General features: G+C 43.3%; 1 protein-coding gene and 1 long non-coding RNA gene across 2 annotated transcripts; one reads left to right on the top strand and one right to left on the bottom strand.

Annotated features, from left to right (window-relative positions):
• Positions 1-28,563: 28,563 nt before the first annotated feature.
• Positions 28,564-28,927, bottom strand: LOC147861720 (uncharacterized). The gene is made up of 2 exons (XR_015530018.1): positions 28,768-28,927; positions 28,564-28,718 (listed from the first exon to the last, which is right to left on the bottom strand). It is a non-coding gene; the product is annotated as an uncharacterized LOC147861720 (long non-coding RNA).
• Positions 28,717-47,836, top strand: LOC147861721 (C2 domain-containing protein / GRAM domain-containing protein). Its single transcript, XM_087322263.1, has 18 exons — positions 28,717-29,313; positions 29,403-29,456; positions 30,841-30,938; positions 34,524-34,599; positions 34,760-34,888; positions 34,971-35,017; positions 38,863-38,986; positions 39,077-39,190; positions 40,855-40,884; positions 40,981-41,080; positions 41,915-42,021; positions 43,306-43,461; positions 43,583-43,690; positions 45,962-46,108; positions 46,182-46,235; positions 46,306-46,366; positions 46,589-46,650; positions 46,734-47,836. The coding sequence occupies exons 1-18, from the start codon at positions 29,035-29,037 to the stop codon at positions 46,932-46,934; spliced, it is 1,947 nt and encodes a 648-aa protein (XP_087178389.1). The 5' UTR covers positions 28,717-29,034; the 3' UTR covers positions 46,935-47,836.
• The last annotated feature ends 24,253 nt before the right edge of the window (positions 47,837-72,089 follow it).

Here is a 72,089-nt window from a genome sequence, read left to right on the forward strand (position 1 = left end):
CGATTGTCGGCACCATAGGCCAATTCGGTGGAAAGAAAGCCATGAGCTATTTGGAGGCCTATCAGGCTGAAATGATCATGAGGGACATCCCGGAGGAAAGACGGTTGTCCGGATTCCCGCGAGTGGTGACGCCGAGCATCCACGCAGAGGTGCTCGAGGTGCTGGCCGGATGTCAGGCTTGGGTGGAGCTCGAAGTGCGGCTCCTCGAGAAGTACGGGTACGACGATTCGCTTCGCTTGTCGAAGTGGGACTTCATGGCTTGGGTTGAGAGCCCTGGAAAGGGGAGGAATGCGTCGGTGCTCCTCCAGGAATTCGAACAACAATTCGCTAGGCTGTCAGCGCTGGATCAGACCGTGCTTGACACGAGCAGGGTCTTGTTGTTTGCCAAGTCGGTGCACAAGCTAGATCGAGAGAAGGTGGCTCTCCTATTCGAGACAGATGACGGCCTCATAGTCGACTGGGTCATGGTCAAAGGGGTTTGTGCCCGCTTTGACAAGCAACGCGAGTGGAGCGATGAGGCCTCGACGGTGTCGGGGCCAGTCCCAGCGAGAAAGCTCGAGGAGCCGGTATCGGTGCCGGCTGGGAAGGAAGAGACCTTGAATTGGCTCGAGACGGGCCCAGCCTCGAGTGGAGTGGTCCAAGGCTCTTCCGGAGGAGCAGCTCTGGAAGAGCTGACGCGAATGGTGCGCGACCTCCAGATCGCACAAGCACGGAGCGACAACGGCGATCAACCTCGTGAACGGACGCCCCTGACGGGGCAGCGATGCATGTGGTGTGACACGGTCGGTCACATCCGGAAAGAATGTGTGGATTTCGCAGAGGCACTCCGGGCCAATGTGGTGTACCTCTGGAATGGGCGGGTGCATGCCGGCGACATGCAGAAAGCCCTAGAGTTGAACACCGGGCGCGGCGGGATGAAGTGCTTGATGGAAGAAGCCGCAACGTGACATGTAGAGGTCGTCCACTACTCCGCGTTGGCGGGTATTTGGGTCAGGGGCGACGAGGGCCAACAAGCGAAAGACTCTGGTAGGGCCTGCACAGGTGACCGACCACTAGGATCTCCGATTGGCCGAACGCCGATTTCTCCCCGGAGAAGGTGAGCCGCGCGTCATCCACCCTCTGCAACACCTTCTCGCAGTCATTAATATGGTCCACGACGAACCTCCAACATCCATCCGGCCCAAATGCCTCGTCCTTATCCTCCATCGGGCATCCTTTGATCGGGATGTCATCCAGGAATGGCATGGTGATGTCTGGGATGCAGTCCCTCAGCACCTTGTTCATCGCATTCACCATGTGCGCCACTGAGTTTGTCCCTCCTTGCGGCAGGGTACACATCCGCACTAAGCCGAGAGGGGTCCGCATCGTCGTGATATCCCTGCTCTCCACGACTAGTTGGAACTGATCGTACCCCGAGTACAGATCACCGAATGAATAGATCGACCTTCCGGCGAAGGCTTCCGTGAACTCGTCTATTGTTGGTCCGATACCTGCATTACAAATGGTCACCCTGTTGACCGGTTGTAGGTCCTAAATGAAGTGCAACGTGCCGCTCTTCTTTGGCACGGTAAACCACCAATTCGAGTATGGGGCGTTCGACGGTTCGAGTATGCCCATCTCCACCTTCTGCTTCAGTAGCTCCATCAACTTCGGGATGTGAGCTTTGGGTACTGGAATCGGCTTGAGATTCCACAGCACATGCGGCACCATCGGCTCCAGGTCCACGCACCCGATCTCCTCCGGCGAGAATGCAAAGGCTCTCTCGTGCCTTCTGAGCATCCTCTGAAACCAGTCTTCCTCCGTCGGCAATAGAAACCCACCCCCACCGACCTTGAGCTCCCGTAGCATTATGTCGGTGAATCGGTGCCCTATGCCGACCGGATGATGTAAACTCGGGTCAGACGCGACCCCCTCTATCCGCTCTCCGCTACCCTTCGGCAAGGGTGTCGCGACTAGCCTCACCTTCCGGTCCACAGTCTTGTACCTGGTATCCATGTGGGCCGTCCAACCGGACCCGACCCTTTCCCCAAAGTCCACGATGACTTCGTACATCTCCATTGAACTAACTGGAACTTCTCGGTCCTCACTAAGGCCTCCTTCGAAAACCTTGCGTAATTCCCCCCAGGTATCATTGAAGGAGACCGCCTCCACGGCACTACCAATCTCTTCACCAGGGCCGAGGACTCCGTACGCCTTGAGTCTTTCTTCTGCCCTCTTCTTTTCCCGGCCACTGAGGCCGACTATAGTACAACCCTCATTATCGGAGATCCAAAATTTCCTATCTATGGTACATGTGTGGGGTTCTTCCGGGGTGTTCGGACTATCGTGGCCCCACGCCTTGATAGCCCTCTCTAAAAATCCCCTCAGCTCTCGCCGCCGAGGGTTTCACGGTTACGCTCATGGTTCGGCCTCATTGTCAAAAATTGAATGGAGCGTTGTCCATCCTAGCTCTTGATGCGTGCGTACGCCGATCCGTTGTCAACCACCTTCATTTCCATCCGTTGACGTGCCTTTCGGCTCCGGATCGTTGCGTGAGTCGGGTGGGAACCACAGAGGTCTTGGACTAGGAGAAAGAAGTTCGTGAGATAGAGATTAATTATGAGTAAATAGCAAAGAGAAAGATAAGAAACTCGTGAATCACACGAGTATACTATATTAATTGGTACTTAGGGTGTTAAGAGAGAAGTAGATGTATAAATCGTGAATCCCACGAATAATTTTTGTATTGAAAATATATTTGATCCAAACAATCAACAACAACTACAATGTGCTCCCCGTCCTTATATAGTGATGGGAGAGACTAAGCATAGCTACATGCTTTTTCTAATATGATCATGCACACTAAATGTGCATGTGATGCTTTTTTTTATTTCCTAAGTATAGGGCTCATGCACGCTAGATGTGCATGAGTTATTTTTAGTGTCTCGTGTTTTTCTTTTTCATATATTAAAAAAATACACGATTTACCTTTTAATAAAGGTATGCATAAATAAAGGTCTTATACGTATTAAATCTATTTTTAAAACACTTAAGATAAGTTAATGTAATGGTAAGGTTGGGGTTTGTCAACGTGGAGGTGCAAAGTTCGAATCACGCCCTGCGCAGTAGTGAGTATTTCCTTTTATTTTACATTTATGTCTCTTTATCCGACTCTTCCTTGCCGGTATGCCGTTTTCTTCCTTGCCGGTATGCCGTTTTCCTCCTTGCCGGTATGCCGTTTTCTTCCGGTTCTCACCGAGCACTCCATTCTCTATCCGGAGAGACAAAAATATAATTTCCACATAGTGTGCAACCTACACTACGACACTCGCCCCCTCCAAACCCGCACATCCTCCGGTATGTGCCGAAGTTCTTGATTCCTCGTATCCGTCTTCATCCGAAGCTTCCTCCGATTCTCCCCTTATGTCGACTATGAGTTGTAATCCACTTTCTTCGCTTCCCGCATCATTGTGGTCTTCGTCCGATTGCTCCTCGTTGTCGGTCTCGACTTGGATCACATAAGGTTTGTCGTCGGTCCGCTTCTTGAAAATCTTCACCCGCTTCCCGGCTATAGGCACTCGTAGTATTGTTCCATCCAACTCGGACAGTCGGTACGTCCCGTTGTCGAAGACCTGCCGAACCTCGTACGGCCCGAACCACCTTTTCGCGAATTTCCGCATCGTTGTATGTTGATGGTCCAAGCTACTATCATAGACGATCACCCAATCTCCTTCTTCAATCCTCCTCGGTCGTAGTCGGTGCTTTGTGACGAACCGGCTTTTGTTCCGGAACCGTGCTTCTTGTTGTCGGCGTGACGCTTCCGCTACATCTTTCGGTCTTCCCTCCAGTTGTCGTATCCGGACCGCTAGTAGTTCTTCCCGGCTCATCTCTTCCTTCCACGGTAGTATTGTCCATGTCGCGATTGCGGTTTCCGTTGGCATTACCGGTGCTTGTCCGGTCATGAGTTCTGCCGGCATGTAACCGGTCACGGAGCTATGCGTCGTCCGATCCGCCCATAGTGCATACGGAAGCATTTGTGGCCAATCCTTCACCCTTCCGTCGCATGCCTTCGCAAGTGCTTTCACGATCGGACTATGTCCTCGTTCGATCTTCCCGTTGGCCTCCGGATTGTAGGCCGTTGTCAACGTTAACCGAACTCCATGTTTGGCGAAGAATCCCCTAGCTTTGTCCGAGTCGAGTTCTCCCCGGTCCGCAATCACTTGTCCTACGCAGCCGTACCTACAAAACACTTCTTCCAAAAGAAATTGGCACACCGCGGCACACGTTTTCCTCCGAAGCGCTCGACCTTCAACTTGGTTTGTGAGATCTTCTCGAGCTAACACCAAGTATTTCTTTTGTCCAATCCCGGTCGGCATAGCTACAATGTCGACCATCCACTTGAAGTTGATTGTCGGTGAGAATGTCGGATGCAGCTCATCTCGGTGTCGGACCCCGGAGTAGACTTGACATTTCTCGCAGCTTTCTGTGAACTCCGCGACATCTTTATACATGTTCTTCCACCAATATCTTTGCTTGATTTTCACAAAAGTTGCTCATGTTCCTCGATGTCCAGCCCAATCGGATTCGTGGAACTCGGACATTATCCGGTTTCGTTGCTCTTTCGTCCCGACTACTCGAAGTGGTATCCCATCCGGTCTTTTCGGCGTCCTCCATATTAAACCGTTTTCCAAGAAGAACTTTTGGACTTGCCTCTTCTTCCTTCGGATCTCGGCTCTCCTTTCTTTATCATTGGTTGAATCCTCGACCTCTTGTAGCATCTTCCCGATCATCAAGGTTTCCCCCTCGTATTCTTCTTCCCGGAATTCTCGGATCACGTTCACTCGGCATATGTGTTCTGACGTGAAGTAGTCTTCGGAAACTTCTTCATTATCTGATTCGGTTATGTCGTCTTCAAACCGCGCCCTCGATAACATGTCCGCTACTGCGTTGTCCTTCCCCGAGATGTGTCGAACCTCCGGATTAAGTGACTTGACATATGCAATCCACCTTAGCATAGCCACATCCGGTATCGTACAACACCGCATCATCCCGAGTATCGGAAGACAATCCGTCTCGATCACCACTTCAGCTCCGATCAAATAATCCCGATCCGATTTTATCGCCGACACGACTCCCCACAATTCTCTTTTGACTTGTGCATATCGGCGTTGCCTTTCGTTGAGGACCTTTGCTCCAAATCGGATCGGATACCGCGAACCATCCGAGTCGGCTTGATTGATGACCCACCCGATACCGGTTGGACTTGTATCAACCGTTACTATGATTGGCCGCTCGTAGCTTGGCTTCTTAAGTGATTCCGCCCTCCATAGTGTCTTCTTGAGCTTCCTCATGGCTTTAGTGTGTTCCGGTTTCCACTCGAATTTCTTACCTTTCCGCAACAAGTGATAGAGCGGGTCCGCTATATGTGCATAGTGCGGAATCCATATGTGATAGAATGCACACGCACCCAGAAACCTTCGGACTTCCGATGTTGACTCACATACTTCCTTCATAGCTTGAATCGCATCGATCTTTGTTGGTGACGGTCTTCGGCCGTAGGGTCCACATAGATGTCCGACCACCAATATTTCTTCTTGCCCGAATGCCGATTTCTCCCCGGAAAGTGTTAGGTGCACATCTTCTAGCTTTCGCAACACTTTCTCGCAATCATGAATATGGTCGACCACGAACTTTCGGCATCCCCGATCATCCATAGTCTCATCTTTTTCTTCCACCGCGCATCCTTTCATCGGAATGTCATCTAGAAACGGCATCGTTATCTCCAGGATGCAATCTCGAAGCACCTTGTTCATCGCGTTCATCATATGTGCAACCGAGTTTGTCGCTCCTTGTGGTAGTGTGCACATTCGAACTAGTCCTATCGGTGTCCGCATGGTAGTGATGTCTCGGCTCTCCACGGCTAGTTGGAATTGGTCATACCCCGAGTATAGGTCCCCGATGGAGTATATCGCACGTCCGGCAAAAGCTTCCGCGAATTCGTCCACTATCGGACCGACTCCCGAGTTCCGGATCGTGACCTTGTTCACCGGTTGCAAGTCTTGGATGAATCGGAGTGACCCATTCTTCTTCGGAACCGTAAACCATCGATTTGAGTACGGAGCACTTGATGGCTCTAGAATCCCCATCGCCACCTTCTCCTTGAGCAAGTCGATGACTTTCGGAATATGCGCCCGTGGCACCGGAATCGGCTTCAGGTTCCACGGTACATGATCAATCGTGAAAATCACCATCGGCTCCACTATCTTTGGATCAATGCATCCGATCTCCCTCGATGTGAACGCGAATGCTTTGCCATGTTGCTCCAACATCTCTCGAAACCGTTTTTCTTCTTCTTGTAAGAGGAACCCACCTCCACCGATCCGAAGTTTCTTCCGGGTCTCATCTGTGAAGGCATGTCCGATATCCACGGACTTCCGAAGTGTCGGATCTCCCGAGACTTCTTTCTTCTTTTGTTCGCTATCGGCGGGTAGTGGTCCCGCGGCCGGTTTCACCTTCTTCTCCACGGTCTTGTATTTCGTACTTACCATTGCTTCTTCTTTGCGGAGCGCATCCGGCCCCATTTTCGCAACGATCTCGTACATCTCGACCGATTCCACCGGGACTACCCGGTTCCCTTGGCTTTTATCTTCCGCAAGCTCTTCAAGCCGTTGTAGTGTATTCCCATAGAACACTTCCTCGATCACTCCCACGATTTCTTCGTCTTCTTTTATTATTGATGCCGACCGTAACTTATCCTCCACTTGTCGGTATTGTTTCTTCATTCCTCCGGTTACGGCCGTGTACGTAGATGCCCCATCCGGGCCGATTCGTACTTGTTTTGCTCCGAGAGGTTTCTTCCTGTGTAGGGTATCAGGGCTTCTCGGACTATCACTTCCCCACTCCGCAACAGTCCGCTTTAAAAATCCATTCTCACTTGGGACAAGAGTTCCCTCTTGTTCCTTTCGTGATTTGCCGGTACCGTTAGAAATTGGACGGATTTCCCTCCGTTTTGGCTCCGAATTCGCGCAAAAGCCGCACCACTATCGAGCACCTTCGTCTCCATCCGTGAAGCCGTGATAAAGGGTTGGCCGAGGATGACAGAATGTGAAACCTCATCCTGCACAAAGAAATTTTGGTCAATTTCGACATCCCCGATCTTTACCGTCACATCCGGACAAGCCGCAAATAGGTCTTCTGTCGTTTTCGTGGCTGCCCGAATCTTCCATCCATGGTTGGTGTTTATAGGCCACTTCCCCTTTCGGTAGAACTCCTTGGACATCAAGTTGATCTCCGATCCGTGATCAATCAATGCTAGCACAGGTTCTTTGATGTTGCCGATTCGGACCGGAGTCTCAGTAGTCGCACGTGCCCAGTGTGGCCTTGTATAGTGGGAGTTCGGAATTTCGCCTTCCACTTCGGTGTCGTTCATTGAAACGGTATTTGCATTCACCCTTGGAGCATTTTCCTCCGTACTTTGTCTCTTCCTTTTCACGAGATCCACGAGAAGATCGTGAAACTCCTTCTTCGCTATTCCGAGTAGTTCCCGCAGCGAAAAATCTACCCGGCTATCCAAGATTCTTTCCTCGAACACTCTTTTCAAGTCGGTTTGTTGTTCTATGTCCGAGGCGAGCTTGAATGCCGGAGTCGCCTTTTCTTTTCCCTTACCTCCGGAGTTCCAGCTTTCCGGTATCTTCGATGGTCCGGCCGCATCCTCCGTGCGCCGTCGTTTCTCGTCCACATACACCTCATGTAATTGACACAGGGCGTATATACTATTCTTGTCGACAGGGCACTCCCATCCCGTAGCTTCCCGGACGCCTTCCGCGGTGTTTCGGATATCGTTGGAGTCGGTTTTCTCGGTGTTTCCTAGCACCTCCGGCCAGAAAGACGCCTTCGCTCCTGATGACTCCCCGACACATATTCCCGCGGTTGTCGCATAGTTGCTTCTTGCCGCTAACTCCTCCTCGAGCACCTTCTTCATGCCGCCTTTCCGGAAGTTCAGTCGGAGTGGCTTCCGAGAGTCCATCGAATGAATCCGGTTTCCCTCGTAGTAGATGAGATCCCGTCGTAGCGCCTCCTTATGGTCGTCGCAATCCCTCCGATCGTGTTCGGCGCTATCGCACCATATGCACCGTCGATCCGTATATTTGGAGCTTGTGGGGCGGTCATCCGACTTCTTCACCATCGTGATCTTTAGATTCTCCATCTCCTTCAGCAGCTGCTCCACCGTAGACGCGTCGACTCCCTTCTCGGCCGTAATCTCCCGAGCCCTCGGTTGATGGTCTTCCAGTCCCGTTCTCGGTTTCGGAATCGGTTCCGAAACCCTCTTTTCTTCGTTGGCAAGCCATTGCCCCCTCTTCGTGTACCGCGCGACGATATCCCGCACGCTTTCCCATGTTTCGGTGAGGCCGCTTTCGGTGGTCGTGTCCTCAAGAAGCACTCCGAGATCTTTCCGATCCCGGACGTCCACAGCTCGCAAAAACATGATGACTTTGTCCGGCGCAAGAATAGTTTGATCTCTCGCGGACAACCTCCCGAACCGACTTTCGAATGTCGAAAACACTTCGAGGACCTTCAGCCCCTTACCTGACGTTTCCACCCAATCCTCGAATCCCCTCCGCGTTGCCTTGGAGGAGTCCTCGATGGCAAACGTGGTCTTTAACGCCTCTTCGAATGCTTCCCACGTCGGATTTTGTTGTTGCAACCCGTGGATACTCCCTTGAAGCCCGTCGGTCGCCACCCGGTTAAAGGATGTCACTTGCAGTCCTTCCGAAGCCCGGCACCGGAGCATCTCCGCCTTGTAGTCCTGCAAATATCGCGACACATCCTTACCATTAAATTGCCCGTTGCGTTGCACGAGCCGCTCTACTGATGCCGAAATCTCCGACATCGTGCGTTGTTCTTGAAGCATCCGTTCGAACATCGCCATCATATTGTTAGCTTGTTGAGCCTCCATCTCCTTGCCACCCGTCTTCACGTCGGGTTCACCAACTGTGTCGTGCCTTTCGGCTCCGGATCGTTGCGTGAGTCGGGTGGGAACCACAGAGGTCTTGGACTAGGAGAAAGAAGTTCGTGAGATAGAGATTAATTATGAGTAAATAGCAAAGAGAAAGATAAGAAACTCGTGAATCACACGAGTATACTATATTAATTGGTACTTAGGGTGTTAAGAGAGAAGTAGATGTATAAATCGTGAATCCCACGAATAATTTTTGTATTGAAAATATATTTGATCCAAACAATCAACAACAACTACAATGTGCTCCCCGTCCTTATATAGTGATGGGAGAGACTAAGCATAGCTACATGCTTTTTCTAATATGATCATGCACACTAAATGTGCATGTGATGCTTTTTTTTATTTCCTAAGTATAGGGCTCATGCACGCTAGATGTGCATGAGTTATTTTTAGTGTCTCGTGTTTTTCTTTTTCATATATTAAAAAAATACACGATTTACCTTTTAATAAAGGTATGCATAAATAAAGGTCTTATACGTATTAAATCTATTTTTAAAACACTTAAGATAAGTTAATGTAATGGTAAGGTTGGGGTTTGTCAACGTGGAGGTGCAGAGTTCGAATCACGCCCTGCGTAATAGTGAGTATTTCGTTTTATTTTACATTTATGTCTCTTTATCCGGCTCTTCCTTGCCGCCGGTATGCCGTTTTCTTCCTTGCCGGTATGCCGTTTTCTTCCGGTTCTCACCGAGCACTCCATTCTCTATCCGGAGAGACAAAAATATAATTTCCACATAGTGTGCAACCTACACTACGACACCGTGCCGTCGTAATGTATGGCTCGCCGAGTATCACCGGGCGCGAGGAGGTCTCCTGCACAAAGAAGTGTTAATCTATCTCAATGTCGCCGATCTTTACGCGTACATTCGGGCACACACTATGCAACTCCTCCGTAGCGCGTGTCGCCGCGCGTATCTTCCACCCGTGCTTGGTGTTGATCGGCCACTTCCCCTTTCTGTAGAAGTCCATGGACATCAGGTTGATCTCTGAGCCATGTTCTATCAATGCCACCACCGGCTCCTGCACGTCCCCAACCCGGACAGGGGTCTCCATAGTGGTCCTGGCCCAATGCGGCTTCGCGTAGTAGTTGTCCATCAACTCATCCTCTAGGGTTGTGTCTTCTAGGTGCGTCATCCACACCTCCACGGGCTTCTCCGGTTCCGGCTCCGTCGAGAGCCGCTTCCGCTTCACCATGTCCACAATGGAGTCATGGAACTCCTTCTTGGCGATTTCAAGCACCTCCCTCAGCAACAACTCCACCTTGCTGTCGAGAATCGGCTCCTCGAGGACCTTCCATAGGTCCGTTAACCTCTCAATCTCTGTGCTCAACCGGTAACCAGCCCGGTGTTGCCAGCATCGTTCTGCTTTGGTCCAAACCGGTTGTTGTACCGTTGTGAGGGACCGGCACCCCCAGCCCTTCCCGCGCGCTTGTCTTCTACCAAAACCTCGTAGTTCTGGCATGCAGCTTCCACGAAGCCAGTCTTTTCTTAAACCGGATTGTCCCACCCGTTGACCTCCCAGATACGCTGTTCCGCGCGGTCCGCCTGCTCCTTCCTTAGTCGTACCCCGGAGAGGCCTTCCAGCAAACCGTCTTCGGCAAAGATAGAAGCCATCTCTATAATGAAGGAAGAGTGTAAATCGGTTACGGAGGTGCGGAGGTTCCTAGGCACGTGCGCGTTCTACCACATCTAGATTCCGCACTACGCACACGTCGCGGAGCCACTCTATGGGTTGCTAAAGAAGGGGCGCAAATTTGAATGGGGCAAGGAGCATACGGAGTTGGTCCGGAGACTGAAGGAGGCGCTTACCGCGGCACTGGCTCTCGGGAAAGCGGTCTACGGCAAGGAGGTTCCCATCTACATAACCGTTGACACAAGCCCGACCGGCATCGGATGGGTGATCAATCAAGAGGACGAGGGCGGTGCGCGGTTCCCGATCCGGTTCGGGGCGAAGGTCCTCAGTGAGCGACAGTGAGGATACACCCAAGTTAAGCGTGAACTATGGGGTATCGTTTCGGCGGCTAAGGCCGACAAAGATTATCTTATAGGGACGGAGGTAATAATCAAGACGGACTGCCTATTGATTCTCGGTATGATTTCCGGATGCGCGACTCTGGACCTGGCAATGCTCAGGTGGATCGCATACATCAAGTCCCTAAATCCCGAGATACGGCACATCTCCAAGAAGGACAACGCCATGGCCGACATGCTTTCGAGAGCGCGGTTCGACGACGAGGACGACATTGTCTCGAAGGACGAGGAAGTCAGCGTAGACTTCTTTGAGATGGCATACATAACGAGGGAGAGGAGCCCTCTGGCGCTTCACGAAATCTGTGAAGGCGAGTACAACGAGGAGTGGCTCCAGATCGGTAGGTTCTTGAAGACAATGACACCAGACGCAACGTGGACAAAGGAAGAGGCTAACCGGATCCGAAAGAAAGCTTACCGGTTCTTCCTACGGGACGGGAACATATGGAGGCTCCCAAAGAAGCGAGGCGGCATTCCACCCCGCGTAGTGGCGAGAAAGGACGAGCAGGACGAGTTGTTAACGGCGTACCACGAGAGTCCTTGGGCCACGTTCGAGAAACTGAAAGAGAAGTGTTGGTGGCCAGGGCTGTACTGGGATGTGTACCAATTCATGACGACATGTGAAAACTGTCAGATGCACTCCACAATCCGGCATCGAGACGAGATGCACCCAACCTACCCGCCGACCATCCACTTCAAATGGATGGTGGACTTAGTGACAATGCCGATGCGGGTGGGGCAGATGCGGTATCTGGTGCTTGCACGGAAAGATTTAACGAACCAAGTGGAAGGTCGCACGCTGACGAACGAGACGACTGCGATGGTGTGCCGGTTCCTGATCGAAGAGGTAGTGTGCCGATACGGATGCATGGGGAAAATCGTGGCAGATCGGGGAGAGCTAAACGCGCAGGAAGCTGAGGAGTTGTTCAACCAGTCCGGGGTTAAGCTCTCCCTCACTACGACGTACAATCCGGAGGTGAACGATAAGGTAGAGCACAGACACGGGCCGATCATGAAGGCTTTGGTACGAGCGTGTGAAGGGCAGGTCGGGAATTGGTCGCGGCTTCTACCCTACGCGTTCTGGGCGAACCGGACTACACACAGTTCGATGACGGGGTTCATGCCGGCGGAGTTGATGTATGGGCAAAAACCGATTATGCCGGTGGAACGGACGATCAGTTCATGGGTCGCGGTGGACTGGAAGGACAAGATGAGCCGGGAAGAGTTGCTGGCGGCACGGATTCGGCAGCTCGAGCGACGACCGGAGGACGTGGGGCAGGCGATGGCGAAGCTGCGTGCGGCGCGTGAAAGGAACAAAGGCCGGTTCGATCGAACACACCGGCTGAGACTGAAGAAGATCGAGGAAGGCGACTGGGTGTTAGTGTACGACAATAGCCTTGATAATCAGCACAAGGCGGTGCGTAAGTTTGCGAGGAGATGGTTCGGGCCCTACACGGTGACAAGCGCGAACGACAACGGGACGTATCATCTCGCAGAGCTTGATGGGACGCGGATAGCGGTACTGGTGGCTGATAAGAGGGTCAAGATGTTCAAGAAGTGGCACGAGGACAAACCGGACCCGGTGAGCGATGGTAGCGGCGATGCCCGAATCAAGGAAGGCGAGGGTTCGGAAAACGACGAGTGAACTAGGGCCGGTTTCCGCCAAGGTTGTTCCTACCTGGACGTACCGGTGGACGTGCGGTTTGCTGGGGGTGGATGTCGTGGAGAAAACCGCCCCTAGGAAGAATCAAAGGGGAAGAAGCGTGACCCAATCCTTTTCGTGTGTGTGTGTGTGTGTTTATGAATTGTACATAGCTAGGAATAGATTGGCTGACGTACATATGTACTAGGAAGGGTATTAATTGTCTAGGGAATCGATGCGTATCTCTGTCCGAAAGGATAGAAAATAAAGTTGAGATGTTTTGATGTATCGGCCTCCTCGGCGACTTATAAAAGGGAGGGGAGGAGAAGGAGATAGGTATCGCGTTTTGGTGAGAACGAAGTGCTATCGGACTGGGAACCGAGCTCTCTCCTCCTCAATCGTTGCTCTCCACTATGTTTTTGTGTCGGTTGCCTCTGTTGCGTGTATGCCAATGTGCTTCCAGTGGAGGCTCCACTGTGCGTTCTCTGTGTCGTCTGTGTGTGTGCGTGGGACCTCCATTTTGGGTCTATTGCCAGTTTTCCGGTTGTAATCGTTGTTGACATCGTAATTGAATCTTCCGTTCCCGTCTCTCTCTCTCTCTCTCTCTCTGAGTTTCTGTGAATCGCTCTCCCTCTTCTTTCTCACGCTCCTTGGTTCAGGGCCCCCGCAGTCCCACCTCATATACACACGCGAGAGCGTAACAACACGACACTGTACTCAGGCATCTTCATCTTTCCCTTTTCTTTGCGCGTAAACCATCTTCTCGGTTTCTGGCGAAGGAACTGCACGACCGAGTCTCCACTACTTGCCAGCTCTTCATCTGAATGGTTGTTCCAACTCAGTTCCTCATTCGGCCCACTTAACCGGAATGAGATCAAAGTCTCTTCCAGAGCTCCGATTTCTTCTTCATCCAGGGGTATCTCGCCCTCACTGGCTTCATCCTCAAAATTCAGAATGGAGTTGATGGGGGTTGGAGATGCAGACAAGTACCAGGAAGCTTACTCATCGAATACGACATCATGGCTTACTCGAACCTCTTTTGTTCGGATATTATAGCACTTATAACCCTTTTGATCATCCGAGTGGCCGACTAAGATACACTTCTCGGCTTTGGCGTCTACCTTCCTCCGCTTCTCCTTCGGCACATGCACACATGCTATGTTGCCGAACACCCTAAAGTGTGCCAAGTTCGGCTTCTTCCCGAAATACAACTCATGTGGCAACACTCCTTCATTTGCAGATATCTGAGTCTGCAGATAAACGGTTGTCTTGACTGCTTTGGCCCTATAGAACTTCGGCATATGCTTCTCCTCGAGCATCGCTCATGCCACTTCCTCTATCAACCGATTCTTCCACTCGGCCACGTCGTTCTACTGTGGTGTGTATCTGCAAGAGAATTTGCGTCGAATTCCTTCCTTTTGCAGATAACTAGAGAACTGGTTGGAAAAATACTCCTTTTCGCCCTCGATCCTGAGGCATTTGATCTTCCATCCGTTTTCCCGTTCAGCAAGGCTCTTCACCTTCAACAAACAGGAGAAGACTTCACTCTTCTTCTCGATCATGCATGCCCAGGTATGCCAAGTGAAGTCATCAATGAAGGGCACGAAATATCGGCTCCCTCTAATGCTCACCTTCTGTGTTGGTGCCCACACATCCGAATGGATTAAATCGAGCTTATTTCGCCTCCGATTTCACTCGTTGGGGAATGGAAGTCAATAATGCTTCCATAACTTGTTGGCTTTGTAAATTTGGCCCTTTTGTCCATTGAATTTTGGCAAGCCGAAAATGATTTTCTTTGTCTGCATCTCCCAAAGCTGTGAAAAGTTGGCGTGGTCGAACCGCTTGTCCCATATGTCAATGTTTGATTCGACTTTCTACCCTTTGGCGAACATAGCAGTGTCGACGTCGTTCGTTTCGAGGATAAATATCCTCCCTTCTCAACGCCCTTGTGTGATAACCTTGCCTTCTTCTTCGATGAAGCATCTAAGGTGAGTAAATCGAACTTGCATGCCCTGGTTGACAATTTGTTTGACTGACACCAAGTTCTTGGTTATTGTCAGCACATGCAAGACATTTCTCATGATTCCTCTCTGGCCGACATGGCTTAGAGGGACATCGTCGATGTGTTCAATGGGGTGAGGGGTGTCATCGCCAATTTCAACGACCCTTGGCTGCTCCGGCTTCTCCAGAGTCGAGAACCACTCCTTGTGATTCATCATGTGGTTCGATGCGCCGGAATCCACATAGCACACCTTGTTCGATCTTGAGGTGTTCAACGCCATTGAGTTGACCTCATGTTTCATTACAAAGGTTGGGCTTGTTCCGGCTCGCCCTGAGCCTTCTGTGTTGTGCGATCTTTGACGCCTTTCTGCGTCACCTCAGTTCGAGTCGGCGTTCTTTTTACACCACTTGCTCTCTCTATGGCCCTTTCGGCCACAGTACCAACAGTCCATTGCAGCCTTCGCTTGTCGGCTTCCTACACCGCCTTGACTCCCCCTACTCGTGGGGGGTCCGAAACTGCCATCGGCCTTTCAATTATGCCTCAAGTTCTGCTCCTATCGGCCACCTCCATTGCTTGCCAATCTTCCTCGTCCCCCACGACCACAGGGCCTACCTGCCTATGTGTACAACATCTTGCATCGGTGTGCATACTCATCGACGCACTTGTGTGGTTCTCTAAACCAAAGGGAGAGACCGTTACATCAGGTTCTTAAGGCAGCCGTTTTCTGTCCCCCTCGATCTCCTCCCATCAATCCCCTTTATTCCTCTATTCGTGTGACCATAAAGTGCCTATTGAATCCCTTCCACCTGGTATTCCTCAATACTCAATTAATATTACATTATTTATACATGTTTGTACATAAAGACAATTTTAGCGTGCATCCGTGCACACCCCCATTCATGCGCATACGGCTTTGTTTTCTTCCTATGGCTGGAATCCTTCATGACAATGTTGTCATCACACATCCTTCTTCGACTTCTTCTCCAAGGATGGTCGGTTGTAGGGCGTGCCAAAATAGTGTTGTAGGTTTTAGGGTTAGGGTTATTGATAATGATAGTGATGATGATTAGCATTCATGACGATAGTGTTGGGAAATCAGTCCCTTTGGATAGGATCCGGTGATGAACGAAGAGGACCCAGTGAGAACCGGGAGAGATCTAGAAACCGGAGGAGACCCGGTGAGAACCGGAAGAGAGACATATACGTAAATATGTTTTGAGTAAGCCTATTGAGGCTATATTTGTAAATAGCCCTAAGTTCATATAAGTATAAATATGACTTAGGGCAATCACTTTATAGAAGATGTTGTTGTCATATTGTTTGTAACTCTTGTACAGAGCACGATAGAGAGAGACAGAGTGTGAGATACAGAGTGATACTCTGTTGTAACCGCCGGTTAGTGAAGACATAGAGCTCGAGGTCGTTGTCTCCGAGGCTCTGATTATACCTTTCTCCTATAGTGATAGTTGGAGTCCGTGGGCTCCCGTGGTTTTTCCCACTTAGGGTTTTCCACGTAAACATCATGTGTATTTCCTTGTGTACTCTTCATTTCCCATTTCTGTGTTTCATTCTCAAAGAAGTGATTCATTACTCAGTTGTGGCCGAGCAGTATTCCGCGCTATTCTCCTCAATTTGGTATCAGAGCAAACAACACGGCAAATGGAAGAATCGTTCGGCGGCATGTTCAAGCTCATCGGCTCCAACTACTCAATGTGGAAATCGAAGATGAGGGATATGTTGGTGGTTAAAGATCTTTGGTTGCCGGTTTAGTTCGAGGACAAGAGACAGGATAAGATCGACACCACAGTGTGGGAGGTGATGCACATGAAGACGACGACATACATCCGGTGTTTCATTGACATGAGCATGTACAACAACTTCAATGAAGAGAGCAAGGCTCATGAACTTTGGGAGAAGATCAGTATCATGTTTCAGAACAAGAATGCTATCAATCAGGTTTCGGTATTCCGGAAGCTAATGAGGCTCCGGTACCAAGATGGCTCCAGTATGGCGGAGCACATGAATGCCTTCCATGGGCTAATACACCAGGCAACCTTGTTGGAAGTACCTCTCGTCGATGAAGTACTCGCATTGCTCGTGCTCGGTTCCCTCCTGGATAGTTGCGAGACGTTAGTTGGCAAGTTAGACAACGTCGGTCCAGAAGGAAAACAGTTGTCCCTAGCAAGGGTAAAATCAAGCTTGCTAGATGAAGAAGCTCGCCGGAAGGACCGGGAGTCCAGAACCGATCTGAAGGCCTTCGTCACAGAAGATGACCACAATTGGGGAAGAGGCTGGTATTGGAGTCCCCAAAACCGGGACAAGTCAGGGACGAGGTCGAAGTCAAGGGGGAGGCCTACTAGCTTCAACTGTGGGAAGCCGGGGCACTTCCAAAAGAACTGTCGGCATTTATGGAAGGAGAAAGAAACCGGCACTACCGATTCGAAGAAGAGTTCGGACCAAAATGGTTCGAACCGAAGAGGCCCGGATCGGAAGGGAATGTCGGCAATCGCGACAAGTGAAGAAGAACTAATGCTCATTACCAAAGAGAATGAGTTAAACCTTTTCGGCGATAAGACAATGTCGGTTGTCGATTCTGGAGCGTCATTCCACCTGACACTAGATCGGAAATGTTTCTCATCCTACACAGTCGGTGATCATGGTTGTGTCCGGATGGGGAATGATTGTACATGCCGAATTGCCAGCATAGGAGATGTGTTGTTGACGACATCAACCGGATGCAAGTTGTTGTTGAAGGATGTCTGACACGTTCCGGAGGTTCGACTGAACCTGATATCAGTCGGTCGGCTAGATGATGAAGGCTACACGGGTAACATCCAGAACGGAGTTATGAAGTTCTGCAAAGGGAGCCTAATAGTGGCCGAGCCCGGAAGTTCAACACATTGTACTTGATGAATGCCTGGATATGCCGGGAAGAGGTGATTGTAGCATCCGACACTGCCGGTGAGTTGTGGCACAAGAGACTGTGTCATATGAGCCAGAAGGGGATGAAGAGACTTGCCAAAGACAATCTCATTCCGATGAAGGACGTGCAACTTGAGAAGTGCACCGATTGTCTTGCTAGCAAGCAAAACCGAACCTCCTTCCGATCAAGACCACCGATGAGACGGAATGCACCACTGGAGCTGGTGCATACCAATGTGTGTCAAGTGGACACGAAGTCACATGCCAGATCGTAGTACTTCGTGACATTCATAGATGACCACATCCGGAAGCTGCGGGTCTCACCATTGAAGACGAAGGATCAGGTGTTATCCGTCTTCAAGGAGTTCCATGCAAGAGTGGAAAGAGAAACCGGCTAGAAGCTGAAGGCAGTTCGAGCAGATAACGGAGGAGAATACCGAGGGCAGTTCGAGGAGTACTGCCAGTCAAATGGAATCCGGCTCGAGTTTACTGTGCCGAAGACGCTAGAACTAAACGGGTTGGCCGAAAGGATGAACCAAACCATACTGGAGAGAGTCTAGAGCATGCTAGCATATGCAAAGTTACCCAAGATGTTTTGGGTTGAGGCGCTAATGACGGCGACCTATGTGATAAATAGATCACCCTCAGCACCCTTGGAAGGAGACTCACCTCAAAAAGTATGGACCGGTAAAGATGTATCTTACCGACATCTAAAGGTGTTTGGGTGTCTCACATATGTGCATGTTGCAAAGGACAAGAGAGCAAAGCTAGATCCGAAGTCCAGGCCATGCATATTCCTTGGATACGGCGATGATGAGTTCCGTTACCGGGTGTGGGATCTGGTTGACAAGGTGTTCCGGTGTCGGGACCAAAGAAGAAGAAGAAGACACCGGAACCGGATAGGATCCCGAATCGGATGAGGATGAGGAACAAGCGAAGGAACCGGTAGTCATAAGCCAAGGACGGAGATATCCTCTCCGAGAGAGAAGAACCCCCAGAGATTTCCGGATACAAAGCATGTGTTGCTAATTGATGAGGGGGAGCCAGAAAGCTTCGAAGAAGCAAAGAGAGACACCCACAACCGCAAGTCGTTGAGTGCCATGCAGGTTGAGATGGATTCCATGCATGAGAACCACACATATGAATTGATGGAGTTGTCGAAAGGGAAGAGAGCACTTCAGAACAAGTGGGTGTACAAGTTGAAACTGGGAGATGCCGGAAATCCACCTAGGTATAAGGCTCGAATCGTGGTGAAGGGCTTCTAGCAAAAGAAAGGAGTGGACTTCGATGAGATTTTTGCCTCGGTAGTAAAGATGACATCCATCCGGACGGTATTGGGCATAGTGGCAAGCATGGACCTCGAGGTGGAGCAACTGGACGTCAAGACGGCATTCCTACATGGCGACCTCGAAGAAGAGATCTACATGCATCAACCGGAAGGATTTGAGAGGAAAGGGAAGGAGCACCCGGTGTGCCGGCTGAAGAAGCGCTTATATGGACTGAAGCAAGCTCCCCGGCAATGGTACCGGAAGTTTGACTCCTTCATAACCGACCAAGGGTACCACCAGACACAGGCCGATCACTGCGTGTTTGTGAAGAAATTTGGCGGAGGAGATTTCCTAATACTCCTCCTATATGTGGATGATATGTTGATCGTCGGACGAGACCAAGGCAAGATTCGGATGTTGAGGAAGGCTCTGAACCAAACCTTCTCAATGAAAGACTTGGGTCCAGCAAGACAGATATTGGGAATGCACATCATCCGAGACTAGTCGAAGAAGCTGTTGTGGTTGTCACAAGAGAAGTACATGACAAAGGTGCTTCAATGGTTCAACATGTCGGAGGCGAAGCCGGTCGGATCGACACTTCCGACAAACAGCAAGCTATCCGGAAAACAAAGTCCGAGGACAAATCCGGAGAAGAGGGATATGATAAAGATACAATATGCCTCTGTCGTCGGGAGCTTGATGTACGCGATGGTATGTACCCAGCCGAATATCGGATATGCAGTCAGAGTGGTGAGCCGGTTCATGAGCAATCTTGGAAGAGAGCACTAGAACCCGGTCAAGTGGATACTCCGGTATTTGAAAGGCACCATGAGTATGTGCCTCCAGTCCGGCTCTGGTAATCCCCAACTTGACGGATTCACGGATTCGGATATGTCGGTTGATGCGGATACCAACCGGTCTACATCCGGATATGTCATGACTTATGCAGGGGGAGCTGTTTCATGGATTATTATAAATTTCATTTTCTTCTTTCTTTCTTGTTTTGGCTTCCACGTTTTTTCTTCTCGTTCTTCCTTCCCCTTCTCATTCTTCTTCTTTTTCCTCTTCTTTCTCTTTCTTCTTGTTAATTTCACTCCTTCTTTCTTCACCTTTCATCTTCCTAATGCTATATTCATCTTTGTCTATCATTCGTCTATCTTTCAATCACTGCCATTGCTATCTCTTTCTGGCCCTTCCGGCCATTTCTCCGGTCGCCGATTTTCGATCACCGCTGGCCATTCCAACCACTCTGCTTCATTGGAATGGCCGGCTTTCCCACGCCAATGTTTGGCCGTTAGGGATGTTCTACCGCTCCAAGCATTCCGGCCATCGTTGTTCGGTCGTTGCTTTTCTTGGCCGTTTCAGCCGCTGATTTTCAGTCATCGGTTGGCCGCCGCTTCAATCATCGTCGCTCTTGATCCACTCGCCTCTGTTCATTCTAGTCGCCTACGTTCGGGATTAACACCATTATCTCACATTTTGCATTTACATTATCGCGGTATTCCAAAAGCATGTCTAGGATTAGGGCGGGACCACCAGGACCTTGAACCAAGGAACCAAAGATAGAGAGAGATAGGTAGAGAAATTAGCCGAATTCATTCACAATGCACGGGCCTGCAAGGCAGTTCTGTCTGGACTTGTCATTGGATTCCGGATGATGAGCGCAGGGGCTCGGTCACGATCGCCCCATGGTTGAAGTTTCCATAGAGTTGCGTACCTGTTTGAACAGGCACGGTTTGGGGGGTTATCTGAGAGTGGTGGATGCAACCCCTCACCCCGACACGCAGGAAATCGGACGAGCGTGCATCCTGACACCATCACCAAAGACCAAATCCGGTCGGTGTTGAGCCTTAAGCAAGGGGGGGAACATTACATCAAGGCTTCGCCTCAAAACGTCCATGAAGCTCATTTCGGGGAATACTTAGTGTCGGCAAAGGTGTATCGTACACAAGGGGGGCCTAACGAGTTCTTTGGCAATCTGGACGGATTTCTTTTGGAGTTCGGATGTGTGGACGCTAACACGTACAACATGTCGAAGAAGAAGGCAAGAATAATCATCACCGCCTACAGAGGTGGTGTAATCCATTGGGGAATCCTCACAAGGGAAGGAGTTTGCGCCGGCTTGTCGGCTTTCCAAGCAAGGAAACGGTTCTTGCCTACTCTAGCACACTACTTATTAGTGCTCTACCCTCCCCATTCCACTACCGCACCCCGCTGAACCCTCACCCTTCCTGCCCCACCCACCCACCCAAGTGAAACGTCAACAAGCTTTACAATTAGCTCAAGAAGAATGGCAGAATGATATGCTTGTCCGAACTCCAACCTCGCCACGACCAACCGTAGAGACCAAGGCCCAGGAGCCAAAAAACAACATCACCATAAGCGGGTGCAAAAAGACCAAGTCATCTGCCCCGGTGGAAAAACCAAAGTTCATATCGACCAGCCCGACGGTCGGGAGGAGACCCGGACAACCACGAACGATAGCAGGCAGTCATCCGTGGAGCGATCGAAATGACTCTAAGAAGAATCTGCGGACGCGAAGAGAACATCCTCCTAGACAAGCTCCAGCAAAAAACGTCGCAGGCTGCAACAACGCAGTGAAGAGCAAAGGGAATCCTCGACCAAGAACCTCCAATTGGTCGTTGCTCCCAAACAAAACCCTGTCCTTTAGAGAATACAAAGAAGGGACAAGCGTCTCGTGTCTCAGAGGAAGAAGTGTTGACCCTCAGGGCATGCCCACCGAAGCCTATGAGCTCGGCGCGATCCGACTCTCGGCTTCTTTAGCCGATTCAGCCCTAGTTGAGCTTGCTTGCTCAACAAGAAGGTTCAAGAAAGAGTACAAAATGTTGGAGATGGTTTATCTCATTGCCAATAGAAGATCAAGCCAACATACGCCAATAGATGGAATCAAGGGCGGATGGACTATGAGATCTAAAATTATGAATGCTCTATTGCTTAGGGAAGATGTTAATCAAAGGAGAACAATGGAGAAGTGGATAGGCTACGAGGAGGAGGGCTCTTTGAGCCCAAGAGGTAGGAAAACATCAAACAGGATCGAAGGCCATGAATTGCGAGACTATGAGATGTACCAACATTAAATATGGCAATTCGACTACTCACATATATTGTTCATAAATGGATTGTAGATCCCAATCTGATCTAAGTACAACTAGAATGACACATATGTACTCATGAAAACACATGGCTACGTAAGGTTAGTTGGACCCTTTGCAATGGACGTGGCACGATCCTTATGCGAGTCAAGGAAGCAAAGCCATCCCTTTCTTCCAATTCACGAGTAGATTGGATCGCCACATTCTAGCTACTCAAACCACCCGAGAGCCGATTGATGCAAAGATATGGCACACATATCATGTTCCCCATACAATTATCACCAAGTTTTGGCAGAAAATCTGGAAACAACAACACGCTAGGTGAATTACCACATTCCAATGGTTATTAATACATAGGTCACTACCGGTTTGAGTAGGGCAATGTGGGAACCTTAGCTCTCCTAATTGTGTAGCGTGCCCAAATGCAACAGAGTCTATCCGACACGCTCAATGGGACTGTCTAGAGACCCATGGAATATGGCGGGGGGTTGGCCGCCTATTGCAATTATGCCAAGTGCAAGGCACAATCATGTGGGAGAATGTATGTTGCTTATCATGGTAGGCCCTAGTTGACAAGTATGAGCATCATGAGAAGGGGATGACTTTGGTAATAAAAGCACAAAATATTTTTTTCCCACCATCGACAATATCCACTCAACTCCTATTAATGCCAAACCTCAAGTTGTGTTGGAATTGGTCAACCCAACACCTCTTTGGATTCTATGAAAACAATGGTGTAGATGGGTTTTCTCCGACCAAACTATGCATCAAGTAATGTTAATGCACTGGGAGATACGTGTTACGAATAGATAATGTGACAATGTGAAGTGAAGTTGTACGGTGTACCCACTCTAAAGAGCCAATATGATAGCCTCACGTGCAAATCCGATGATTAACCTTCATCCAACAATAGTCATCCTCTCCATTTCTTGAGTCAATGAACATCCACATAAGATGGAACTATCACGTCCCTATAATGATTTGTATATAACACTCTCATTTGTAAAATTTTATAACTAAGGAATGAGTTTTTTTAGAAAAAAAGAAGTAGAAAAGTAAATCAATTTTTTAATCATAGAATATTACTAATGTTATAACCATCTTGTTGTGGACTCTCCCCATCAATTTGGTATTGCACGTACATTCGAGACCCTACCTTACCAACACTTTTAAATTAAACTAGACAAAGATGAGAATTGGAAACTCCGTGCTTTGCAACTTACGGTTAAGGTTATGGCACAAACCAACCTTTAACAACAATATAATTTCCTTTTTAAGGAAACACACTTATAAAGAGGGAAAGTACAATATCTCATAAGGCTCGATATAAAATGTTCCTTCTTGTGCACATACATCAACGTTGAAAATTGCAACAATATTTTATTGGAACAAGGTATTGGCTTATTTTGAGATTGAGACAAGATAATTACCCACAAGAGGATGTTGTGTTTGTAATGTGATGTGATGTCAAATACAACCTATTGAAAAAACACACAAAAAGAGAGATATTGCCATGATATCTATGCAATGACTATTTACTATTTCTTTAGGGCTAAAACAAAGTATTACAAGCCAAGGATTATCGACAACAATATTTTATTAGAACAAGGTTATAACTTATTTTAAGAATGATACTTTTATGCTTGAATTACCAACCATAGAATGTTGTGTGTAATGGTATGATCATGACAAGTGTATATGAAGTCTTTCATCAAACATGAATTGTTACCACCAAATGTATGCAATAGCTATTCACTATTTTCTTAGAGCTAAAACCATCGCATTACAAGCAAAGGATAAATGACCAACTAAATGGTTTTCAAACAATGCATTTCTTACAAAAGAGCCTACATGTATGCACTTAAGTAAATGCTAGTGCACTTTCAAATCTATGAACCAAGACTAGAATGTGAGGCAATGATAGGATTTGTGGCCTTTGAAAGTAGCAAAGGGTAGTAAAAACAATTTGAAAGAGTGATAGTACTAGAATAGAAAACTTGTAGCTATCAAGGTGGGTAGAGGAGAAATATGTCTCTCATCCATAGACAAGTAATTTTGTAAAGTGGTCGTCCAAAACAAAACATATGCCATGCTTGATATTGTATTTATATAATAATTACATTCTACGGTGTAGGTTTGTAGCTTAAATGCAATTTATAACAAAGATGGTTCTCATTACAACCCAAACTCGTGCAACATTTGCCTGGCTTTTAATAGTCAGACTTATTATAAGGTAGGTGCAATATTTGTCTGCCGTTTAGGAGAGCCTAACATTTTGAATTGTAGCTCTCACGAGGCCTATCAAAATGTTATTAATAATAGATGACATATTAGCTCAAATGATTAAAACTTCCTATTTTCATATCGTCGGAGTATGTATATATTTGCTAAATCTTCCATGAGAAAAGCACTTAATTAAAATGGTTTCATGACTTTTATTATTATTAAAAGCATTTTATACCAGAATCTCCTAGTTTTTGGGTCGAATATGTAAAGGCAAACACACACTAAACATATGTAATGGAAAAGCTCACAACTACATGTATAAAGTTGGTTACTACATAATGTGATCACTTGTCACAAAATTCCTTTATCCAACGTACTAAAGGTAAAGATACATATAAGGGAGTGGTTACAAGTGTTATGCAATTTTTTAGGATACATTTGATACATATCAATTAATTACGAGCAATGTAAGGGAGACAGACGACATTTTATTTTGAGGATGAGAATTATTTATAAAGCTGAAAACGTGGACAAGTATTGGAAAATTGTTGTGACCGAGATGAATGGGATTTAAAAAAATTTCCATCTATTATGACACTATGATTAATAAAATCAAGACCATCTCTCGCTTCAATTTTTAAGTTCACCAATGTTTGTGGTTGAAAACATTGTGTAAAGCAAGTGTGTGGAAGCTCAGAAGGATATAAATAATAGAAAATTCGGAGCGTTGACAATAACACTAATCGATCAATATGTCATGGCTTGCGTGTTGAAAAAACGTATTTCCATTATGCAATAACTAGGGGTTTTTTTCTGCAATGGATAGCATCATCTTTCTACAATGCCACACTTGTTTTATTATTTCCAGGCTCCAGCTATGATATTACATGGATTCACAAAAATGTCTCATATTTGTGCTTTTGGATATTTGCTAAATAAAATTAGAATGTCAATGGACAACCAAGTTATAAGTTTGTCATTCCAATCTCATTGAAATATTTTAAAATGCATGTCTCATGAAATGGTAGGTTGCAAGTCAAATCCTAACATCAATATAGGGTTTGGAATAAAAGACACATAGTGTATTCATACAATGTATATGCAAACCCAAGTGAAGTCATGTATTAGATACACTTAATAAAGACCATATATATTGGTGATACACTTGAACTCTAAAACCTCTTGAATTGTGCACAATATCTAAAGTCTCTAAGATATGATGTATAACAACCCAAGCCTCTTACTAGAGCTTTAGCACCTAACATCATGTCATCAGACAATTTAATTTATGAAAACACAATGCACGATAAAAGATAGGTTAGAATTATTATAAAAGTTATGCTTCTAACTACTTTTACTTTAAAAAGAGATTAAATGTTTTGTTGGCTCAAAGGAACTCTTTAAGATCGTAGAATCCAAAAGAGTCAGTGACAAACATTTATTTGTTGTTAAAGAATTAGGTCAACATTTCTTTTGCTTAGGGTAATGAATGAACACTTTGAATTGCACATAATCACACTTTTAACACACATGCATTGGCAATATGCAACATGAACTTTATTGACTAATCATCTTGATCTTCATCATTTATACGTTTACCCTTTTAAAAATATAAGAATACACCTTATTATTCGAGTGAAAGGTTCTAATTTGTGAACAATCTTCTTATTTCATTTTAAGACAAATATGTTGAAATATATATATTTGATGAAGTTTGATGAAAAGTGTTACAAACACCACAATGGAGGTGGCACAATGCCAACACGTGAGAAGAAGCCTACTCGCTTTCAAGGATTTGCTTTGAAACTAGGATATTTACATGATCGATGATATCTCCAACATGATACACTTGAAGGGTGTGTCCTAGTATAAAGGCTTATGCCTTATGAATGTAGGACCTACTTCACTTACAATTGTCCATATGTGTTGTACATCTTCTTTAATGCTACATAAGTTAAAGCATATCAATGTTTTCAAGTACATACAAAGATAAGATCAATCATTTTGATGAGAGAATGGATCATGACTCATGAGTATAAATTTCCATTCTCGATTTTGTGTTTTTTTATTCGGAATTGAAAATGTTGGATTTATTTATAATATTTTGAAGTAGAAAAAGAAAGAAGCATTGGAGGTTATTGGCAAGCTACTGGATGAGGAGGGCGCATTTGGATGAAACTAGGGCTCCTTGGTTGACATAAGGTAATGCGATCTAGTAGTAATTGGACAAATAAATAAGCCTACTCCGAAAACTATATTTATAAAATTTAACGAGTGCGATAGTTTCTAATTATGCTCCATGTTGTGCATAGTCCAATAAATGGTTTCAGTTAATTCAACTCAAAACACAAAAAGGAGGGTGGCTATATTGAATTACTTCAAGATGGAAAGATAAGATTACAAAAGGGATTTAAACGTGCAAAAAGGTGAGATATATTTCATAACTTCTTGTTTGCTTGTAATACAATCACAGACATCATATATGTCAATATAAATTGAATTGCATGCAAGTGGGGGCACTTGTCCGAGTAATGAATTAAACGACGCATAATAATGACACGATTTGAAGGGATCAAACACAGCCTTTTCATATGGAACATTTCCAATGGAGTTTAGGCACCCATTATGTTTTGGAAGTCTTGGATCGATAGGAGGAGGGAAAATGGGAGATGGGTTTACTCAGGGAAGATGTAGGCGGGGAAGGCTAGAATGGAGAAGCGTGGGCTATATATTTCTTGAGATTGGCAGAATAGAAAACAAGAAAGATTGAACATACTGATCTTTTTTTCTTTATCTTGGTCATTAGAAATCAGATTTGTATTGTATAGAAACCCTTTTTTTTTAATGTTTGGGTGGGGGTTCGAAAAGTCCGGAAAGGTGGTTTGATTGAGGGACATGGTTGCATTCTAGAGATTGGGAGAGTATAAAACAAGAAGATGGAACATACTGATCATTTTAATTTTAATTTATTTGTCTTGGTCACTATTAATCGAGATCTCTGGTGGCTGCATTGGCCGGGACATGATTCCTAGACTTTTGTTTTACATTGTCGGGAACGGGCGGGCGGAGCATCAGTTGGGCGGGGGATTTGATCCATCGATAACCATGGTCCATAACCATAACCGTGGGGCAAGTGCCAAGGATCGTAGTAATAATAATAACAAATAAATAAATAAATAAAATAATAATAATAATAATGATAATATCATCATTTCATCATCATCATCATCATCATCATAAATAATAATAATAATATATATGAATCTATGATAATATGTAATAATAACACACGGTAAAGACAAAAGAACATATGGGGGCTACTACTCCCCAAGAGGTTTTGACTTGGGCTGGCTTTTCTTTCTCTGTGTGTTTATTTGTTTCGTGGAGACGTGAGAAGGAGGAAGAAAGAAAGAAAGAAAGAAAGAAAGAAAAAAAGAAGAAGAATCGCAAAAGGCAATAAAAAGGGCGACCCAAAAAAACCACACACACACACACACACACATAATAAACACATAATAAACACACACGTGCCAGAGATGATGATGATGATGATCTCATCTCTTCTTCGTCTTCTTCTTCTTCTTCTTCTTCTTCAAGCCATCGACACAGACACAGACTGTAGACACAGACACAGTCGACGCCATCAGTTCATGGCTTCCTCTCCTTCGTGACATCTCCCGTTTCCTCTTGCTTTTTTCATGCCACCGCGCCGACAGATTTTATTTCCTTCGTCAAAGCTCCCGTTTCTCTCTCTCTCTCTCTCTCTCTCCCCCCCCCAGATTCTACTTCTTTTGGCCTCCCCAGGAATCTGGAAAGAATCCGACACATCGTGGAAGAATGTCTGAAGCATCTCCATAGCTGACTCAGGCTTCTCCTGTGCGGGTTAGCTTCCCACGCTCACACAAAATCTCCTCCAGATTCTACTGCTTTTTGATGGAAATACATAAATAAATAAATAAATAAACAAATAAATAAATAAACAAATAACGAAGCATTCCGACGAGCAGAGTAGAATGATCTCGCAGTAATTAAGTATGAAATGCGATCAATAACAAAACCAAAAGAATCGACATATCTGGAGTGCCGAGACCTTAATTCGTTTCCAGAACTGTGCTGCCTTTCTTTTTAGGAAGGCTAAAAGAATTCGGCGAGTAAAAGATTCAAATGTTGGTAAGATGGATAGATGACACCAGCCAAACGAATTGACAGAAGAATCTTCATAGCTGAAGTGTCTCCTGTTTCAGTAAAGAAAGGTGAAAGAGCAATTTTGCAGTAACAAGTGTACTAAATGAAGGCTCTCTCTCAGAAGAATCACCATTGCTGAAGTGTCTCCTGTATAGTTTTCCTTTTTCTTGGTCGTGATAGTTTCTTCCGTTTTCTTCTGCTTTTCCTTGAAAGAAGGTGAAGGAGTTCAACTCAGAAGAGAATGGTTCCACAGTAATAAATATACTGATGCAAAGTAGATGGATATATGATAGTCAAAGATAGCTTTCTCGGATGAAGTACCGTTGCTGAAGTGTCTCCTGTGCAGATTAGCGTTCCTCGCTCATAATTTCTTCCAGACTCTACTTCTTTTTGTTAAAAAAGAAGCTGCTTGACACAGAAGAGAACTTCGTCTTCATATTCAGTATCCAAAGAGACATATAGATGATACAATCGAGCTCCTCTCGAAAGAATCACCATAGCTGAAGTCTCTCATGTACAGGTTGCCTTTCAAGCTCATAATATCTTCCAGATCCTACTGATTTTGTCAGCACAGGAGAGAATGTATTCATTTATTAAGTATAGAAAGAGACAGGTGACACAATAAAAAAAACTGTCAGAATAAGAATCTCCATGGCTGAAGGTTCTCCTGTGCAGGTTACTGTTTCAAGATCGCACTCTTGGAATAATGCAAATATGTCTAGTAGTGTGGCGATTCACCATGTTTTGGAGATTCTATTGCCATCTGGTGGGGAAATCCAAGTCTCAGTGGCTGCGGCTGTGTTGGTTGTGGTCTTTTATTGCTTTCTTCATCACCTGAATAGTGGTGGATCTGTCTCCAATCCTTCCGTTTCAGACGTAGATCCTTCACATCCTACTGCTACAGCTACTGTAGCAAATCCATTGGATGGGGTAAGGCTATGTTTTTTTCCTACTTCAATGTCTTGTAGATTTGTGGAGTTTTGATTGGCTTGTACCATGGTTTTCATTCTTTGATTTAGCTGCCTGTAGTGGGAAAGAGTGAGTGGCAGAGCTCCTTCGTTTACTTCATAAAGGTAATGTACGTGCTATTCTTAGCAAGAAATATCTATCTATATATATGTATATACATGTCTGTCTGTATGTATGTATGTACACACATGTTGCATGTGTCTTAAACTATGGCCTGATAAGCTGAATGATGCACCCGTTTCACTTTCTTGACTTCTTGTTTAATCCAAATACATCACTAGCTCAAATTCTTATATATATAAACATCACAGTTCTCTTGCTGAGAGCAGGATTGGTTCACATAGCTCCCAGCTCTTACTGGGTAGCCAAGGGAAGCACCTTCAGCGCTAGGTGATCATTGGCCTTATTTATTGATGACAAAGTTGGCAAGGCTGTGGTCTAGATGGTTGTCTATGTACACGACACTTTTCCATGGCCTAATATCTTGATTGAGATCTGACTTGTGTAGCTCTTAATTGACTTGTAGCATGTGTGATGGAGCTAAAGAAAGCATTGATTGTTCTTTGTTGATGAGCTATGGTGGTTGTATTGCTGTCCATCACAATAACTTTTTTCTATGTCTCCCTTTGAGTCCTAGGAAGAATAGTCATAAACACTGTTGTTCTTTGTATTCCATTACCATGCATAGTGGGCCAAAGCCCTCAGGGTAGCAAGGGGGGGTCTGCTTGGAAATGTCATAGTGAACTTTTGCATATTCATGCCAACCCTGAGGCGAGGTCAGTTTCTATGGTATGTTGCCTCTTATTAAACATTTTTCATACTCTTTTACTTTCATGTCCAAGAAATGACCTATGTTCTGTGCGAATATGACATTAGATGAAACCAGTTTCTTGTTTGTCCTAGAAGATGAGGTTAGATCAAACCTATGCTCTCAGGTTCTTCTAACGTCCTACAAAACGGAAATCAAGTCAACAAAGCTGCAATTAATAACCTCAGTTCAGCCTTTTCTTTTCGTATTTGGTTTGCCTTTTGGCCATGAGGGCGATCCAATCCCCAGTAGCAGGATTCCTGAAAGGTCGTAGTGACCGATAAAGACTGACCCATACTATGGAATATTACGATTCACCATAAAGGATCCAAGGTCAGCTCTGCCTAATGGCCACTAGCTGTGTATGTTCATTATGTGCATGGCACAAACTAATACAAGCAAAAGAAGTGAGCAATTGAAACCAAATCATTAAAGTACATATTGAAGGTTTTTGTATTTGAAAGAGAATATTTACATAATAATTATTGTTGAAGATTAATGTGTATCAAGTCCATCTTGTTACTTTTACCTACTCAAGTTTTTTGAATCAAAACGTAAGAATCATATTTACTTTCTGCATTCATTTTGAATAATAGATTAGCGATAGTTAAAATTTAATTCCTATGTTTTAGCATACTGATGTTTTTTGATATCTTTCACGATTTTTCATGTGTCATCAGCTAGAGCTTCTAGCAGCAAGGAATTTGATTGGTGCCAATTTAAATGGCACATCTGATCCCTATGCTGTTATAACTTGTGGTTCACAAAAACGTTTCAGGTAATATTTGGAATATTTTTCTTCATGTTTGAAAGTAGCACATGTATGGAATATAGTTTCTTAAATAAAATTTCTTTCTAGAATAAAGTAAGATCCATTGTGATTGGATGATGCATTTATATGTTCAGTTCCTTTAGTGCAACAGTTGGTGACAAAATGATCTCCAGTTTCTGACCAAATTGCAACTGTTTTCTACCACCTGCTAACTTAAGATTGAAGTTAATCAGTTATTCACCCATGGCCTAGGTTGCATAGAAGTTTTGTTATGAAAAAGCAGGAAGGATCATTAAAGTATTGGAGATCCCAAACATTAAGCTAGGAAGTGGCAACTGTAGATTGATTTTCCACAACACTTTGTTATTTTTCAACACTCGATAGTGTACCATGCTTGTGCTTCTTATTTTGTGTCAACAAAAATATCCTTTCCTGGCGCAATGGGCGAACTTGGGTATGGATTCTGATATTTATTGTTTTCTTGATTGCCTTGTATCATCCATGATGCAGGTGTGATCTCACGTATCCCACTCTTAGATTGGCTGTATGTCTTCTTCTTCCACTCATCAATCTTCTATCATCTCTATGCATCTTTTGCGTAAGAGTAGCCACTGTATTATGTCTAAGAAGACAATATTCTGCATCCACACTACTTTTCCACATAAGCAAGGAGATCATCAAGAATTGATGTCTAACAATATCATGTATTCCCTCTTTACTATCCTCCATTCTTGCAGCAGAATCCTTTTAAAAAAATTTCCATCTTGCTTCCAGTAAATATGAAAATATTTTACCAAGCAAAATATATTCTATAACCAAGACATGTGATCATATAATCGATATAAAATGACACAAAATATTGGTGTTAATTTAACTTACAGGTGTAGTCTATGATTTTAAGTTCGCATTTCTTGATGCATAGCATTGCACAATCAATTAATTTAAATTTAGAATTTCATCTTTTCGGAGGATGTATGAAGGGAGGGAAGAGTTTAGTGAACTCAAATTAGATAAGAAAGAAAGGTAGAAAGATATACTAATGTATTTTAAGATGCCAAAATGGCCTATAAGACCAAGCAAGAGATTACATCTTAAAATTTTCTGTTGTCTTTGATAACAACAAACCAAAATAAATATAACTAAATTAAAAAGAAGAAAAAGTGACTGAAGAATCTTGTTATCTATGCATGTAAGATTCTTCAGTCATATAGGTTGTAATTTTTTTCTTTGAAAGATCTGTATCGTAGGTCGATCCAGAATGGACAGATCTCTGAAGCGATAGAAGCACCTGCAATGGTGGGTGATAATGCGCTTTATCAATTAATGACAAGGGTGGTGAATCATGGTACACGAGATCGGGGCCAAGATATATTAATGGATTTTAGGAGGCCAAAATGGCCTATGTGACCAAACAAGATATCACATCTTACAATGCTGTGTCATTTTTGAGAACAGAAAACCAAAATAAATAAATAAACTGAACATGAAGTACCAAAGACTCTTGTTAGCTGACCACTTAAGATTCAAAACTTAGGCTAAAACTTCTGCTATCTTTAGGTTTCTAGGATGGGCTGAACCAATATGGAGAGATCTCTGAAGCGAGGGAGCATCTTTGGTGCTGGATGAAGAATGACCTTAATTTGTCGATGACAGGGATGATGGCGCTGTGATCCAAATTTTTGTGGTGTATTTGCACGACACATTGCAATTGCCTGATCTATTGTAACCATTTTTTAGTGTCCTGGTCAAGATCCCACTTGTAGCATGAGGAGTTATGGAGCTAAAGAAAGTCCTGCTGGTTCTTTCTTTAGTGTTCTTCTGATTCCATTCCCTGATACCACAATTGGGAGGTTTATTCTTCCATAGATTTCTGTTTGTATTTCCCTACACGATTTTTAAATGATGTGAAGAGGTTCTGAGCTTGCCTATGACATTGTATTACGTGTGATGTAGTGTGTTTCCATATAAGGCCCGATGATAAATCCATCCTGTGACATATGTAAAATGAGCGTCTTATAATGAGCTATCTTCCTGCCATGAGGTGTTGTGGGGCTGATCCATGTTCATTCATTATCCAATTAATGGTACAAGGTTGGATCACGCTATTCCTTTCCAGGTCGGTCAAGCGTGGACAATACCATTGTATAGTGTTTTTGCAAATCTTTTGGATACCAGTCATTCATTGGAATATGGCCTTGTTCATAATTGGGACCACTCCCATTGCTGCCTGGATTATATCGTGAGCACCAATGCATTGCTACTTATCATGCGGGCTATCATTGATACTAAAGGTTTCTCCAAATCTGTCCAGTTATGTGCCTATGAAGGCTCAGTCCTCAAATTTCCACTCCAAGAGAAAACTGGGGGTTACAAGTGTAACGAAAAACCACAATTGAGTTTGTACTTGGAACAGTATATGTGCACATTGAAGGCTCTATATCCACAAAATGATCAAGCACAGGCAGCCTCCTAAAGGGTGAAGTGAGGTCCTGTGCAGGTTACTTCAAGATATGTAGGATTTTTTGTATGTCACCTTTTCCTCTCCCAAGATAAATTCCAGTTTTGATCTCATTCTCCATGTTTGATTGGTGTTAAACACCATCACTTGGTTTGATCAAGGTTGGTTGAAAAATCTATTGTCTATACAAAAATGACTTTAAATCATTTAGATGTCTTTGTGGTCTCTCTGGAGAGTCAGAGATCAGCACAATGTCATTGGCATATGGTAATATTGATATGGCTACTCCTGTATAGCATGTCCCTGAACCACCCAATCTCACTATGTAATTATATATCCTAGTTGCATATCTATTATCTACTAGAACTCAAAGGGATTCTAGTTTATGCATGGGCTGAGCTCACCATGGTATAATTTCAAGGACTTTCTGGAAATCTATGAACCTTTCATGATCTCTTCCCGAAGGGCTTGAAAACCTGCCTGTCTGGCTGAACAACAGTGTTTTCTTTGTGTTCACTACACTCAATTCTGGCTGTAGGATTTAAGCATATGATCAAGCAAAGTAATGGCCAATCTTGATAGTCCTATAATTGATTGTTATCATGGGATATCTGTTCTTGAAGTTTGGTACTATGGTTTGCTCTGTTTAGCTAGTAGAGGAGCCTTCACGCATAGCTCTGTTAAAGATGTCTGGAAGAAGCAGGACAATGGTGTCACAAGCTAGCATAAAATTCTTGTTTGATATGATCTAGCATAAAATATATTGGGCATATCAACAGCAGTAAGCAGCTGAGTTCATTGCATGAACTCAATTGGAAGATTCATTTTTGACCATTGGTTATAATTTGCAAAGCCATGTGATGAAACGGTCAACCATCAAGAGAGCGTATTATCACAATGCATTTTGAAACGTTTTGACATGGTTTTGAGAGGATGAAGGCTATCAAATTCATCTTCAACGGCTGCAGACAATTGTTTGCACAATTGTGTTTATTTTCTGTTCATATAAAGTATTGTGATTTTGGTGGTATGTATTCTCTGGTTCAAGATGGCAGGTTGAATTTCTTTTTTTGAAAACTTCATTGAGTTTCTCACTTATCTCTTCCTTATGAATTCCATTATTCTGTGTAAAGTTCTTTGGTTCAAGGATCACGGAATCCTATGTGGGGTGAAGAGTTCGACTTCTTTATTGAAGAACTTCCAACCCAGGTAAGTAAACTGTTTCAAATATGGTCTACTCTGATATTCTGCAGTGCACTGGAAAATATCAATTGCTGCTTTTAAAGCATAGATAAAATTTCCGTATATATCATCCTCTCCATAATATCTGTAATAATTTTCACTGCTAATCTGGTTCAATTTTTTCTAGATAACATTAGCAATTTATGACTGGGATATTATACGGAGTAGCACAATACTTGGGTCATTAAAACTTGAAGTAAAGGAAGAAGGACAAACAAATGAGGTTTGGCATCCCTTAGATAGTACATCTGGTCAGGTATTGACATTGGAACATGGATACTAAAATTGTGGATTTAATTTTTTATGTAGTGTTGATGGCATATTCTTGTCAATTTTAGGTTTGCTTGCGGACAAATACAGTAAAATACCCTGCCAGTCTTTCCATGTAAGATACCTTAACTTGCTCTTTTATAGCTTTCTTTATAAACAGGGGAAAATGTCTGTTTGCAAAGATCAATATTCAACCAGGAGATTCCGCTTGATTTTAATAACCTGAAACCAATTGGATACTGATTGAGTATAATTGCATTATAACATATGAGGTTCTTGTGACACCCATAATATTAATAGTTGGAGGAAATATTTTCTAAGAGAATTATGAACTAATCAATTTTGGAACATGTTGGCAACGTTGCAACTGAAATTCTCGTTGTGATATATTGATCTCAAAGTATGTCTATGTTTTCCCAATGTGATTATGTGAAGATGACATGTAGAAATGTTTCTCTGGCTCTAGGAGAATTCTGATGCGAGAGGGGACTTATAATGTAGTATGCAATGCCATCATAAAGTTCCTCATGCACCCGAGTTGGACTTTTTTATCAATCTAATTGAATAACCTATGGAAAGTTACTTTGTCAGAATCATATTTTTGTTGTATTTCAATATATCAATCTGCGTGTGTGATCTAGTAAATATCCGTTGAGCAAAATCACAATCCAAAATATAATGTTTTCTGTGGCTTCTAAGTTATGCCATAGAACTGGTACAAGTGGTGAACCTTTTTTTGCTTGCACTAAGCAAACTGTCAATGGCCAAGGGTGTATATAATTTTTATTGTTCACGAAGAGGCCAAATTTGACCTATGGGACCAAATCAACATATAATCTTGTATGTGACTCCTTCCTTAGAAGGGGTATTACTACTTCTTTGTAAAAACTTTCTATGCGAAAATAATGCATGCATGCATGTGCTCATCCTTCTTGGTGGACATTGGAGTATGGCATTTAATTATTGTGCCTGTCTATAAGTCATCATTATCGTGAATTTCCTTAGTGAGCATGTAAGAATTAAGTGATATTCATCCTTTGCTAGGTTTGCATTGCATACCTTGCATATAGTTTCATACTTGGGCGATGATGCCGTGATGTCACCTCAACACCTAGCTTGTGTGAGTGAGTTTAAGCAAGTGTTAAGGCTCTTCGAGCCAAGGCTCATGGTGGTACGAAGATACAGTTTGATACATTCTGGCATTTTTACCTTGTATTGTGCCAACATTGAGGGTTAGCATTTCAAATGTAATATTCCAGTTTTGACATTTTAGCATCTTGTCACTTCATCCTTAATGCCTGTAATAATCTATCCTTGATGATCATATGCTTTATAGCATCAGCTGAGAGCTCCAATAGATTTTTTACTCCCCATATTTTCAACCATTTGATAATGTCAAGCCCAGCCAGATGAGGGGATTTCATTCCATGCACTAAGTGAGATAGTTAGTGCCAACCTACAGTGCACACTGCCACTCCATATAGCAACATTTGGACCACCATAGTATTGAAGATGAGAAAGGTGATAATCCATGGGTTGTGATTGTTACATAATACATATCCGTGAGCATGAATAATTAAAGCTTCTCCGGAATATAGAGTCTAACTCTATTTATGTGACAGTAGTCGAGAATCGTGAAATTTATTGTGATTGACATCATGAGCTATGTCAGAAAGAAAGAAAGAAATATTAACGTCTTTTAAGAGGCCAAAATGGTCTATAAAAGACCAAACAAGAGATTACATCTTAAGTGTTGTCTCATCTTTGAGAACAACAAATCAAAATAAATAAATATTACTAAGTAAAAATAAAAGTAAATAAAATAAAAAGAGACTAAAGAATCTTGTTATCGGCACATTTAAGATTCTCAAGTTAGATATATTGTAATTTTTGTCTTTGAAGATCTCTAGCAAAGGTTGATCCAGAATGGAGAGGTCTCCAAAGTGAGGGAAGCACTTGCAATGGCGGGAGATAATGGCCTTAATCTGTTGATGAAAAGGGTGGTGAGATCGTGGTCCATGGGGCTGGGGCCTACGTGCACAAAAAATTGCTATTGCCCAATTTGTTGTAACCCCTTTGTTATGTCTTGGTTGGGAGCCCATTTGTGTATCCCTTGATTGACTTGTTGCGGACACAATTGACCAATTCTTTCTTCTAGAAGTATTCGTGCATATCTGCCTACCTCAATCTCTAACTGATGCGATGAAGTTCACAGCTGCCCAATCACACTACGCAGCGCATAGGATAAATGTATGTCCATATAAGGTGGCCTGACAATGAATCCATCCTCCGATGTGTGTAAAAAGTGTCTTGTTGTGGGCCATCTTCGTACCTAGTGATATTTTGGAGGTGATCCTTATGTTGTTTTCCAAGTTAATAATATCAGTTCACTCTATTCTTTTCCACTTTGGTCATGTTTAGAAAGAAAGAAAAGAAAGAAAAATATATTAACGTCTTTTAAGAGCCCAAAATGGCCTATAAGACCAAATAAGGGATTACATCTTAAGTGTTGTCTCGTCTTTGAGAACAAATCAAAATAAAATATATATTACACAATAAATATAAACGTAAATAAGATGAAAAGAAAAGAAACGAGGGAATCTGGTTTTTGGCACATGTGAGATCTCAAGTTAGGTATATTGTAGCTTTTGTCTTCCAAAGATCTCTAGTGTAGGTCGATCCAGAATGGAAATGTCTCTGAAGTGAGGGAAGCACCTACGATGGCGGGAGATAATGGCTTTTATTTGTCGAGGGTGTCGAGGTTGTGGTCCATGGGGCCGGGGCCTACGTGCACGGCAAATTGCTATTGCCCGATCAATTGTAACCCCTTTATTATGTCCTGGTCTGTAACCCATTTGTGTATCCCGTGATTGACTTGTAGCATTAGGAGTGATGGGGCTAAAGAAAGTTGTGATTGTCCTTTGTGGATGAGCTTGTGTGGTTGTACTCTTCAACAACATTTCCCAATGTCTCTTGAGCTCTAGCTGTGGGCCATCTTTGTACCAAGTGGTATTTTGGGGCTGATCCATGTTATCTTGTTTTCCAAGTTAATAATATCAGTTCGGATCACTCTGTTCTTTTCCACTTCGGTCATATTTAGATGGGGACAGTCCAAGCTATATTGGAAGGGGGGTAGTGCATTTATACTCATGCCATGTAACTCGAACCATTGCTGCATTTCACCATACCAACAATGAGTGTCTCCATTTTCAGCCAGTTGTCTTGATGACATAAGTGCCAACCTTGGGTACCTTCGTTTAGGGAGCTCCCACAGACATTGGATAAATGTCACTGATCGGGACAATGCCTCGGTTATTATAGATGTTGCTCCCATCTCTGCCCGGATTATATCATGGGGCACCGATGCTTTGCTCCTTATCATGCGAGCAATCATTGACACTAAAGGTCTCTCTAAATCTTTCCAATGATTTGCCTTGTTAAGACTCGGTCCCCATGTTTCTACTCCATAGAGAAGAGTTGGTGTCACAAGTGTATCAAATAACCATAGCTTAGTCCATGGCTCTTGGAACTGCAAATGTGCACATTGTCTCTCAAGCGCACCAAGGGTTGCATATCCACGAGAAAATTGGGCACAAGCAGCTTTCTGTAAAGAGAAAGAAAGAAAGATATATTAACCTCTTTTAATGATTATATATACGCTTGATGGTTTCCTTTTTGGTACGCATATTCATGATTGTTAGGTACTTTGGCATTTTATGATAGGTCTGCATTGTTACCATGTCTTCTACTCTTTTTTGTTTCAAAATGTTAAAAATAAAATATCAAAATTTATTGTTTCTCCAGCAAAGACTAACTTAACAGCGGGGATTGAAATATGGTTCTACCAAATTTCCAATTTCACACCAACTTATGTCTTCTTGAGGGTTACTGTTGTCGTGATGTCAGTCTGTATCTAACGTATGTGATTGCAGTCTGTCCATTTTGGTTTAATAACTGCAGAAATTTGAATGGATTTGCTGGAGCTATTGCGCGCCGAAGATTGTCTATTGATAAACCAGTGGCAACTGAGGTGCGAACAAAACCAGGGGCATTGCAGACTATATTTAATCTACCACCCGATGAGGTTCACAGAAATGACCATATAAACCATTGTTTTATGGCATCTATGACGTGTGAATGTCAATAGTTATTAAATGTGTTGTACTTTTTCCAGATTATAGAGAGCTATTCCTGTGCTATGGAGAGGTCATTTTTGTATCAAGGCCGTATGTATGTCTCTGCATCGAATATTTGCTTCCACTCAAATGTTTTTGCCAAACAATTGAAGGTAGTGCTGCAAACCTCTTTTCTTTTTCTGAAGATGCTTTTAAGCAAAGAACAAAATGAACATTTAAAAGATTCTACAAGATTAAGGTCCGAAGGGCAGATAATGTAGGTTTTTATCTCAGAAGGGGCCACAATAGATTGGGAAATAGCAATGTGTCATGGGCAAAGGCTAGGACAATCCGAACCATGGCCCTGCCAACCTTGCCATCGACAAAGGAAGGCCATTATCACCCAAAATCAAAGCTGTTTCCATTGTTTTGGAGTTATCTCCATATTGGAGCAGCCGCCCATGCTGGAGATTTAAAGAGGGCAGAACTTTCAGTCTATCTAACTTCTGAATCTTAAGTGCTTAGCTAACCAGATTCTTTGTATGCTATGTTCTGGTTTTTTCTCAAAAGTGAGACAACATTTTAAAGATTTAATCACTTGTCTTATTTTATAGCCCATTTTGGCCTCTTAAAAGATGTTATATCTTTGAACTCAAGAGATATTGAAAGAATTCATTGAAAGACAAGAATACAACCACCATATCCCATCAATAAACATTTCTTTCTTTAGCTCCAGTACTGATCTAAAAGTCAACCAAGAACAACACAAAGGGGGTCTTGACTAGGACACTCAAAATTAGATAATGAAAGAACATGGATCAGTCACGCAATATTTCTCGGTAGAAAGATGGGTCACTATTCACTATAAGGCTCTCTTTTAACAATCTGTTCGTCTTTCTGATTGATATCATATTTATAAAGCTACCAGGAGCTGAATTTTCATCCAGGAATAAACAACCTTCTCTCAGCACCGATGTCATCCCAAAATATCGTAACAAGGTTCATCTTTACTGGAAATATTCTCCTTACAGGCTTTGTAGTGTACATCATGATCGTCACGTCACTTCCATTCACTAAACCTATGCTACCTATGGTGGCCACTGCATCCCAACAGTTTTCTGTGCTGTATAATCATCCTTCAGAATTATGATAACCTCATTTGTTGTTGTACCTTCATTTTGCTTTTTTTGCATTATCCTTCCCTTTTTTAACAGAAACATTCTCTTTTACCACAGTTCCTTGTCCTGCCTTTTTTTACAACTCTGTTCTCCTGCCCTTATTTTTGGAATCCTCTGGCTCTCCCTGCCCTATGCAAACAAGTCTCAAGTCTACCAATGCCTGTATTTTTAATGCAACAATTTTTCTTTGGAATGAGGTGTGTCCAGTATCAATGAAATACAGATCGCTTTCTGTTGCTTCAGTAAGATATTTTTGTGGATAAAAGATGGTAATAAACATCTGACCCAATGGAATTACTAGTATCATTCGTAGGTAAATGAAATAGTACTTTCGAGAAGCAAAGGTTGTGAACATCGGTACTGTACCTTAAGTTGGGAATTGAATTGCCCGCATCTATATTCTTAATAAGAGAATGGCTGGTGAACTGGTGGAATCTAAGGATGGTACAGTAGGAATTGCTCCTGACGTTGGGTGTGTACAGATGGGTGATGGTTTAACTAGACCAGAGAGAAGTTTCATGAAGGCAAAGGGAAAATATTCCCAACACCAGCCATGAAAGAATAAATGTCTTTCTCGAGTCTATATTTTTGTTCCTTAATGGGGTTAATAAATCTTTGCTTTGACCTAACACTGATGTGTTTTGTATGGTCTTGGTAAGGTGGTGCTTCCATTTGAAGATGTCGAAGAGGTAAAGTGCACAGAAAAAAATATTTTAAATTTTATTTTTTAAGATTTTGCTTGAATAATTACATTTTGAGTTAGGAATCGAAAACTTCATTTACAGATTAAAAGAAGTCAACATGCATTTATAAATCCAGCCATTACAATTATTTTGAGGTCAGGATCCGGTGGGCATGGCGTGCCTCCGCTTGCAAGTCCAGATGGTAAGTTCGTCTTATGCTTGACAAAGTTGATGTCAGCCTTACATCTGAATTCAGTGTTGATTTGTGTCTCATGGAATAGAGAATGAACAGTAAAAGACATACTGTGAAATTGCTACGTTTAAAATCCAAATCTACATATGATATATGCACATACATGCATTCAGCCAGATGCAAAATGAGCATCGATCAATCATACAAATAATAAAAAAGGAACTTACAAACCTGAAATGAAAGACAAGAATAATGACTTTCTATACCATACATGGAAAAGAAGATAGAGTGGGATATATTCCTTAATTAAAATTTTGGAAGGTAATGCAAGTCCATACATTTTGTGTTGAATTAAAGCAACAGTGTGTCTAAGATTGTCCATCACATTGTTTGGAAGGTGAGGTCTCTGCAATCACTGATGTCTGTTGTTTACTTTTTGACACATTTGAAGATTGAAGGGACTCCTTTTGGAGCTAGTTGCCTTTCTGTAATATGTACAGATCTTCTGTCACTAATCCAGGCTTGGGTGTGGATGCTCTGGATCCATCATATTCATTGCATCCCTCTCCTTGTCTCGTTTTGGAGGGATCTTGGATCTTGATTTACTATCTCCATAATTGTCATGTGACCTATATTACTAGTGGAATTAAGACAATTCTCATTAAAGAGTTCACACAAGTATAATACCTTGGAACATAGGGATGGTATATTATAAGGTCAATATTAATAAGGCATGCTTCCAAAATCATTTTAATTTCTAGGGTTAAGAGCCCACAATCGAGAAAGGCCAGTGTAATATTATATATTATAATGTATGTTGGATACCTATGGTTTTCAATGCAGGTCGTGCAAAGTACAAATTCGCATCATTCTGGAACAGAAATCATGCCTTACGAGGACTACAACGGGCAAACAAAAAGTTTGGAGATCTTCAAGAGCAAATAAAAAAGGCAAGGAAATTGAGTTGTAGATTTTGTGATCACTGTGGTTTAATCTTTGGAAATTCCTTGCATGCAAGTACCTGAGGACTTATTTGATGCAACTGTGATTACATCTCTGTATTATTCTTAAATATAGATATGTAACATTGACCCATCTGAAGTCTTTTAATCTATTCAATGAAACATCTATTGAGTTGGATTTGTCTAAGCCATGGACCTAAAAAAAACGCTTGATGTCCAGGTGCATGTGTTTGTTGCCTTGACTTTTGTTTCGAGTCCTAAAACCTCTGATGGGTGACCTGTCAGCTATGAAAGAGAGTATTAGACAGTCAAACTTTTCTAATTTAGGACTTCAAAAAGAAAATTCCAATTATAACCGTCCCATCATGTTTTTAGGAGTCAAGATGAAATAGTTGTAAGGTCTGGCATGTCATAGAATACAATTAATTCACACCAGAAAGAAAGAAGGAAGAAAGATATATTAACATCTTTTAAGAAGCCAAAATGGGCAATAAAACAAAACAAGAGATTACATCTTAAGTGTTGTCTCGTCTTTGAGAACAACAAATCAAAATAAATAAATGTTAGTAAGTAAAAATAAAAGTAAATAAGATAAAAAGAGACTAAAGAATCTTGTTATCGGCACATTTAAGTTCTCAAGTTAAAGATATATTGTAAATTTTGTCTTCGAAGATATCTAGCATACGTCGATCCAGAATGGAGAGGTCTCCAAATCGAGGGAAGCACCTGTGATGGTGGGAGATAATGCCCTTTATCTGTCGATGACAAGGGTGGCCAGAGACATCCTGATCTGTTGCCCTGATTATCATTTATCATCTACAACATATCCGGTTTCAATCGTCATCTGTAAATAGATTAGCGTCATCTTCTATTTAGAGAGATGCTGGTTAGATGTCTTAAAACCCATTCTTCATTCTTGTGGTTGAGCCACACCCCAATCTTCTTGTTGTTGAGAAGGTACACTTTGGAAGGGGGTAAACTTTGGTTACAATAGTTTGTGTTTGAAACAGTAATTGTTTTTCACATATTATGCTGGGCCTGTTGTATTTTATGCCAACAGGGCCTTTATTTGACCAAACAGATTTTCTTGGAGATTTCAGGTTATATATTCAAGTGGTTCTTTTTCTAGTACATATTTTCTAGCATTAGGGAACTTACAACTTCTCTGCTAGGTTTTTCATTTTAAATCAAGTTTCTATTAACAGATTTCAGTGTTTTATATCACTTGTTTGAATACAACATTGTGGCTTATTAGGCGTATCTTCTTTGTAGGAAAGAAAACAATCGGACCTCAGAGCTCATAGTAGTTCATGCAATGAGAATGGAACTGTTTTGGAAACGTTGAATGCAGCCTATGAATTGTCAAATACTGATGGAGAGAAAGGGCAACCATTCATCAAAGATGATGTCTTGGTTGAGATTTTGAAGGTGATGCTTTGGCATTTTCACTCATGCATAAGAAATATATTCCAAAAGCATCAATTTCAATTAGTACTAAGCTACATTATTATATTACTGATGATGCATATGTATATTTTGCACGTCACAGGATATATCACTACCATGTACAGCCGAGGAATTCTTCAAATGTTTCCTAAGTGACGGATCAAAATTTACTGCACAATATCGTGCCGAGCGTGGGGATTATGATTTGAAGGTTTGTATTATAAAGTTACAATGAAATTGGATTTTGAAGATTAATTATATATAGTTTTTAACACTACTACTGTTTGAAGTGATAAATAAATTATAGATTATGTTTTGGGTAGTCTAAAATCTGTGGAACATAGGCCATAGCTCATAGTCGAATTCTTCTTGGGAGATGAGAGGGGAAGCATGCACAATCCTACATATATCTAGGAGTAACATTCACAGGAGGCTACCTGTGCTTGACTTTTCTTGTGGATTTGGAGCCTTGATACCCGTAAAAGATGCATGTATTCAGTTCCAAGAATCACAAACTAAAATGTATTTGGGGACTGACCCCTTATAGGGCGTGTAAGTGGACAAATTCTGAGAGATCTTTAGTCTTGATGATCTCCTGCATGATAATGAGTCAAGCATTGGTGCTCCATGATATACTGGCCGAGTCATTACAAAACATTTGGTGAACATGGAGATAATTATTGTGGGTATGCTGAAATGCAAGAATGATTCTGTTCACATGGCATTCCCAAATCCAATATAGCTTGGATTGGCCATGTCTGGACATGACTGAAGTGGAAAAAAACAGATTGACTTTAGTCAATATAGTGGAATTTGATAATGAAAGAAGATAGATGAGCTCCACAACAGCTCTTGGTAGAAAGATTGTTCACTTCAAGGTTCTCTTTTACACACGGTGTAAGATGGATTTATTATGAAGCCTTCTTATATTGATACACATCTATCTTATGCAGTCCATAGTGTGATTGTGTAGCTTAGGATCTCTTCACATCAGTTCGAAATTGAGATAGGAAGATATGCACACAATCAAAGGAAGAATGTGCAGCCCATGTTGTAGATGATATAAAGGCAGAAGTTTTAGTCCATTTAAGATCAGAATGCTGAAGGCTTACCTTATGAGATTCTTTAAAATCTTGGCCAGGTCTACGGCTTTAGCTATATATACTTTCATTTGTTGTTGTCCAAGAAAAGAGAGACAGTAAAATAAACAGAACATAAGTTTTAGTTGCAGTGGCACGAGATACCTGCTTTTCTCTTAGAGCTACCATTTTTTTATGTTGCCAGTTGTATTGACAGATAATGAAGGTTGGTGACAGTTACATTCTCATTTTTGTGGTAATTATGTTGTGTTATTCAATAGTACTAAGATACAAAATCAAATCACCACTACCAATGCATAAGACACTGCGCAAGGATGCAATTATCACACTGGGGTGCTGATATGTAATATGTAGTGCACCACCAGATAACAAACAGACTTTCTTGGGTGCCAAAAGCCCAGGAATATGCAAAGAGAAGAACTGCCAGAATAATGAACCATATTCTGAGATGACTGTGCAAAAGAAACACATCCAAGGAGAACGTGAGTTTAAGGAAATTGGATTCTCATAATCAACTGAAATTTTGGGGTCATGATCATGAACAATATGGTTATGAAGACCATGAAATTTCTAGACATGCTAAAATAGACCTGTGGGATAAATATCCATCAATTTCTGATGGCATACCTTGCCAATGAAATTTGAAATGGACAAGTGTTTGACAAGAAGAAACTCTTAGTTAAGATCTTTACTATTTACTATGACTTTCTTCTGCATCTGTGATTATACCTTCATGTTTGGTGAAACTCGATGTGGTAGGAATGGGTTGCCATTCATATTCTCTTTGATGAAGACAATTCCTTAATATGTTGGGTCACCATAACATATGCATATTTATTAGGACATATGTTGTTATGTTGAACAAAGGGTGTTGCGAATCATGTACATGAATCTCTAAGGGATCACTATGCGTGCATAGGAACATTGCTAGATGTGTGATGTCCTAAAGGAGCATTAGAACTAGATATATGTCATTTGCCTAAGGCCGTCCTTTATTGAGTTGTTTCTCATGCTGGGAAAATTCCTTGGATGTGGATTTTGTTCGAGAATTTTCTGGTAGACTGATTGGTTCATATGTTGGAAATAATGATTAATGCTGTTACTTGTAATCTAGATGCACAAGCGTCTCGAAGCTGTTGGAATTTAGAGTCTGAAGACCTTGTTCTTTTTGTTTTTTGGTTTAATATATGAATGTTTGGGCAGTGGGGTACTCTGGTGAATTCATGTTTATGGGATAATCCAAGGTGCTGTTCTGACCTTATGTGTGGGAGTTGTTACCTAGCTAAATATTGTGATGGGTAGATTGGTTTTCAGAGATCTGTTTTGTATTTTCTCAAATAACATCCAATTAATGGATTGTATGCCTGTTTCGTAAAATTCAGGTTGAACAATGGCATACTGCAGATCAGTACAGTGGACTACTTCGTAAAATTTCTCTGAGATCCCTCTGTTCAAATCCAATGTGCCCACCAGATACTGCTCTTACAGAGCTCCAGCATGCAGTTTTCTTGAACAGACGAAAAACCTTGGTGAGCAGAGTCTCCATTACTTAATTGGAGTGAACTATGACCATAAAATAACTTATCTATTTGTATACTATAGATTCTTGAAACAGTTCAACAAGCTCATGATGTTCCATTCGGATCATATTTTGAGGTATGCAAGCACCTCAAAAAAACTTAATGTCTGGTTCTACTCTTCTTAATAGCACTCCATTCTCAAACAGATTCATGGAAAATGGACTTTCAACACAGTAGCTGACACATGTAAACTGGACGTGAGAGTAGGTAAGTGCATATGCATTTGTGATCGGCTTATCTTTCTAGCATAGAACCTGGGAAAGCTCAAGATTTGAATAAACTATAAGCACCTCTCTCAATCCGATAGTACATTTTAGGAAACCTGTTGTACATAGCGCTAGCAAGAGTTCTGATAATTCCTTTTTTATTTCGTGTTTCACTGTTTACCTCTGCTAATACAAGAGTAACTGACTTGACTTGTGGGAGCAGGAACACACTTCAATAAATGGTTACCCATGCAGGCAAAAATAAAAGCGGGGGCTATTGTTGAGGTGGGTAGTTTTCCCATTCAGATTGCTAATGGAAATCTACAGGACTAGAGAGTAATACTAATCAATATACACGGTTGCTACAGTGCAAAAATGATGCAGAGCTAATCATTAGGGTTGCAAAAGAAGAGCTGCTGAAGAGGTGTGAGAACACTAGTAATTGTACTTTGGTGCAATCAAATGATAGAAGTGAAAGCCAGCAGACTGAAAAGAAAAACCAGAATTCTTGCCTGGAGACATCCGCATCTGTATCATCATCAGCAGCAGGGGACACAAATAAGAATTAAACGGAATGAAACCATAGAGGACTTTATGGGCTCCTGTTGATGCGAAGTTCTCTCCATGTATTGTCTTTTTGTAACTAAATCATAGAGAATATGGGCATATTTTCACATAGAATTCTCTCCATATATTTTTTTAATACAAAAACTGTGAATATCACCTACTGCTATTTTGACTACTGGCGGTATTATTATCTGGAATTTATTAATAACATAAAACATATGTTATATTGTAAATCAAATCTATTATTCTGTATGTATGAGATATTCTCTTCCCTTCTTTCTGCTTCATTCAGGTACCTTCCCCCATGTCTGATTGGGCTTCATGTAATTCCAGTCATGAAGTTTAAAACCATCTTCCCATCACAACCAACAAAGATTTGGCCAACTCATCTTCAAAGAATCAGAAACGACAGTGATTTGGAGGAATTAGCTTTGGATTTCAGAGAAAGACATCGTCATGAAAGACACTGATAAAATTTCCAATCAGCATTTGATTGTTGGGAAGCGATACTAGGTCATAAATACGTTTTTCATGACTGGATTTGCTTCGCTGGAAAGAGTTTTGTTATTTCTTATGGATATTGGAAAACTTTATTGTGATGAAGACTATCACAGCTTTCACGAATCTAATAGCTTTTGTATTTAGTGGGTATCATATTGCATTTAGTTGCAAGTATAAGCTCACGATTGGTATTAGCAAGAAGCATTTAGTTATGTGCAGTTGGATGGAACTCTCAAATAAGAAAAGATAAATGGAGAATCAATTATCAAGCTGGATGATATGACAATGAGGGTAACGAGAATTGTATGGTTTGGATGTGTACAATCTATTGTAACAAAAGAGTTTTCAATAATTTGTATTGTCGATCCACCTTATCGTCAAGTATATTTTGATTTTGAAGCTCGTATTACTTTGATACAAATGCTTCGATTTGGAAATTCAATGGGACATGTTTTTACAAGAATATGATCAGTCAAAAAAGGATATTAAATTCCATCGGTGGCTTCCAAGTTTATTAATTCAAAATTATGAGGTGTCCAATCTGGTTTAGTCAAAAGATTTTGAAAATATGGAATCAGAAATTGTTCTTTATAATGTTAAGGACTTATTAGTTTTGATCCTTGTGGTATACGAAGGTTATATGTATCCTCTCATGGGCATTGGTCTTTGATCAACTATGAACAAAATGATAAATGAAGAATTATGTTTAATTTTAATTACTAAGGTTATAGGTGATGAAAAGGAGGAGAAATAAAGCTTTATGACTATCTTTTAATAGGCCTAAATGACCTATAAGAGATAGTTTCTAGTATCGTCTTCAAAGGTTGAATATGACTTATGAGACCAAAAATATTACCAATGAGTGGCGACTCTCAATGTTCAAAACTTTATTGATGATTGTTGTAATAGAGAGCGCACATTGTCATTGTGAGAGGAATTCATGAAAGGATTGGGTTTTGTCGAAGATGTGCTGGAAGCATGGTAGAGTATGATAAAAAAAAAGAGCATTGTATCAAAGTGTGACACTTAGAGCCTCACTTGTTTAGGATAAAGTATGCATAGTCAACCACTCTCATCACTTGTGCCCCAACCCCTAGCTCACATCACAATTATGGAAGCAATGGTTTGTAGGGCAGACAATAGGATGGGCTCTAGCATGTATCAATGTGTATGGTTCCCCATTTAATGAAGAATATGGTTTTGTAGTTAGGTGTAATATGTGTAGTACAATGTGTGAAGTGTGAGCCTCTACATTTGTCTCATGTCATGATTCATTGGTGTTGCAAAAAGGCCTCATTTGCAGAGGAATCTATTGATGCATCATGAAGCGTGTAGCATCCCACCTACCAAACCATTTTTTTATATCTTGCATCCAATCGGAACACAATTTTTTATTTTTATGCATTCGAATGGCATTACTACATCAAGCCCATATGTGAGTCGGAATGGTGTCAACTGGATACTTGTTTTGTAACTTGTGCGGTAGGTCCACATGGCACTTTGGACTTTCATATCCCAGTCCGTCTGGTTCTCATCGACGATCTTTTTCAAGATATTCTGCAGTGTTTTGTTCCTCGATTCTGCTAGCCTGTTTGCCTGAATGTAGTAATGTTACAAGCATGACCATATCCCGTGGTAAGTTTTATTGTAGTATTCTCTACATGTGTATAGAATGCTACAGTAAAGGGTTAAACGAGAGTGTAAAGAATACTACAGTAAAACTTACCATGGGATATGGTCATGCCTGTAACAAGGGGTGCTCCTCTTGTGTATGACCGTGTAGTAAGTTGTCAGTTCTTGCACCACTTTGTTAATAAAATGACCCCCTTGGTCGCTAATTAGCTCTATCGGACATCCGAATCGGCACCAGATATTTTCATATAAAAACTTAGTCGTCGATGCCATCGTGTTGTCTCGTAAGGCCTTTGCCTCGACCCATTTTATACAATAGTCCGTAGTGACCAAAATGTAGTGATGCCCAGTTCGTGTTGCCGTTGGTTTGAACAGTCCGATGAAATCAAGTCCCCATTTTTGAAAAGGTTCCAAAGGTAGGACTAGTGATGAGACATACGGGCTTGTTCGGAAGGTTGCCCAATTCTCTGGCAAATGTCGCATAATCGGAAATACGTAATTGTGTCCATCTGGGTTGTTAGCCACCACAACCTGCTTTGCCATATCTTCCAAGCTGTCGTTTCTCTTGCGTAATGCCCTCCAGCTATGCAATAGAGTGCCTCTCATAAGATCGCCGGTGTCTCGTCACTACGGATGCATCGTCGCCAAATGCCATCACGGCCTTTATGATAAAGCATTTCATGGAGCAGGCAAAACTTTTGTCTTCTTACTGCCAACCATATCTTTTCATCCGTGCGCGTCTGCGTCGGAGGCAACCCGTGGTTAGGAAGCATATCAGTCCGTGAGCCATTTGTCGTCCTGAGACACCTCCTCAGTGTTGACATCAATCGCCGAAACCCGTAACACCTGTCCATCTGAAAAGTCGTCGTAGATGTCATCGACTAATTCCCTCGACTTGAGTTGACTTAAATAGTCGGCGATGGCATGTTGGGCCTCGGGTTTATGCTAGATGTCGACTTCGAATTCCTAGAGTAGTAGCATCAATCTAGCCAATTTTCCGGTCAAAGATTGTTTGGAGACCAGGTATACTAGCGTTGCGTGGTCTACGTGAAAAACAAATTCACGGCTGAGTAGGTAGTGTCAAAAATTATTTACACTATAGATCATACCTAGTGCTTCTCGTTTGGTTATCGAATAGTTGCGCTCAGTGACCGAGAGCTTGTGGCTCGTATAATAGACTACTCAATACCAATTCAGCTTTGTTAACTGCATTAGTGCACTACTGATGGCTATGTCAAACACGTCGACAAAAACATGAAATGGTTGTGTCTAGTCTAGGGGTTGGACAATAGGTGTCTCTGTCAACATTATCTTCAAGGCTTTGTAGGCCTCCTCTTCGTTCTCCGTCCATTGAAATGGCATCCGATGAAGCGTTGCATGTAATGGTGTGGTGAAGTCGGCATGATGCCGCAACATCTGACTGTGCCATCTTATCTGCCCTAAGAATTGTTGGGACATCGGTCCCTCCGGATGGGATCCAGTGAGAACCGGAAGAGAAGACATATTTCCGAATATGTTTTGAGTAAGCCTATTGAGGCTATATTTGTAAATAGCCCTAAGTTCATATAAGTATAAATATGACTTAGGGCAAACACTTTAGGGTGTACATTGATGTTGTAGCCATATTGTTGTATGTGTATAACTATTGACACAAAGAGAGAGAGAGAGAGAGAGAGAGAGAGAGAGAGAGAGAGAGAGAGAGAGAGAGAGAGAGAGAGAGAGAGAGAGAGAGATACAGAGCGATACTCTGTTGTAACTGCTGGCTGGCGAAGATACAGAGCTCGAGGTCATTGCCTCGGAGTCTCTGTTTGTACCTCTCTTATATAATGATAATTTGGAGTCTGTGGGCTCTCGTGGTTTTTCCCTATTAGGGTTTTCCACGTAAACATCTTGTGTCCTCTCTATCTACTCGTGTGTGTACGTGTGTTCACTCCCTACTTTCCATTACTGTGTTTGATTCTCGTTGGAAGTGTTCAAGACTCGGTAACTGTGGTCGAGCTATATTTCGCGCTATTCTCTTCAATCTGGTATCAGAGCGAACAACACAGGAAATGGAAGAATCGTTCGGTGACATGTTCAAGCTCACCGGCTCCAACTACTCAGTGTGGAAGTTGAAGATGAGGGATATGTTGGTGGTCAAAGATCTTTGGTTGCCGGTTCAGTTTGGGGACAAGAGACCGGATAAGATTGACGCCATAGTGTGGGATTGCCATGCAGGACGAGATGGATTCCCTGCATGAGAACCACACATATGAACTGACAGAGTTGCCGAAAGGGAAGAGAGCACTCTGGAACAAGTGGGTGTACAAGCTGAAACCTAGAGACGCCTGAAATCCACCAAGGTACAAAGCCTGGATCGTGGTGAAGGGCTTCCAACAGAAGAAAGGAGTGGACTTCGATGAGATCTTTGCCCCGATAGTAAAGATGACATCTATCTAGACGATATTGAGCATAGCGACAAGCATGGACCTCGAGGTAGAGCAATTGGACGTCAAGACGACATTCCTACATGGTGACCTTGAAGAAGAGATCTACATGCATCAACCAGAAGGATTTGAAAATAAAGGGAAGGAGCACCTGGTGTGCCGGTTGAAGAAGAGCTTATACGGACTGAAGCAAGCTCCCCGGCAATGGTACTGGAAGTTCGACTCCTTCATGACCGACCAAGGGTACCACAAAACGCAAGCCGATCACTGATCGGACTGGTTCTCTACCAGGGCGAGCCATTCCTAGAAGGATCGAGAAAACCCGATCTTTGGTTCTAGCCAGGTATGCCCACACCTTGTGAGTCGAGTCATCAATGATGCTGACGAAGTACAAGGCACCACCATGAGACTGATGTGGCATTGGGCCATAGAAGTTCGAATGGACCAAATCAAGCAGGCTCGATTCTCTCAGTGTTGCTGTTGTGATGAGAAGCCTGCACGAATACCATCTTCATCAAGTTGTCACAATCAACATTCGTCAAGTTGGACATTATGTAGTACCAATGTAGAGCCTCCTCGAAGGTTTAGCTCTACAATGCCGATTCCGATAATGGCACAATGCTATGAGTTTCCAACTCGAATTGTGTTGGAGTGTTGGGCTGAATATTGCCGACATTGGGATCGATGAGGGGCACATGGTAGGATGCACCCAAATCCAAAAGCCATGTGCTCGATTCCTCAATAGTAATCAAAACTTCTTATTCTACTGAGTGCTCTATGAACAAGATATTGGGATCATCCGTCAATACTTCGGGTGAAGAGCCAATGGAGTTAACCTTCTCATGCCGGCCACTCTTTTGATCAATTCGATGAGATTTATCATTCTTGGCTTTGAGTGCACATAAATTAACCTTGGGTTTCTTGCAATAATTGCAGGTTCGATTATCCCAGGATTTGTTCTGTCTTCGAACATTGTTCGGCGGTCGGGAATAACTTCTTCCTCGACTGCTCGGTCAGTCGGCCAAACCTTGTACTACATAGGCATCACTAGCTGAATCATTTGCAAACGATTTCCTCTGAGCAGTTTCTTCAGTATTGAACTCGCGACTTTGGAGTACTTCACGGCAGCAGTTGACGCATTGCACACGGTTGTTACAAAATTTTCCCACGAAGGGGGAGAATACTCATGACCAACATTGCTTTTAATTTCTCTTTGATCATCGTTCCTTGACCTGAAATTTGGGAGCTTAGACTTTCGTACTCATTGAGGTGTGCTTGGACCGAGTTAGATTCTTTCATCCGAAGATTGTAGAGGTGCCGAATCAAATATATCTTTGTGGTGGTCTTCTTTTCATAGGTGTTCGTCAGTGTCTTCCATAGTTGGAAGGTAGTTGAACATGATTGCATTGTGAAGTACACTGACTCCGACAAGTGCATCCAAATGGTGGTGTGGGCATTTCGATCTAACTTTGTCCACTCATTCGGCTTATATCCTTCTAGAGGGATTTCAAATTCGATCGGATCTATATGACCATTGACAATCAGGTAGTCTTGCGTTTGTTCCTTCCAGAAGTTGAAGTTCGACTCGTTGAACTTCCTTAGACTCATTTCCGATGAGCCAGATGTTGATGCCATTCTGTGTTAGCTAACTAGGCTTTGTCCGGGGTCGACTACGAATAGTGGTGGGGTGCAACCAACTGACTCACCCGATATTGTTCTAGTCAGATTTGGACACGAGTCGAATCGAATTCAACTATTGGCGAGTTCGGTTCGAAGTGGCTACAATCGATCGACTTAGCCGAATTGGACACTAAAGTGCCGATTGGTTGGATGATTGGATTTCAGATGATAGTTGGGTATTGTTGAAAATCAAGCTCAACATAGTGCAATGTGTGAACACACCTTTTGAGAATCTATGATTACTCAAAGGCCAAGAGCTCTCTACACATTAACTATGTGTCATAGAATCATATTCTAGGACACATAACTAACGAGTTATATTCTCCATGACTATGAGTCTTCACATTCCCCAAGAGAGAGTGGTTGTTGTAGTTAGTTAATGAAGAGAGAGGGTGACTATATATAAAGCACCCTCCTCATACTTCATACTAAGTTGGTTGTGACTCCTTGTAATGCTACATTTTGTATCTGCCATTCTACTTGTCAATATACACCTTCTTCTTGAGTATTCCTTATTCTATCTATCTTGAGTTTCTCTTCTCTTTTCTCTCACACATAACACACAACTCTTCCGCTACACAAGAATCATACCTGATTCTTTACATGGTATCAGAGTGATTTGGTAGCTCGATCTAGCCCATCCATGTGTGTTGTGTTCTACACCGACATTCAAGAAGAACCAGCTCATCGCTATCGTAGTGCGACTACATAGCTCGGGTTTGAGAGAGAAGGAAAAGAAGAAAGAAAGTTTCATCGACAATGAATACTCAAATGGGGAGCGCTCTCCCTAGCGAGAAGCTAGATCGAAACAACTTGGCATCTTGGGAGTACAAGATGCACCAATACCTTGTCGGCCAAGGCTATTGGGGTTACATCAAAGGAGCACAAGAAAACTAACCCGACCCGAAAGACGCCGACTATGCAACATGGGAGCAAGCGGCAAGCCGAGTGATGTATTGCTTGGCGACATGTGTTCACAACCACATGCTCGGGTACATTTGAGAAGCCGAGATGCCAAAGCAACCGTGGGAGAATCTACGAAAGATTTTCGCCTCCAACACAACCGCGAGAAAGCATCAACTCCGCCAAAAGTTGAACAACATCCAACAAAGGGATATGTCCATCACAAGCTACACCTTGAAGATCAAGGAGCTTTGCGACTCTCTTGGCTCAATAAGCATCAATGTGGACGATGATGAGATAGTGCAAATATGCCTCGACGGCTTTGCACCATGGTTCGGCGCGATGAGGATCGCCGTATTAGCACAGGAGAATCCGCCCTCCTCCTTCAATCTTCAATCTGGGTTGTTGGTCGAAGAAAACCATGTTTGAACAAGGAGCAACGCCTCGGAAGGCCACATGCTCTACACGCATTCGAACAAAGGAAGAGGATGTGACCGAGCAAGAGGCCGATTCGGCCAAGGACGAGGCGGACGAGATTTGACTTACGAAAACAACTCACAATTTCGGCATCAAGATGAAAGCCATCGAGGAACCTTCAGAAGAAGGGGGAGCTTCTATTCTGGTCTAAGCCGACAAAACTCGGTCGAATGCGGATATTGTGGAAAAATCGGTCACCATGAAGAAGAGTGCCATAAGAAGATACGCGAGTCGGCTTCCACTAGCCGACAACTCACCAACTACGCCACCAACTCCGACTATGACGATCGTGGCGGAATGTTTGTGATGAGACATAGAGCAAATTCTATGTCAACTTTTACTTCAACTAGTGCCTCCGGTCCAGAAGACGTATGGTTCGTCGACTCCGGTGCCTCGAACCATATGACATCTCATCAAGAATGGTTCCGAGAAAGTCGGAATGACCCAACTATGTCGAAACCGGAGACGACATTACACATCCGATTCGACACATTGACAATGTCCCATTCGGCAAAGAAGGTAACCAAACTTTTATTAAGAATCTTGCATGTACCAACCATTATGAAGAATTTGGTCTCCGTCGGCCAAATTGTTGAGCAAGGGATGCAAGTACGATTTAATCAAGGTGGTTGCTTCATCGAAAAAGAGGGCCGGCTCATCACTCGCGGACGAAGAGAAGGCCGAATGTTCTTTCTCGACTCGCACGAGATGAAATCAACCATGTTCGCAAAGGGCATGAAAGCCAATTCCGACATAGAGTTATGGCACAAGTGGATTGACCATATCGACCTCCAAAAGCTCAAGGCAATGCAATTGAAAGGAGTCGTCATCGGCCTCCCGACATTCAAGGAGAAAGAGATTGAATGCGTGTGTGCCACTTACTAATTTGGGAAGCAACATCGGCACCCATTTCCGAAGGAGTGGAACGTGAGCAAAGGTGTACTCGACGTAATTCATTCATATGTATGGGGTCTGGCTCAGATGGCTACATTCGGCGGATACTGATATTATGTGGCCTTCATCGACGACTTCTCCAGGCACACCTGGATCTACCCCATGCAACAAAAGAGTGACGTGTTCGGACACTTCCAAAATTTTAAGAATGAAGTCGAGAAAGCCACGGGCCGACATGTACGATGTCTTCGATCGGATGGAGGCAAGGAGTACTTCTCGGACGAATTTTCGGCTTTCGACCGGTCCCGGATGATGTACATTCCCAATATTTGTCTTGCCGGCCCCAAGTCTTTCATTGAGAAGGTCCAGTTCAGAGCCTTCTTCAGCATCCATATCTTGACTTGGTCTCGTCCGACGATTAGCATATCATCCACATATAGGAGGAGTATCAAGAAATCTCCTCCGTTAAAATTCTTTCGAACCAACAACAGGTGGAGAGTTTAAGTTTGAAGAATTCACCAAATTTTGTCGGCAGCGTGGCATTAGGGGTGAATATACAACACCTCATAGTCCGGAGTAGAACGGAATTGCCGAAAGGATGAATCGGACAATTCAGGAATGAATAGTGTCCATGCTCCAACACTTCAGACTATCAGATGGCTTCTGGGCAGTGTCAGGAATAGTACTAAAACAGAGAGAGAATTAGTATTGGAGAAGGGAAGTACTATTAGTACTAAGAGGACAGGATTGCGTAAGACTCCCGAGAGAGGAGAGAGAAGAGGAGAGAGAGAGTGTGTGTGTGTGAGGACGAGAGAGAGAGAGATGATGATAACAGATGATATATTATATGAAGAGTAAGTACAAGATGGTTGGCTATGAGGCTTAAGACTGGCGTTGAATCAATTTGGTTCAACATAATGCCTTGTGCCTCCTTTTATAGTGTTCTCAGGAGGAGTCCTAAAGCTTCTAGAATGTTCCAGAGAAATCTGGAATATACATTAATTTCCTATAATAAAACTTAAATGAAAATAATATCCTACATATATAATGGTCAAGAGCTCGACCCATATAACATAAGGTCATGGGTTCGAGTCTTGCCATATCATGCCACTATCCCCCCCTTTAAGACGACAAGTGTAATGAGTCGGCATTGATTGAGGACCGGCTTTGTCTGGATATTGTTAGTGGAAATCAGCAAGAAGATCCTGAGCATTGGCGACATGCTTGACGGGTTCCCAAGTACGTTCACTCGGACTATAGCCAAGCCAATCGACCAAATAATAAAGTTTGTTGCGAACAAATTTGCAGTCGAGGACGGCAGTAACTTCATACTCTAAGCCGACGTCTAACTCAAGCGGGGGCGGCGGTGGTGTAACACGATCAGGAATAGTGTTTGCTTTATAAGGTTCAAGAAGAGAACTATGGAAGACCGGATGTATCTGAAGATGCGGAGGAAGATCAAGGCGGAATGTGACATCATTAACCTTAGCAGTAATACGGAAAGGACCGAGTCGTCAATAATCCAACTTGTCGCACGGTCGAGTAGTCTTGATGTGACGACATAAGAGTCATACTCGATCTTCAATGGCAAAAGAGGAGGGAAGCTGATGACGATCCGCATAAGTCTTGTGTGTGTGTTGAGCATGACGAAGATGAGTAGAGAGATCCATCTGGATCTTGCATAGCATCTCCAAATGATCCTCGACACGAGGATTGGTAGGTAGCTCTGGGGTGTCGATCACATACCAACGAGGATGAGAACTAGTATAAGCGTAAAGTGGGGAGACCCGAGTCGAGGAGTGAATAGCGTTATTATAAGCAAACTCCGCAAAGTGGAGAATATCAACCCAATCTTCCTGTCGATAACTCATAAAACACCAGAGGTATTGTTCCAACATTTGATTTGTTCGTTCCGCTTGCCCATCGGTCTAGGGATGGTGGCCGGAGGAGAGGTTACAAGAGACCTTGAGCATCTTGAAGAGATGCTTCCAAAATTTGGAGACGAATTGAGGTCCTCAATCACTGATGATACTGTCTGGGAGGCCATGGCGCCGAAATACCTCACGCATGACAAGGACGGCGGTTTCCTCACTAGTGATGGCCTTAGTACACGGCACAAAATGTGCCATCTTTGTATATCGATCAACGACGGTTAAGATAGCATCGAAACCCTTCGAGACCAGCAGATCTGTCATAAAATCAAGACAAATAGATTGCCACGGCTTACTTGGAATCGGTAAGGGTTCCAACAAGCCATATAGATGATGTCATGGCATCTTTGCTCGGTAGCAAGCATCATAGGTCCGAACGTAGTCGTCGACAAAACCTCGCATATGGGACCACCAAAAGGATCTTTGAACTAGATCCAACATCTTCGTACTACCGAAATGTCCCGTTGTATGGGTGTCGTGACAATTTTGGACGATTTTGAAGGCGACAGGAGCAACCGGGAACATATACGAGCTTTTTAAAGAACAATAAACCATCATGATATTCGAATTGTCAGTAGTCCATACCTGGTTGTTGAGACTGGAAACATGATGCCCGAGAGGTATCAATGTGCGCTAAAATGGCTTGAGCAAAACTGTCTGTCTTCATGTTAGCACGTATGGCATCGATAATCTAGGAATCTAGTGGAGTGTGAAAAATCCACATTGTGTGCAAATGTCTTGGTCCCAAGGTTACTTGCTTTTGATTATTAAACGTTGGATCACCAGGACGAGATGCAAGATATGAATGCCGCAATAGTGCATCTTCTTTTCCTTGCTGCTTCCCCCGTCGATATGTGATTTTGAAGTCGAAACGCGTGAGGAATTTGGGCCCACCGAGCTTGCCGTCGATTTAGTACACAAGCGTTTTGGAAATAAGCAAGGTTTTTGTGATCACTGAAGACGATGACCTGATGTGGAGAGCCCTCTAAGAAGTGCCACCATTGCACAAATGAATCCACGATGGCTAATAACTCCTTGTCATGTATCTCGTAGTTGATTTCTGTGGCATCAAATTTGCGTGAATGGAAAGCCACAGGATGTAACTCTTTGTTATCTCCTTGTTGAGAAAGGATGCTACGAAGGGCGAAATCCGATGGGTCGGTCTCCATGATGAATGGTTTGTTTGTATCCACATGAGCTAGAATAGGAGTTGATGTAAAGGTTGTCTTAGGATGCCTAAAAGCCATGTCCACTTCATTGGACCAAAGAAATGTTTGTCCCTTCTTCGTAAGTTGTGTGAGAGGTAAAATAATCTTTGAGTAATCTTGTATAAACTTGTAGTAGAAGTTAGCAAAACCTAGGAAACATCGTACATCTTGTAATGAACGTGGATTTTGCTACTCTAGCACAGTTTTGACTTTAATCGGATCCATGGAGATGCCCTTTGAGGAGATGACGTAGCCTAGAAATTCCACTTGCTTGCAGTCAAAGCTACATTTTTCTAGGTTGGCATAAAGACCATTCTCTCAAAGTCGTTTTAGTACTAATAGTACATGAGAATCATGCTCTTCTTGGGTCTTCGAATAAATCAATAGATCATTCAGATAGATGATCAAACAGATATCCAAGAGATCACTGAATATATCATTTGCCATGTGCTGGAAGACTACGAGCGCATTGGTTAGACCGAACGGCATAACGGTATACTCGAAATGCCCATACCGCGTGCAAAAGGCAGTCTTCCATTCGTCTCCCGGCCGAATTCGCACGAGGTTATATACTCCTCGTAGATCGATTTTTGTAAAAAACTTGGCACCATTTACTCACTCTAAAAGACTTGATATAGGAGGAAGTGCATACATATTCCTGATGGTGACCTTATTCAAGCCGCGGTAATCAACGACAAGACGAAGTGATCCATCTTTCTTCTTGACAAAGAAAATGGGTGCACTTCGAATGACGAATAAACCCGCTTGCCAAGTTCTCCTCTATGTAGGCTCGAAGGATTTCTAACTCGGTTGGTGGCAAGTTGTAAATTGGTCCCCATGGTGGCTCTGTTCCTGGTTGTAAATCGATGGGAGAATTGTAGGGACGATGATGAGGAAGAGTATCGGCTTTTACTTTGTCAAATACATTGGCATGAGGATGATATTTTGCCGGAAGTTGCACTAAGGATTCCTTCTTAATATTGCTGGAAGGATGTATTGATATTGCAAATAGAAACATTGCCTCCTTGTGTCCTTCTGAGCGTAGTTGATGGAGTGAAATGGTCAAAACTCAATGAGTAGATTCTTGGGGTTGTCGATACCGGACTTCTCTTGTTCTCCAATCTATGTATGGATTATGTAATTCAGACCAAGGTAATCCCAGGACAATGGGATGCTCTGGACTACTAATTATATTAAATGATACCACACACACAAAACTACCTAGGACAACCTGAATGGGTTCTGACTCTTCTACAATATTCCCGGAAGCAATGGAACGACCATCAATGACTACTACAGATGCGGGGCAAGGAAGTTTTCTTAAGGATATATGAGAAGCTTGGGCAAAATTTCAATCCATGAAACAGGATTTGGCTCCGGAATCTAAAAGTGTTAGGACGTGTACTGGAGGAGTACTTTTAGTACTAACCATGACTTCGACTAAGAACACATTGCTAACTTGCTTTGAGGGAATGGAACCACTAATGGGTTGTACAGATCTAGGGTTGTCCAACCAAACGGCTCCTATTTTGGCTGGACTCAGTCGTTTAACTCTTCTTCTAATTGACTAAGGATTTCAAATTTGTTTGAGATACTTGGTCTATTAGTACTATTAATACTATCAGACACTCCTAAGGGAAGAATTGATTCGGGTTTAGTACAGGCTATGATTTGATTTACCTGTCTTCTTGGCCTATGGGGACAATTGATTGCAATATGCCCTGGTCCACCGCAATAAATACATAATCGATTCACACGTCGACGTTGCTTTTCTTCTTCAGATAACGGGCCACGTCGACACATGGTGTCGATCTCCATCGGTGTCGGAGTATTTGCTTGAGATACGTCTCGTGCAAACGGTTTAGCCACGACTAAGGCATATGTGGGCTCCGGCCTAGGGCATGGTATTTGTAATTGATGTTCAGAATGTCATTCGAAAAGGCAGTTGTCGCATCGGACCGCTCGACTAATTGCCTCTGTAAGAGACTTTGGTTCTTCGAGGAAGGTCAGGAGTAAATTTTTGACATAGTTTCGCAGGCCGTAGCGAAATTGCTATATTAGTGCCTGATCATCCCAGGGGATATCTGAGGCGAGTAGATGGAAATTCGCCGTGTAGGCAGAGGCTGGACGATCACCTTGACACAATCGTCGGATTTTGTTGATCGTCGTCCTGATGTTGTTTGTATCTCCAAAGCATGCTTTAAACTTGCTAATAAAGTCTTCAAAGTTATTAAGCAAGGGCGATTGTTTTTCTAGAAGCGGAGTGAACCATGCCAAGCTTGAGCCGCTAAGCAACGTGCCTATTAGGCCGATTCGGGATGCATCAGTGAGGTATCAGGAAGGATGCATTTGAATGACTAAGCGTACCTAATTAAGAAATCCCCTGAATTGCGATCGCCTTCCATCGAATTTCATAGGAAGTCCAATCTTGGGCTCCTTATGAAATCCTTGGGGACTTGATCCTTGTTGTTGCAACTCTACGATGGTTACTTCGAGTTGTTGTACACGTAACGCTAACTCCCCATGTTGTTGCCGCATTTGTTGTTTTTCTAGAGCGATTTGTTGAAGATCCCCTAACAATCATTGGTTTTCTTGTTCCAAGGCAACAAATTTTTCTTTTAGACCTTGTAGCTCGGAGAAAACGGATTGATATTCTTGGTCGCTAATAGTAGCCATAGTATTGGAAAAAAAAGGTAAGAGGATGAGGGAAACCGAAAAGAAGACTAGAAGAAAATTGGTTCAAACTGTCAGGAATAGTACTAAAACATAGAGAGAATTAGTATTGGGGAAGGGAAGTACTATTAGTACTAAGAGGACGAGACTGCGTAAGACTCCCGAAAGAGAGGAGAGAGAAGAGGAGAGAGAGAGAGAGAGAGAGAGAGAGATGATGATAACAGATGATATATTATATGAAGAGTAAGTACAAGATGGCTATGAGGCTTAAGACTAGCGTTGAACCAATTTGGTTCAACATAATGCCTTGTGCCTCCTTTTATAGTGTTCTCAAGAGGAGTCCTAAAGCTTTTAGAATGTTCCAGAGAGAGAGGAAAGAGAAGAGGAGAGAGAGAGAGAGAGAGATGATGATGATAATAGATGATATATTATATGAAAAGTACAAGATGGCTATGAGGCTTAAGACTAGCGTTGAACCAATTTGGTTCAACATAATGCCTTGTGCCTCCTTTTATAGTGTTCTCAGAAGGAGTCTTGAAGCTTCTAGAATGTTCTAGAGAGAGAGGAAAGAGAAGAGGAGAGAGAGTGAGAGATGATGATGATAACAGATGATATATTATATGAAGAGTAAGTACAAGATGGTTATGAGGCTTAAGACTGGCGTTGAACCAATTTGGTTCAACATAATGCCTTGTGCCTCCTTTTATAGTGTTCTCAGGACGAGTCCTGAAGCTTCTAGAATGTTCTAGAGAGAGAGGAAAGAGAAGAGGAGAGAGAGAGAGATGATGATGATAACAGATGATATATTATATGAAGAGTAAGTACAAGATGGTTATGAGGCTTAAGATTGGCGTTGAACCAATTTGGTTCAACATAATGCCTTGTGCCTCCTTTTATAGTGTTCTCAAGAGGAGTCCTAAAGCTTCTAGAATGTTCCAGAGAAATCTGGAATATACATTAATTTCCTATAATAAAACTTAAATGAAAATAATATTTTATGTATTACAATAGATTGTATAATGGTCAAGAGCTCAACCCATATAACATAAGGTCATGGGTTCGACTCTTGCCATATCATGACAGGCAGAGGCCTTACGGCAGTACGTATCGTCAATATGTCGCCGAGTAGGCCTCTAGTACTTCGAATACCTCAGGAATTATGGACCAGCAACAAGCCGAATTACAACAAGCTGAGGATTTTTGGATGGGATGCATTCGCCCTCATACCGAAGGACAATTGCCGAAAACTCAAACTAAGGTCCGGGAAATGCATTTTCCTTGGCTATGGACCAAACACCGAGATCGGATACCAACTCTAGGACACTTCGTCATCTTTATTAATCGTCTGAAGTTTGGACGTAGTGTTCAATGAATTGGCTATGCATAAGATGGCCAAAACGCCTATTGAAGTTTGAAGGGTAACTTTTTCCAAAGTGTCAACCCTTCATGACAGCCCAACTCATAACACAAGGACGGCTTCATAGGTAGCTGAATCCTCTAGCATTTAATCGGCTCTAACCGATTTCGCACAACCGAATGTTTCGACTCTGAACCATCCGACCCACACACCCAATCAAGCTAGCCCAGTCGTACCACAGATATCTGAGAGACTGTCACAGCCTCCGAAGAGGTAATCTCCTGGAATCTATTAGGATCTCGGTCCCTCCGGATGGGATATGAAGACCCGGTGAGAACCGGATGATGAAGACCCGGTGAGAACCGGATGATGCAGACCCAGTGAGAACCGGATGACGAGTACCCGGCAAGGAAGACCCGGTGAGAACCGGATGTTGCAGGCCCGGTGAGAACCTCTCACTGGATGAATGGACATATATGTAGATATGTTTCTGAGAGCCCATTGGGGCTATATCTGTAAATAGTCCTAATGTCATATTAGTATAAATGTGACCTAGGGCAAACAGTGTTGAGTGCATCATACTTGCTGTTATTATCTTTGTATAGTGTAATTGGTGGAACGACTGTACTGAGAGAGAGAGAGAGAGAGAGCGATACAGAGCATGTCTCTGTTGTAACCGCCGCCAGGCGAAGATTGTGAGTAAGAGGTCGTTGCCTCTGTGCTCCCTGTTGTACTCTTTGACATAGTGATAGTTTGGAGTCTGTGGACTCCCGTGGTTTTTTCCCTCTCAGGGTTTTTCCACGTTAACATCCTGTGTATTCTCTTTCTGTTTGTGTACTTACCTCCATTCCCATTTCTTCTGTGTTTGATTGTCATCAAGTGATCTACGCTTCGGTTGTGGCCGGAGATTATTCCGCATATTTCTCGTCAAACTGGTATCAGAGCGAAACGACACAGAAAAATGGATGATTCGTTGGGAGGCATGTTCAAGCTCACCAGCTCCAACTACTCAGTGTGGAAGTTGAAGATGAGGGACATGCTCGTGGTTAAAGATCTTTGGTTGCCGGTTCAGTTCGGGGACAAGAGACTGGACAAAATCGATGCCACGATATGGGAGGTAATGCACATGAAGACAACGGCATACACATGGTGCTTCATCGACATGAGTCTATACAACAACTTCAATGAAGAGAGCAAGGCTCATGAGCTCTGGGAGAAGATCGACAAAAATGTTGTTAATCAGGTTTCGGTATTTCGGAAGCTAGTAAGACTCTGGTACCAAGATGGCTCCAGCATGGCGGAGCACATGAATGCCTTCCAGGGGCTGATCCACCAAGCAACATCATTGGAAGTACCTCTCGCCGATGAGGTACTAGCACTACTCCTGCTCGGTTCCCTCCTAGATAGGTGGGAGACGTTGGTTGTCACTTTGGGCAACACCGGGCCGGAAGGGAAATGGTTATCCCTAGCAAGAGTGAAGTCGAGCTTGCTAGATGAGGAGGCGCGTCAGAAAGACAAGGATACGAGCTCCGACTCCAAAGCGCTCCTTACCAAATTGGAACCCAAAAGACAAAGGAATCGTAGTCCCCAGAACCGGGAAAAGTCGGGGACATGGTCAAAGTTAAGGGGGAGGCCTACTTGCTTCTATTGCGGCAAGCCGGGACACTTCCAGATGAACTGTCGGCACTTCTGAAAAGACAAGGAAACCGACGGTACCAATTCGAAGCGGACACCGGACTAGAACGGTAAAGACCGGAGGGGACCAAACCTTAAGGGAACGGCAACAATTGCGGCAAGTGAAGAACAGTTGATGCTCATCACCAAGGAGAGTGAGTTGAACCTTGCCGGCGACGAGACAACGTGGGTTGTCGATTCTGGAGCATCGTTCCACCTTACCCCGGACCAGAAATGCTTCTCATCCTACACAGACGGTGATCACAGTTGTGCCCGGATGGGGAATGAAGGTACATGCCGAATTGTCGGAATAGGAGACGTGTGGTTGACAACACCAACCGGATGCAAGCTGCTGCTAAAGGATGTCCGGCACGTTCCGGAGGTTCGACTGAACCTGATATCAACTGGTCAGCTAGATGATGAAGGCTACACGAGTAGCATCCAGAACGGAGTCATGAAATTCAGCAAAGGGAGCCTAATAGTGGCTCGGGCCCGGAAGGTCAACACGTTGTACCTGATGAATGCCCGGTTATGCCCGGAAGAAGTGAATGTGGCTTCCGACACTACCGGTGAGCTGTGGCACAAGAGACTGTGTCACATGAGCGTGAAGGGGATGAAGAGGCTTGCCGATGACAACCTCATTCCGGTGAAGAACGTGCATCTTGAGAGGTGCACCGACTACCTAGCCAGTAAGCAAAACCGGACCTCCTTCCAATCAAGGCCACTGATGAGATGTAATGCACCATTGGAGTTGGTGCATACCGATGTGTGTCAAGTGGATACGAAGTTCCATGTTGGAGCACAATACTTCGTGACGTTCATAGATGACCACAGCAGGAGGCTGTGGGCCACACCGTTGAAGACGAAGGATCAGGTGTTATCCGTCTTCAAGGAGCTCCACGCAAGAGTGGAAAGAGAAACCGGACAGAAGTTGAAGGCGGTTCGAGCAAATAACGGAGGGGAATACCAGGGGCAGTTCAAGGAGTACTACCGCTCGAAGGGAATCCGGCTCGAACTAAACAGGCTAACCGAGAGGATGAACTGGACCATAATGGAGAGAGTCCGGAGTATGCTAGTACATGCTAAACTACCCAAGATGTTTTGGGCTGAGGCGTTGTCGACAACGACGTATGTGATAAACAGATCACCCTCAGTGCCCTTGGATGGAGACACGCCACAAAAGGTGTGGACCGGTAAGGAAGTGTCCTACCAGCATTTGAAGGTGTTCGGCTGTCTCGCGTACGTGCATTTTGCTAAGGACCGAAGAGGAAAGTTGGATTCAAAGACCTGGCCATGCATATTCCTCGAATACGACGATCATGAGTTCGGCTATCGAGTGTGGGATCCGGTTGACAAGAAGGTTTTCCGGAGCCGAGATATTATCTTCATGGAGGACAAGACTCTTGCCAACTTGGAGTCGGAGAAGAAGATAATGAACTCCGATGAGATTCGGACCCACCCGGCTAAGAGCCGGTTGACACTCGAGGAACCAGCCAGTTACGGTGAGGATACCGAACCGGCAGAAAAAGAAGTAGAGGAAGCTGAAACCGGAACCGGCCAAGACCCTGAATCGGATTCGGATGAAGAACAAATAGAGGAGCCGGTTGCCGAAAGCCAAAGACGGAGATATCCTCTCAGAGAGAGAAGGGGGCCCCGGAGATTTCCGGATGCAAAGCATGTGCTGTTGACCGATGAGGGGGAACCGGAAAGCTTCGAAGAAGCAAAGGATGACACCCATAGCCGCAAGTGGTTGAGTGTCATGCAGGATGAGATGGATGCCCTGCATGAGAACCACACGTATGAATTGGTGGAGTTGTCGAAAGGAAAGAGGGCACTCTGAAACAAGTGGGTGTACAAGTTGAAACCGGGAGATGTCGGCAACCCTCCAGGTAAAAAGCCAGGATCGTGGTGAAGGGGTTCCAACAGAAGAAAGGCGTGGACTTCGATGAGATTTTTGCCTCGGTAGTAAAGATGACTTCCATCCGGACGGTGTTGAGCATAGCGGCAAGGATGGACCTCGAGGTAGAGCAATTAGACGTGAAGACGGCATTCCTCCACGGCGACCTCGAAGAGGAGATCTACATGTAGCAACCGGAGGGATTTGTGAAGAAAGGGAAGGAGCACCTGGTTTGCCGGTTAAAAAAGAGCCTCTACGGGTTGAAGCAGGCTCCCTGGCAATGGTACCGAAAGTTCGACTCCTTCATGACCGATCAAGGGTACCACAAGACGCAAGCCGATCACTGCGTATTTGTGAAGAAGTTCGAAGGTGGAGACTTCCAAATACTCCTCTTGTACGTGGACGACATGTTGATCGTCGGACGAGACCAAGTCAACATACGGATGCTGAAGAAGGCCCTGAACTGAACCTTCTAAATGAAAGACTTGGGTCCGGCAAGACAAATGTTGGGGATGCATATCATCCGGGACTAGCCAACGAAGCAATTGTGGCTGTCACAAGAGAAGTACATGACAAAGGTGCTTCAGCGGTTCAACATGTCAAATGCGAAACCGGTCAAATCGACACTTCCGGCAAACTGCAGGTTATCCGGTAAGCAAAGCCCGAAGATGAAGGCAGAGAAGGCAGATATGATGAATATACTATATGCCTCTGTCGTCGGGAGCCTAATGTACGCAATGGTATGTACCCGACCGGATATCGGATATGCAGTTGGAGTGGTGAGCCGGTTTATGAGCAATCTCGGCAAGGAGCACTGGAATGCGGTAAAATGGATACTTTGATACTTGAAAGGCACCTCAAGTATGTGTCTCCAATTCGGCTCCATTAAACCCCAACTTGACAGTTTCACCGGTTCGGATATGTTAGTTGATGCGGATACCAGCCGGTCAACATCCGGATATGTCATTACATATGGGGGGGGGGGAGCTGTTTCATGGCAATCGAGGTTGTAGAAGACGGTTGCGTTGTAAACCACAGAAGCGGAGTACATGGTGGTTGTGGAAGCCAGCAAGGAAATACTATGGATGAAGGACTTCATCGAAGAGCTAGGGATCCGGCAAGAGGAATACTGGCTCTATTGAGACAGTTAAAGTGCCATCCACCTTGCGAAGAACGCAGTGTATCATTCCAGGACGAAGCACATCCAGCAGAGGTACCACTGGATTCGGGAGCGAGTAGAAGACCGAGAGTTCGTGCTGACGAAGATCCACACAGAGGAGAACGAGTTGGATATGCTAACCAAGGTGCTAACGCCCTACAAGCTAGAAGCATGCAGGAAGTGGATCGGATTGACGAGGCATCCCATGCTAGAGTGAAGGGGGAGTTTGTTAGGATCTCAGTCCCTCCGGATGGAATACGAAGACCCAACAACAGAAGACCCGGTGAGAATCGGATGTGGAGTACCCAGAACCGGATGATGCAGACCCGGTGAGAACCGGATGACAAGTACCCGGCAAGGAAGACCCGGTGAGAACCAGATGTTGCAAGCCCGGTGAGAACCTCTCACCGGATGAAGGGACATATATGTAGATATGTTTCTGAGAGCCCATTGGGGCTATATTTATAAATAGTCCTAATGTCATATTAGTATAAATGTGACCTAGGGCAAACAATGTTATTATCTTTGTATAGTGTAATTGGTGGAACGACTGTACTGAGAGAGAGAGAGAGCGATACAGAGCATGTCTCTGTTGTAACCGCCACAAGGCGAAGATTGTGAGTAAGAGGTCGTTGCCTCTGTGCTCCATGTTGTACTCTTTGACATAGTGATAGTTTGGAGTCTGTGGACTCCCGTGGTTTTTTCCCTCTCAGGGTTTTTCCACGTTAACATCCTGTGTATTCTCTTTATGTTTGTGTACTTACCTCCATTCCCATTTCTTCTGTGTTTGATTGTCATCAAGTGATCTACGCTTCGGTTGTGGCCGGAGATTATTCCGCATATTTCTTGTCAGAATCTTCTTCACGTCATACGAAGAAGCATCAACATTAGTCGACTCTCGGCCACATGGCATCTGGCAATGGAGTCAGAGATGAATTGCATCCTGCAAAACAAGACTTGGGACCTTGTCAAACTATCGAAAAATCAATGTGCTCTTCCATGCAAGTGGGTCTATCGACTAAAAGAGACATTTGATTCAGCCACTCCAAAGGTCAAGGCCAAGTTAGTAGCAAAAGGGTTTCAACGGGAATATGGCGTCGACTTCGACAAAATCTTTTCACCAATGGTGAAAATGACAACCCTACGCTTTATGGTCGGGGTCATGGCAGCCAAGAATTTGGAGTTGATTCAGTTAGATGTAAAAACAACATTCCTCCAGGTGGTAAAGGAGGAAATTGATATGGAGCATCTGAAAGGCTTTGTGGTATTTGGCCAGCAACATCTACTTTGCCAACTCAGGAAGAGTCTATATGGCCTGAAGTAAGCACGTAAGCAGTGGTACAAGAAGTTTGACGACTTCATCCAATTGGTCGACTTCTCCAAGAGTGATGAGGACCATTGCCTCTTCACCAAAATAGCTCAAGGTGGGTCAATCATCTTCCTCATCATTTATGTGGACGACATGCTACTCTCCGGCCAACATGCCGAAGAGCTAATCGAACTTATTCGGCAACTGCGGTTGGAGTTTACCATGAAGGATCTCAGTCGGGCAAGACACATTCTGGGGATGAAGATAAGTCAGATTCAGAGTCGAAGACAGTTGTTCCTGTCTCAAGCCGACTATATTGGACGTAGTCTTCATGCAATCGGCCAGGTTTGCTGCTCCCCATTAATCTTTTTTTGTCTCAACAAAACTGCCCAACATCTAGTCTGGAGGGGGAAGATATGAAGTCGATACCATATGCACCGACAATCGACTCCCTAATGTATGTGATGGTCACGACAATGCTTGACATTGCTCATGTCGTAAGAGTCGTCAACTTATTTATGCACAATCTGGGATGATCGCATTAGAACACAGTAAAGCATGTGTTATGATATCTAGTGGGCACAAAAGACTGTGGAATCTTGTTCTGCCCGAACGATACTTTAGGCGTAGTAGGTTATACCAACTCGGACTTTGCCAATTGTGTGGACAATCGAAAATCGACAATCGGATACTACTATAAGTTTGGCAATGGAGCAATCTCATGGAAGTCGAAACTCCAGGAGTGCACTGCCACATCAACGACAAAGGCTGACTACATAGCCGCGTCCGATGCGGCGAAAGAGGCCTTATGGCTCGGTCGGGTGGCTCGCATGTTTCGACAAGTCGGCTCCAGTTATCACTTCGTTCGAGCCTGCATCATTTTAGGGAAAATCAGCCTCAAGAAGTTACCTACAGACAATAATGTCGTAGATGGGATGATTAAGTGTCTTCCAGTAGATTGATTATGATCCATTCGACACCAAATGGCATAATAAAGAATCAGTCTGATTGAGTCGGACATTTAGGATGGTTTCAGACAATTAGCATAGACAGTTTGAGATTCGGCTTCAGTTCTTCCAACCCCGGCCGACCTAGCCTTCTGTTCCCGGATTTTGCTAATTCAAACAAAGTTGATTTGTCCGACAACCTTGTATAAATCTGTAACTTTGTTTACTCTCTTTTATTACAAATTTTTTGTTGTATACACCCATTACATGGGAGTGTCGAATACAAGAAATAATGGACATATTCACATTGTCCTATTGGACATACTGGGTTTTCGTCTATTTATGTAAATAGTGGAAAGGGCAGTTGCCCTAAGTCAGTTTGTATTTAAACTAACTCTTGTAACCTAGTTTTGTGGTTGTTCATTTTGTATATTGTATTGTAACTTTGAGAATAATATAGTTACATCTTGTTGTGCCTGACTCTTTCTCTTCTCCAAACACTCTTTGTGGTTCGTTTCCAGGAGATTTGGATGTTGATTGCAGGCTTCACCCTTTGGTATGACACGTGGAAAGCACATTGCCTAAAGGTCATCCAAGATATAGTATGCCCCCCCAAAGGAAATGATCATGGATATTAGGTTCACAATTATCAACTGCCTACGAGAGCAGTTGGACGAGGTTTGTCGCCACTCCGACGACATGGTCACTGCCCACTTACGCTTTTGGCAGAAATGGAGGAACACACTGATAGTGACGCAAGGAGGAAACAACCCGAGGTGGAACTACCAGCCCCCACGTAGGTTGTTTCCTACTCACCTTCTACCCTCTCTTCGTTGAAGGCCAGAGGATCGGGCTCATGTTGGCCGACGATGATTGCCACTAGTTTATAGCTCTACATACCTACTTACATTAAGTATAAAGTAAGAGAGGATATGTATGTAGTCTCATATTCTTGTGTATAGTCTTTCTGTAAAAAATCAGCTCATTTTGTGGGAAAAAAAGCAACAATGTGTATAACATTATGTGTGAGGATAATAATTGTTAGTAGCATAAATTTTTCCATGCTTTTCATGAATCACATGCTAGATACAAATAGTAAGCCTAAAAGTGAATGGACAAACGCATATAGATCCACAACTCTTTGTGATAATATTTTATTTTCACACAATTATTTGATTCAAACAACAATATTCATAATAATCTTATACATGCTTGTGGTATTTTTTTGACTGCAGTGAGAGGATGTGTCTCAAGAAATAGTAGAAATTCTTGAAACAAATTTTATAGAAAAGGTGTTGGAGAGAGTTGTGTTGCATTTTTGAAACGATAAGAGATCTCATTACGATGGACATATGAATGAGTTTTTTTTCTTTTTTAAGAAGACATATGAATGAGTTTTTAATGCGTACAAGAGTTGAAAGGATCAATCACAATTATATTTCGACAAGTTTGGAATTCAGGACACGTGCCACAATAATGGAAGATTGGTTTTGATAAAGTTGATGCTTAAGGTTCTTTGTTCATCATCTTTTAATCAATGGTGATCTATTTCTTTAATGGTGGGAGTATATAACAATTTTATGGTGTTGGAAATCACAAGCCTAACCATTTCACGTTAGACGAAAAGTGCTCTAATCAATCATGGTTCCTATGATATCATATTATTTACCATTGTTGCCATAGTTTAAAAAGGCTATTGAGCAATTATCAACCTAAATGTGGTTCACATCATGGAAGGGGAAAGAAAGATCATGCCTTATATAGGGTGGTCTTGAGTCATTTTGTACTCCAAAGAGACTTGGTGGGTTGGCAATTTTAAATCTATTTGAATATATGGTAGCTTGAATATTCTCTTTTCTTAAGGCTATGTTTTGAGGGATAACCACCATGGACATAAATTGTTGCTTACTTTATTGAGAAAGAGTATATCAAACATGGAAATATAAAGATTGCAATTTGCACTCTCTTGCAGCAATGGGCACAGTTTTGGCTCAAACGAAACCAAATAGTTAAGCCATGGCTTAACGGTTTATTGGTTCAAAGATAAATAAACCGTTTGGTTTGGTTTCAAATATTATGATCCAGTTTGGTTTCGGTTCGGTTCGGTTCGGTTTTGAATTTCATGGTTTAACGGTTTAACGGCTTATCGGTTTATCGATTTGGCTTTGAATTTCACGGTTTAGCGGTTTCGGCTTATGTGGTTTGGTTTAAAGGTTTAAAGGTTTAAAAGTTTTGAAGCTTTAAAGGTTTATAGGTTTGGTTTTGATTTAAGATAAACCGATTTGGTTTGGTTTTAAATTTTTCATAAACGGTTTGGTTTAAATGGCTTCATAAAATTTAAACTGTTTGGTTTGGTTTGGTTTCAAGGCCAAGAAACCGAACCGAACCGCGGCCATTGCTACTCTCTTGGTGGCATGTGATCAATAGTGATAGACAAATTAAATGTACAAGGCCAATTAAAATTTAACATTTATTGGCCTCTTAGCAAA

Source organism: Azolla caroliniana, unplaced genomic scaffold, assembly GCF_043228905.1.
Source record: "Azolla caroliniana isolate FFs.n. ecotype wild unplaced genomic scaffold, voAzoCaro1.0.p SCAF_7, whole genome shotgun sequence".
Classification (NCBI taxonomy): Eukaryota; Viridiplantae; Streptophyta; class Polypodiopsida; order Salviniales; family Salviniaceae; genus Azolla; species Azolla caroliniana.

Bases quoted from the DNA above. Each gene is read 5' to 3' on its own strand.
- LOC147861721 (XM_087322263.1), top strand. From the start codon at position 29,035: ATGGCTGAAGGTTCTCCTGTGCAGGTTACTGTTTCAAGATCGCACTCT. The intron at 40,885-40,980 runs GTAAAGTGCACA...CTTCATTTACAG, and splicing joins CATTTGAAGATGTCGAAGAG to ATTAAAAGAAGTCAACATGC. The intron at 46,651-46,733 runs GTGGGTAGTTTT...CGGTTGCTACAG, and splicing joins AAGCGGGGGCTATTGTTGAG to TGCAAAAATGATGCAGAGCT.